The following is a 63898-nucleotide window of genomic DNA, read 5'->3' on the forward strand; positions in this document are numbered from 1 at the left end:
GCTCTGATTTTTTTTTTCACATTAAATTAGTTTTACTTTTTCTAGGACTTTGTGTAAATGGAATCATAGCATATGTACCTTTCTTCCCCACATTGTTTCTCTCTGCATAATATCTGTGATTTTGATCCATGTCGTTGACTATATCACCGAGTTTCATCCCTTTTTTATTACTAAGTAGTATTCCATTGCACAATATACCACAGTTTCTTTACCAGTCAATGGAGAGTGGACATGTGGGTTGTTTCCAGTGCCGACTATTGTGAATAAAGCTGCTGTGAACATTGTTTCTATGAGTAGTTTTGTGTAAATATGTTCTAATTTGCCTTTGAAAATTATCTAGATGAAGAATTGCTGGCGCCAAGGAAAGGCATATGATTAACTTCAGAAAAACTGTCAAAAGTTTTCCCAAAGTAGTTGTAGCACTTTACTTTGCCACCAACAATGTGTGAGGTTGTGGTTGTTCCACATCTTCACCAAGATTGGGTGTTTTCAGTCTTTATAGTTTTAACCATTCTACTGGGAGTGATGGTATCTCAGTGTGGGTTTTAATATCCATTTGACAACTAATGATACTGAGCACTCTCTTATTTGTGTTATTGGTCATGTGTTTAGCTTCCTTTCAGAAGTATCTGCTAGTCCTTTGCTCATTTAAAGAACTTGGTTTGTTCGATTTTTTATTGGGGGGAGGGGTAGAGAAGGGTACCAAATTACTTATTTGACAGAATGAAGCAAATGAAAGAATTTAAGTAGATGTTTTGGAAGAACTTACAGAAAATGTAATGGTAAACCCAACATGCATGCACTGCCTTGGTGACCACAGAAGTTGCCCCTGTGGGTACGGGGAAGCCAGCCTAAAGCTTAGCTCTCTTCATTGCTGTCTCCCAGGGTGTGCTTGTCAAAGAGATACTCTGCCAGGCCAGATTCCAATTTAAGAAACTCCATCTTGTGCAAGTTGGTTACATAATCACCCAATTATTTGACGAATTTCACCTGCTCATTCAGGTAATGGGTCTCAATGAGGTCACACAAATGTGTGTTTGTTGGGGGGAGGGACGAGCCATTTTTTGTCAGTAACAGTTTGTCCAGTTCCAGTAGTGACTGACTCATGCTGTTTTCCAAGTGTAAGGCCAAGACCCATTCCACTGCACTCAGCTGGCTCTCCCAAGTCATCACCGTCTGGTTCCACCAAAGAAAGAATTGACCACCTCCATGGTTCTGTAGCTTCATCAGTTTCTCAGTATATTCTGTTTCTTCATAAGATTGGTGAAGAAAATATTTGGCAGAATTCTTGTAAGCCACATCATCGCAGTCAAAGTAGTAAGACATGGACAGGTAGATGCAGGTGGAATAGAACTGTGGCAGTTGTTGGTGGCCTCAAAGTTCTGGTTGTAGTCCTGGTGGCAGCCATGAGGCAAGATGGGGGCCTCGGGTCACTAGGGGAGCTGTGAAGGCCGAGGGCTGGCTCTGAGAGACCACAGACAAAGGGAGGTGGGAAACGCTGCCAAGAACTTGGTTTCATCTGAGCAGAAAACTGTGGCTAAATCTCTGTGAAGAACCCCTGGCCTGGATTACTATATGTAGGAGCCCTGGTGGTTATGTTACCGAACACAATGGGTTTGCTGCTTGTACTCTTGTTAAGAATAACTGCAGTCGGAAGGCGGAGCCAAGATGGCAGAATAGACAGACGCTTCCGTCGAGCCCTCTTTACAACAAAGACTGGAAAAAACAAGTGAAATGAGTATATTTGTGACAAGCTGGTATCCCTGAGCATCAAAGGCCAGCTTAGACAATGAACCGAGGGGCAGGGGAAGGAAGAGACCGTTCAGAAGTGGAGAGGAGTTGCCGGACCTGAACCACGGGGAGCCCTCAGGCACCATTCCCCGAGCAGCTGTGGCGGTAGCGGTGGGCTGGTCCTAGCGTTGGGCCGCAGTTTCCTCAAGGAGGAGCAGCCAGCCACACAGCCCACTCACACCTCTGGAACCTGAGCAGAAGGGTGCTCTCAGCAAAAGCCAAGCACTTGCATATATTTTACCGCACCCCCCCCCCCACCCAAGCCAGCTTCAGCGGCTGAATCCCTAGGCCTGAGATAGACCCTGCTGAGCACTTGGAGCCATCCTCCCAGCCTTGGGGAAGGAAAAAATTTCCAACTGGGGGGAAAAGATAATTTGCTAACTGGGGGACCTCAGGACAGAAGCGGCTCATGTCTAGGCATAAACCGTCCATGGACCTTGAGTACCTTTCCCTTCTGCATGGACCTGTGTGGGCCTATTTTGGGAGAATAGGCCCTTGTTGGCAAACTCCAACCATTTCAGCGGTGCAATGGAGAGGTGGGTGTTTGACATTTGACATTGCTTTGCCTATTAAACAAGGTCCTCACCTACCCACAACAGGGACCTAGAGACTGGTGGCACCACGTGAGTTGCCCAGCCACCCGCGACAGGGGCCCAGGGATAACTGGTACCTCCCAGTCCTTACAACAAAATCTTTGGGTGCCAATGGTCCCTCTGGAGAGCCCACCCACCAGCATGCTCTAGGGAACAGAGATGCATTTTCCTCAGAGACACTTGGGGGTCAGATCTCAGCCCCCTGCCTTGTTCAGAGAGTGACCCCCTGCTGCAATCAGATACCGGTATACACGCCGGTCACCACTGCCCCTCTAAGACTGTAGGACAGAGCCTGTACCACACACTTGATATCAGCTACCTGGAAACCTGAGCTGAATTCATACAAGAAAACTGAATGGACTCCTAGACTGATATACTTGATAACAGCTCTAGCCAGCTGGGGACAGGACACCAGAGCTCCAAAGGTGAAAATAATCAAGCTAGCTCACTCAAGCAACCCATAGGGGTATACCAAAATAAAACAAAGCAAGCAGCTACGACACAGTAAGCAAGCATAAACTAATACAATAACTTAGAGATAGCTCGGAGACAACAGTCAATATCAAGTCACATAAAGAAACAGACCATGATCACCTCAACAGGCTCTCAAAACAAAGAATCCAGGGATCTTCTAGATGAAAGTGCATTCCTGGAATTACAAGATGCAGAATACAAAAGTTTAATATACAGAACACTTCAAGACATCAAGAAGGAAATGAGGCAATACACAGAACAAGCCAAGGGACACACAGATAAAGCAATTAAATAAATTAGAAAGATTATTCAGGAACATAATGAAAAGCTTAATAAGCTGGAAAAATCCATAGACAGACAACAATCAGAAATTCAGAAGATCAACAATAAAATTACTGAATTAGATAACTCAATAGAAAGTCAGAGGAGCAAAATTGAGCAAGTAGAAGCTAAAATTTCTGAACTCAAAGATAAATCACTTGGCACTAACACATTTGAAGAAAAATCAGATAAAAGAATTTCAAAAAAAGGAAGAAACCTTAAGAATCACGTGGGACTCTATCAAGAGAAATAACCTGTGAGTGATTGGAGTACCAGAACAGGGAGGGATAACAGAAAACACAGAGAAAATTATTGAGGCTTTGTTGGCAGAAAACTTCCCTGATTTTGTGAAAGATAGGAAGATATCTTTCCAATATGCTCATTGAACCCCACATAAGGTAGATGTTAAAAGAAAGTCACCAAGACATTATAATCAAGCTTGCCAGAGCCAAAGATAAGGAGACAATTATAAGAGCAGCGAGGGATAAACAAAAAGTCACCTACAAGGGAGAGCCAATAAGAATCAGCTCGGACTACTCGGCAGAAACCATGCAGGCAAGAAGGCAATGGGATGCCATATTTAAAAAATTGAAGAAAAAAATTGCCTGCCAAGAATCATATATCCATCAAAACTGTCTCTTAAATATGAAGGTGAAATTAAGACATTTCCAGATAAACACAAGTTGAGGGAATTCGTAAAAACCAAACCAAAACTACAAGAAATACTAAAGGGAATTCTTTGGTTAGAAAATCAATAATATCAGGTATCGACCCAAGACTAGAACACTGGGCAGAGCAACCAGAAGTCAACCCAGACAGGGAAATCCAAAAAAAAAAAAAAAAAGCAAGATTAAAAAAAAAAGCCCAACACAGGGTAACTGCGATGTTATTACATAAAAGAAGACAACATTAAAATAATAAAGAACTAAGAAATGTAATCATACACCTTTCGTATGGAGAGGAAGATATGGGGATACAAAGAAACAAAAGTTAGTTATAAATTTAGAAAAATAAGGGTAAATAATAAGGTAACCACAAAGGAGACAAACTATCCTACTCATCAAAATAAGATACAAGGGAAAAATACAGACGCAGCAGAAACAAAATCAACAACAACAAACATGAGGAAAGGACAATATATAAAGAAAATCTACTCAGCACATAAAATCAAGTGGGAAAAAGAAGCTGTCAACACACAAAAAAAGACATCAAAATGATAGCACTAAATTCATACCTATCCATAATTACCCTGAATGTAAATGGACTAAATGCACCAATAAAGAGACAGAAAGTGGCAGAATGAATTAAAAAACAAGAACAGTCTATATGCTGCCTACAAGAGACACACCTTAGACTTAGAGACACAAACAAACTAAAACTCAAAGGATGGAAAAAATACATCAAGCAAACAACAATCAAAAAAGAGCAGGAGTGGCAATATTAATTTCTGACAAAATAGACTTTGAAGTTAAATCCGTCATAAAGGATAAGGAAGGACACTAAACAATGATTAAAGTGACAATACACCAAGAAGAAATAACCATATTAAATGTTTATGCTCCCAATGACAGGGCTGCAAGATACATAAAACAAACTCTAACAGCATTGAAAAGTGAGATAGACAGCTCCACAATAATAGTAGAAGACTTCAACACACCACTTTCGGTGAAGGACAGAACATCCAGAAAGAAGCTCAATAAAGACGCGGAAGATCTAAATGTCAAAATCAACCAACCTGACCAACAGCAACCAACTATACTTTCTTTGCTAGTGCACATGGAACATTCTCTAGAATAGACCACGTATTAGGTCATAAAGCAAGCCTTAGCAGAATCCAAAACATTGAAATATTACAAAGCATCTTCTCTGACCATAAGGCCATAAAAGTGGAAATCAATAACAGGAAAAGCAGGGAAAAGAAATCAACACTTGGAAACTGAACAATACCCTGCTCAAAAAAGACTGGATTATAGAAGACATTAAGGATGGAATAGAGAAATTCATAGAATCCAATGAGAATGAAAACACTTCCTATCAGAACCTTTGGGACACAGCAAAAGCGGTGTCCAGAGACCAATTTATGTCAATAAATGCACACATCCAAAAAGAAGAAAGGGCCAAAATCAAAGACTTATCCTTACAACCTGAACAAATAGAAAGAGAGCAACAAAAGAAACCCACAGGTGCCAGAAGAAAACAAATAATAAAAATTAGAGCTGAACTAAATGAAATAGAAAACAGAAAAACACTTGAAAGAATTAACAAGACCAAAAGCTGGTTTTTTGAAAAACTCAACAAAATTGATAAACATTGGCCAAACTGACAAAGAAAAACAGGAGAGAAAGCAAATAACACAAATAAGAAAAGAGATGGGCGATATTACAACAGACCAAATGCAAATTAAAAGAATCATATTAGATTACTATGAAAAACTATAATCAAACAAATTTGAAAACCTAGAAGAAATGGATGAATTCCTAGAAACACACTACCTACCTAAACTAACACAAACAGAGGTAGAACAACTAAATAGACCCATAACAAAAGAAGAGATTGAAAAGGTAATCAAAAAAACTCCCAACAAAAAAAAAGCTCTGGTCCAGACGGCTTCACTGCAGAGTTCTACCAAACGTTCAGAGAAGAGTTAACACCACTACTACTAAATGTATTTCAGAGCATACAAAAAGATGGAATACTACCCAACTCATTCTATGAAGCCACCATATCCCGGATACCAAAACCAGGTAAAGACACCATGAGAAAAGAAAATTATAGACCTATATCCCTCATGAACGTAGATGCAAAAATCCTCAACAAAATTCCAGCCAGTAGAATTCAACAACACATCAAAAAAATAATTCCCCATGACCAAGTGGGATTCATACCAGGTATGCAGGGATGCAGGGATGGTTCAACATTAGAAAAACAATTAATGTAATCCACCACATAAATAAACAAAAGACAAAAATCACATGATTTTATCAATTGATGCAGAAAAGGCATTTGACAAAGTTCAACACTCATTCATGATAAAAACTTTCAGCAAAATTGGAATAGAAGGAAAATTCCTCAACATAATGAAGGGCATTTATACAAAGCCAACAGCCAACATCACCCTAAATGGAGACAGCCTGAAAACATTCCCACTGAGATCAGGAACCAGACAAGGACGCCCTATATCACTGCTCTAATTCAACACTGTGCTGGAAGTCCTAGCCAGAGCAATTAGGCTAGATAAAAAAATAAAGGTTATCCAGATTGTCAAGGAAGAAGTCAAAGTATCTCTATTTGCAGATGACATGATTTTATACACAGAAAACCCTAAGGAATCCTCCAGAAAACTACTGAAACTAATAGAAGAGTCCAGCAGAGTATCGGGATACAAGATAAACATACAAAAATCAGTTGGATTCCTCTATACCAACAAAAAGAACATGGAAGAGGAAATCACCAAATCAATGCCATTTACAGTAGCCCCCAAGAAGATAAAATACTTAGGAATCAATCTTACCAGAGATGTAAAATACTTATACAAAGAAAACTACGGTACACTTCTGCAAGAAACCAAAAGAGACTTACATAAGTGGAAGAATATGCCTTGCTTATCCATAAAAAAATTAAATAAATAAATAAATAATTTTTTTTTTATGCATAGGAACACTTAACATTATAAAAATGTCTATTCTACCAAAAGCGATGTATACATTTAATGCAATTTCGATCCAAATCCCAACGACATTCTTTAATGAGATGGAGAAACAAATCACCAATTTCGTATGGAAGGGAAAGAGGCCCCAGATAAATAAGGCTTTACTGAAAAAGAAGAACAAAGTAGGAGGCCTTTCTTTACCTGATTTTAGAACCTATTATACCGCCACAGTAGTCAAAACAGCCTGATACTGGTACAACAACAGATTCATGGACCAATGGAACAGAATTGAGAATCCAGACATAAATTCATCCACATATGAGCAGCTGATATCTGACAAAGGCCCCAAAACAGTTAAATGGGGAAAAGACAGTCTTTTTACAAATGGTGCTGGCATAACTGGATATCCACCTGCAAAAAAATGAAACAAGACCCATACCTCTCTCCATGCACAAAAACTAACTCAAAATGGATCAAATACCTAAATATAAAATCTAAAACGATAAAGATCACAGAAGAAAAAATAGGGACAACGTTAGGAGCCCTAATACATGGCATAAACCGTATAGAAAACATTATAAAGAATGTAGAAGAAAAACTAGATAACTGGAGGCTCCTAAAAATCAAACACCTATGCTCATCCAAAGACTTCACCAAAAGAGTAAAAAGATTACCTATAGACTGGGAAAAAGTTTTTAGCTATGATATTTCTGGTCAGCACCTCATTTCTAAAATTTACATAATACTGCAAAAACTCACCTGCAAAAAGACAACCCAATTAAAAAATGGGCAAAAGATATGAATAGACACTTCACTAAAGAAGACATTCAGGTAGCTAACAGATACATGAGGAAATGTTCACGAACATTAGCCATTAGAGAAATGCAGATCAAAACTACAATGAGATTTCATCTCACTCCAACAAGGCTGGCATTAACCCAAAAAACATAAAATAATAAATGTTGGAGAGGCTGTGGAGAGATTAGAACACTTACACACTGCTGGTGGGAATGTCAAATGGTACAGCCACTTTGGAAATCGATTTGGCGCTTCCTTCAAAAGCTAGAAATAGAACTACCATAAAAAAAATAGAAATAGAACTACCATACAATCCAGCAATCCCACTCCTTGGAATATATCCTAGAGAAATAAGAGCCTTTACACGAACAGATATATGCACATCTATGTTTATTGCAGCACTGTTGACAATAGCAAAAACATGGAAGCAACCAAGGTGACCATCAACGGATGAATGGACAAATAAATTATGGTATATTCACACAATGGAATACTATGCGTTGATAAAGAACAGTGAGGAATCTGTGAAACGTTTCATAACATGGAGGAACCTGGAAGGCGTTATGCTGAGTGAAATTAGTCAGTTGCAAAAGGACAAATATTGTATAAGACCACTATTATAAGAACTTGAGAAATAGTTTAAACTGAGAAGAAAACATTCTTTTGTGGTTATGAGAGGGGGGAGGGAGGGGGTGGGAAAGGGGTATTCACTACTTAGATAGTAGATAAGAACTACTTTAGGTGAAGGGAAAGACAGCACACAATACAGGGGAGGTCAGCACAATCGGACTAAACCAAAAGCAAAGAAGTTTCCTGAATGAACTGAATGCTTTCAAGGCCAGCGTAGCAGGGGCAGGGGTCTGGGGAGCATGGTTTCAGGGGACATCTAAGTCAATTGGCATAATAAAATCTATTAAAAAAACAGTCTGCATCCCACTTTGAAGAGTGGCATCTGGAGTCTTAAACACTAGCAAGCAGCCATCTAAGATGCATCAATTGGTCTCAACCCATCTGGATCAAAGAAGAATGAAGAACACCAAGGACACAAGGCAATTACAAGGCCAAGAGACAGAAAGGGCCACATGAACCAGAGACTACATCATCCTGAGACCAGAAGAACTAGATTGTGCCTGGCTACAACCGATGACTGCCCTGACAGGGAACACAACAGAGAACCCCTGAGGGAGCAGGGGAGCAGTGGGATGCAGACCTCAAATTTTCATAAGACCAGATTTAATGGTCTGACTGAGACTAGAAGGACCCCAGTGGTCATGGCCCCCAGACCTTCTGTTGGCCCAGGACAGGAACCATTCCCGAAGCCAACTCTTTAGACATGGATTGGACTGGACAATGGGTTGGAGAGGGATGCTGGTGAGGAGTGAGCTTCTTGGATCAGGTGGACACTTGAGACTATGTTGGCATCTCCTGCCTGGAAGGGAGATGAGAAGGTGGAGGGGGTTAGAAGCTGGTGAAAAGGACACCAAAAGAGAGAGAGTGGAGGGAGAGAGTGGGCTGTCTCATCAGGGGGAGAATAATTGGGAGTGTGTAGCAAAGTGTATACGGGTTTTTGTGTGAGAGACTGACTTGATTTGTAAACTTTCACTTAAAGCACAATAAAAATTATTAAAAAAAAAAAAAAGAGTAACTGCAGTCAAGAGGATCTTAAAGCAGACATAGTTTAATACTTGCATCGACTAGGAGACGGGGAGATCACTCTCAAAGCACTGTTTCCCAGAACAAAGGGATGGGAGAAGCTTTATATTATGCAGTAAAAGGGAAGTTATACGTATTCATTAAACTTCTGGGAAATAGCATGCATATTTAAAAGAAGGCTTGGGCTGAGACTTAGCATGGAAGTGGGTGTCGGACTTCTCGCTTCTAAATTGGGTCCGGGTTTTAGCTATTGATGTATGTCCAGCATTTTTAGTTCCTTGACACAGGTTTCTTGGTTCCTAGGCAGGACTCACGGGAAGGGGACATCCAGCGGTCAACCAAATCTTTTCTGCACCTGCACTAGATTCTGGTTTTAGCTAGATTACCTAAAAAACAATCCAAAGAGGAAGCATTAAGGAAAATCTGGTTACTTATCATTTAAAATTTAGCCCCAGGCTGAGATACTGGTTTCCTCTTGTGGGCCTACTCCGAATCTTGTTTGCTTTGGAATTTTCACAGCCTCTGTTCACAAGAGGATTAATTTTACCTCAGGAGCCCAGACCTGTCTCAGTTAAGGCTCTCGGCTACTAACTGAAAGGTAGATCGTTTGAATCCACCAACTTGGAGGAACTCATTTATACAATTGAGGCACAGTGGATTTGTTTTTGAGGTTTTTGGTTTGGGTTTTGACTTTTCTTTTTGGGGGTAGAGGTGAAATATGTTTTGTGAATATTTTCTTCCTGTCTGTGACTTGCTTACTTACTTTATTAATGGTGTCAACTGATGAAGATATATTTTTAATGTTGATGTAATCAAGTTTATCATTTCTTTCTTTTACACTTATTTTTCTGTGTCCTGTTTAATAAATCTTTGCCTACCACCAGGCCAGATATTTTCAAGTGCTTTATAGCTTTAAATTTTATGTTTTGGTATATAAGTCATCTCAAATTAATTTTTGTGTGTAGTGTAGTAGAAATAAAGGTTTTTATCCCTGTAATATGTATATCCAGCTAACCCATCACCAGCTATTGAAACTATTTCCTTTCCCCATTGAACTGCATTTATTGAAAATGTATTGACCATAGACACGTGGGTCAGTTTCAGGTTTATCAAACTGTCCATTTATTTATTTGTGTATCCTAATACCACTGCCTTGCCTATCATAGTTGATAGTAAGCCTTAAAGTCAGGTAGTGTAAGTCCTCCAGTTATGTACTGCTTTTTCACACAGCTCAACAAATTTTGAAATATTTAAAACACTCATGTAACTACCACACAGATCAATTCAGTGTGGGACACATGCCCTCACTGGTGGCCCTGTTATGGATTGAATTATGTCCCCAGCAAATGTGTGTTGAAGTCCTAACACCAGTACCTGTAAATATAACCTTGTTTAGACAAAGAGGTTTTCTTTTGTGATGTTAATGAGATCATAACAGAATCAGGTGGGTCCTAAACCTAACCACTTCTATGTGGTGCCTTTTAAAAAGCAGAATAGACACGGAGACACACACACAGGGGGAAGACAGAAGCCAAGGAACACAAAGATTGTACACAGCAGTGATTCTCAATAGGGGGCAAACTTCCCTGCCCTCCTCAGGACATTAGACAATGTCTGGAGACTTTTTGATTGTCATGTTATGGGTGGGGGAGATTCTACTGGCCTCTAGTTGGCAGAGGCTAAGGAGGTTGCTAAACATTTTGCAATGCACAGAAGAGCCCTCCACAACAAAGAATGATCCAATGTAAAATATCTATGGAGATTAGGTTGAGAAACCCTGGCATAGGTCAATGTCCACACTAGAGAGACTAGAAAACATAAATTCCTGACTACTTGGATTTTGAGTTAAAGAAAAACTCCAGCGTCATAGAGAACTCTCATATTTCTTGGCCTTAATATATGGAAGGTTGGAGTTGCCACCAAAGTGGGGCAAACTGCAGGTGCAGCAGGTTTTAGGAGGACCATCTGGTCCAGGGTTTGCTTGAAAGAATTTTCCACCCAGGCTGTCTCTGTATCTGCATCCGTCTGAGTACTTTTTTGAAGCTGGACATACCAGGATCTCCGTGCTCTTACCCTAGGTTCCATCTCTCCTGCCTCCTACTGGCAAGCTTGTCCACTGCTCTGGCTCCTCTGACTGTCTCTTCACACGCTGCTGTCATGCAGAGACTATCTCTAAGACAGTTCTGAGGTGCCACTGGGATGGGGCAACTCACGCCTTGACTTAGAGACAAACTGGAAGTGCAGTTTCCCGGTGTCTAATGGCTAGGATTCAGTACACCCGACATGAGTTCAGTTCCTGGTCAGGGAATCCTTTCTGCACTGTCTCTCTACCTCCACATGCAGGAAGTCTCCTTTTATCCTCAGAGGTCTGGTGTGCTCCAAGGGCCAGAAGTAGCAGAATATTCACATGGAGCCCGAATTTTCCCTGCGGGGTGGTGAGGGGTGGGGAGAGGGTGGGCGTGAGTAATGGTGGGCAGCTTCTCAAGACACACTGGTCTTGCCTCATGTTCGTATTGACACAGGTAGAAGTGGCATTAGACAGCTACTATGCCTCTTACCCAGGTTTACACAGTCCTGCAGTGACTCAGGGACCTTGGGGCAGTGATTAAAGTGCTGGACTGCTAACTGAAAGGCCAGCAGTTCAAAACCATCAGCAGCTCCTCAGGATAAAGATGTGGCAGTCTGGTTCCTTAGAGATTTACAGCCTCAGAAACCCAATGGGGTCACTATGAGTCAGAACTGACTTGACAGCCATGGATATGGTAATTTTTTTTTTTTTTTGGCAGAAATTCAGATCCCTTTTGGGCTACACCCAAGACCACACTCTTTGCCACCGGGGCTCCAGGGCCGCAGATCCTGCTGAGCTTGGATGGCTGAGGAAGAGGCCAAGCCAAGTCACGATGTGTGTGCCTACTAAAGGCAGATTAACCAGTAAGCAAGTTATGCACGGATTTACAGTAAGCAAGGTACGCACGGGCTTAATTGTGTTTACTTACTACTCTGCAGTGCACAATTTCATCGGTTTTTCACCACCTTGAAGATGTGCTTTTTGGGCACTCCGTCCCTGGTCACTATGAGGTGGAATCAAGTAACTGAAACTCCAGGAGGGAGAGTAGCTGCGAAGCGGGAACCGACAGATGATAAAGATGTTAGAGACCACACAGACTTAGTGTCCAGGGAGAGGCGAAGCTTGTGAGTAAAAAAATCGGTGTAGAACTGGCGGGAAGCTGTGAGGAGGGCCCTTGTGTCTTTTGCACGGTTAGAGGATTTGGCCCTGAGGATTCCGGCGCCTGTGGCCTCCGAGAACACCAGTGCAGGCTACTGAGACGATCTCAGCAGCGCCAGCTGGCTCCAGAGAGCTGAATTGCGGGAAGGCCCGGTAGAGAAGAGTCAGAGGCTGTGTCCCGGAACTGGTCTAGGTCGAATTGGGAGCGTACAATTTTTTTAATGACAAAGGACAAGAGAAGGGTGGACGGGAGAGTGACAGCCTTCCAGGATCTGTATACCACACATTGTGAATTGTGTTCATTAAAATGGTCTGTTACCTAAACCTGCAGGTGGTGGTTTGGTCCCTTACAGTTTTCTCTGTATTTGGGATAGGAGTATGCATACAAGTGTTGATATAAAAATATCTACGTTTAGTTGGTGTAACTACAGAATATTTACTCTAGGAGTCCTAGATGCAGATTTAGATTTGTTTTCTTTGATTCTGTCATGCAAATCAACCTAATCTGCAACTGTGCTCAGGTTGGAGGGAAACCAAGCAGTGATCCCAGGTTATCCCCTCAGGAAATGCACCTTCAAAGACAGAGTCACTTCTTCAGTGCCAGCCTGTGCAGAAGGCTCAGGTGATAGAAGATAACCTTCAGAACTATCTGGAGCTAAACCTTCCCTTAAGTGGGCCTTGTTTTGTGCCACATTTCCCGAAAGCCCGGTGACAATTGTGTCTTGATCTCCAGTCTAATTGAGAACAGAAAAGAGTGTAGGCTGGGTAGTAAGAAAAGTCTTCCTCCCATGTTTCTTGACCTTCAATAAAATGACTTTGTTCCCACCTGGTTTCAAATTGTATGTCAGGCGAATGCGCTAACCACTACACCACGGACACCAGATACCTACCATGTTTTAAGAACACAGCCTTAAAAACCTTACGACCTACAGTCTCCAGCTATGCTATCAGCATACAAAACTGAATCACATTTTGAAATTTGCTTGCCTGCTGCAAAATGCTAATAAAGGGCCTCAGGAAGCAGGGAGCGAACCTTCAGCTCCCATTACCAGCACCAGTTGCCATCAAGTCGATGTGACCCCGCGAGTGTCAGAAGAGAACTGTGCTCCAGAGGGCTTTCAACGGCTGATTGTTTGGAAGTAAATCACTTTCTTTCCAGCCACCTCTGGGTTGACTCCAGCCTCCAGTGTTTGGGTAGCAGCCAAGCGTGTTAATATTCCCGTTTTCACCTAGCAAGGTTCTCCTTAGAGTCTGATTAACTTTTAGGCTTCTACCCTCAAAGCGAGGACCCTAGGGCTCCACACATCAATGTTGGGATCCTGCATCTCAAGCAGGTTTTGCAGTTCCAGGACTAAGGTTTCGTGGACAGGATTCGCCTGACAGACTCTCTAGCTCCATATGCACCATATGGTGTACGGATATTGTTGTTTTTGTTTGTTTGTTTAGATTGTGGAAGAGGGACCCGCGCTAGTCCCCTTCTCACCACGGCCCGCCCTTCCCCCCACCGCAACACTTCCTCCAGCAACCCCATCCACTGCCCTGGATCTGGCCGCCATCTCTCCACACGCTGCCACTGCACAAGGTGAGTCCCTAGGTCAGGTCTGAGCGGTAGCCCTGATGAACCAACTGACTCTTGAAACTTGTGGACCTGGCAGGCCTTGCAGGGACGCCACTGCCCTGACAGGGCACTCTGGTCCATAGCAAGCTGGCTCACCTTTTAGAGAAAACAGGGAGGAAGCAGCCTTCAGGACCATCTCTGGAGAAGAGGGCAACATTGGAGGGATAGGAGGGTCAGGTGTTCCCAGAACTGCATGCAAAGGCATCTACTGTCCCAACCAACATGGTGAGGAAAAGGACATTATGCAGTTCCCTGGTGGTTTAGTGGCTAGGATTCAGCCCTATCATCCCCAGAGCCTGGGTTTGATTCCTGGTCAGGGAATCGCTTTGTAACATCTATCCTCACTCAGGAATATTCTTTAACCCTGGAGCCACGGTGCACCACCAAGGCTTGATGCGGAAGAGCCCCTGCACCGGAACTCAGGAGGGCCTGGCCTCAGTGTCCAAGACAACGCCCAGGCTTTAAGTGGTTGTTCAGAGGCTGGGAGCCCTAAGAGCCGCATCCTGCCTTTGGTCGCTGGGAGCCACCATAGCTCTTGCTCTCCTCATGGCAGAAACCTAACCTTTCATTTTCAGAATTTCCAGGGTTTCCACTTACACCCCCACCCCCAGGTTTCATAACTTACTACAACGACTCATGGAAATCAGAAAAGCATTATACTTACTATTACAGTTTTATTATAGCAAAAAGGATACAAATGAAACAAAGTATGAGGTGGGGTCCGTAAATAATTATTTTATTCCTTTTCGTGCAGCTTCTTATGCCTTTTCTTGCCTTTCTGCACTGGCTAACAGCTCCATCACAGTGGTACAGTGACGTGGTCACACTAGGCATATTTTCTGATTCCTGGTGATTCCTGATTGATAAAGGGAGAAAAGGTCAGTATTTTATCATCAAGTATAATGTTTCCTCTAGGTTTTTTTTTTTTTTTTAAGCTAGCCTTTAACAGATGAAGACCATTCTATTTTGCTAAGAGGTGTTTTGTTTTAAGTCACCAAGTTGTGGTAATTTGTTCAGCAGCCATTGTGTTGTTAGTTTCTATTGACTTGATTCTGACTCACAGCAACCCCTTGTGTGCAGAGTAGAACTGCTTCATGATGTATCAAAGCTGTGACGTTTCAAAAGCCGATCTCCAGCCCTGTCTCCCAAGGCAGTGCTGGGTGGGTTTTAAACTGCCAAACTTACTGCTAGTAGTGGGGCACAGAAGTGTTTACGCCATACTTAGGGGACACAAATACTATGAATTCCAATATCTAAGTATTTAAGGGAAAGAATATTTTAAAGCCAGCAAACCCAGGGAGTTTGATAAATGGCTGATTCCAGGTAGGGCTATGGGAAGAGTAATATAATCCTAGTTAATACAGTTGTGCTATACACCAAAGAAATGCCCAAAGTCTAATATGGACATATAAATAACACACAGGTGCTGACTTGGAGAAGCTCACAGTGGCTACATTTGCTTGTCACCTACCACCTAACTGAGAATAGATCTCTGTGAACTATCAGCCAATAGAGTTCATCATAAGAACTTCATTTTATGAAATCAAAACCAGAATTCTACACTGCTGCCAGTATTGGGAGGAAACAATTGACCATGAACAAATGAGAGAGAGAAATGGGGAAGGGAGGGGACAGGAGGGGAGACAGAATATGTCCAGGAACTACATTTAGCATGTAAAGCCAAAGAGCTCATATCTGCTAAGATTCCACGGAAGAACCAAGGATGTGTGATCCAATAACTCCGAGCATCCAGGTCTACACAATGTGCACTATCAGGCGCAGGATTCTCTTGGCTCCAGTGATTTGTCTCAAGTGGGATTATTTTTTCTGAAATAAGCATTGTCAAGGTATAAAAGGCTGTTTTGATTTCTTAGGCATACACCTATTTTGTTCTCAGTAGCTCTTCTGCGAGGACCTGAGGTTTAGTTCTCCTGTTGTAGACAAGACATACTAAGTGAGGTCTCCTCTTTGCCTTTGTGTGAGAGGATCTACAGAGGGGATATATGTACCACTTCACATTTTAAAATGAGTGTCACGTCCCTGGATGGGCTCAAACCACCAATTATTCAGCTAACAGCCAAAGGCACTAACCGATCGCACCCTAGAGACACAGAGGACTTTGCCGTGCTCATCTTAACAGAAGTGAGCACTCTCTAATTGCTGGGTGGTGCCACTGGACTTCTGGGCAGGCTCCAAATCTTCAGAAAACCTGACAAGTTCAGGCAACGAATCTTGTTATCAGGTTTGAAACCAGGGTTGCTAACCAAAACGTCTGCCATTCCAATCCACCAGCCGCACTTTAGAAACCCAATGGGGGAGCTCTACTCTGTTGTATAGGACCACTATGAGTCAGAATCTACTAGACAGGAACAGGTTTGGTTTGGTTTGAAGCTAGATAGTCAGCTAAATGGCCTTGGCCCCAGCTTGCACCTCGCCTGCCACAGAAGCCAGTGCGCCCTGGAAACACCTGGGTCCTCAGAACTCTCTCCCCCTGCCCTTGCCTGAGCTGAGTGGGGACCAAATGAAGCTGAATGTCCTGTGGGCTCCCGTGATGGATCTGTTATTTGCTCCGCCTTCTCCTAACTATCTAAGCTGCTTGAGCTCCTCCGGCTCCACTCAGTTGTGTTCAGTGGGGTCAATGGGCCAAAAATCACTCTGCATAAACTACTTCACATTACTCTACATAACAGGATAATGACCCATGCTCAAGGTAAGACAATCACAGGACACTGACCATGAAAGATCACCCAAATGTTAGAAACAGGAAGCAAGAAATTTTAGGCTATAGTTTTAACTGTGTTGAAGATTGTAAAGGAAGATGTCGTTGTAGTTGTTAGGTGCTGTTTACTTGGTTCCGACTCATAGTGACCCTATGTACAACAGAACTAAACACTGCCTGGTCCTACGCCATCCTTACAATCATTGTTATGCTTGAGCCCATTGTTGCAGGCACTGTGTCAATCCACCTCCTTGAGGGCCTTCCTCTTTTTCAATGATCTTCTACTTTACCCAGCGTGGTGCTGTTCTCCAGGGACTGGTCCCTCCTGAAAAAATGTTGAACGAATGTGAGACAAGTCTAGCCATCCTCACTTCCCAGGAGAATTCCAGCTGTACTTCTTCCAAAACAGGTTTGTTCGTTCTTCCGGCAGTCCACAGTATATTCAATATTCTTTGCTAACACCATAAATCAAAGGCATCACTTTTTCTTTGGTCTTCTTTATTCACTGTCCAGCTTTCCCATGCATATGAGGCAATTGAAAATACCATGGCTTGGGTCAGGTACAACTTAGTCCTCAAAGTGACATCTTTGCTTTTTAACACTTTCAAGGGGTCTTTTGCAGCAGATTTGCCCAATGCAATGTGTCATTTGATTTCTCGACTGCTCCTTCCGGAGGTGTTGATTGTGGATCCAAATAAAATTAAATCCTTGACAACTACAATCTTTTCTCTGTTTATCATGATGTTGCTTATTGGTCTAGTTGTAAAGACTTTTGGTCCACGGCAGAACAAAAACATAAACATAATAAATTAAAAGACAATAATTCTAAATATTGTTGTTGTTAGGTGCCATCGAGTCAGTTCCGACTCATAGAGACCCTATGTACAACAGAATGAAACACTGCCCAGTCCTGTGCCATCTTCACAGTTCTTGCTAATTGAGCCCATTGTTGCAGCCACTGTGTCAATCCATCTCTTCGAGGGTCTTCCTCTTTTTCACTGACCCTCTATTTTACCAAGCATGACGTTCTTCTCCAGGGACTGATTCCTCCTGATGTTGTTGCTGTTGTTGTTAGACACTGTCGAGTCAGTTCTGACTCATAGCAACCCTATGCACAACAGAACGAAACATTGCCCGGTCCTGAGCCATCTTCACAACCGTTGTTATGCTTGAGCTCATTGTTGCAGCCACCGTGTCAATTCACCTCATTGAGGGTCTTCTTCTTTTCCGCTGACCCTGTACTCTGCCAAGCATATCCTTCTACAGGGACTGATCTCTCCTGACAACATGTCCAAAGCATGTGAGACATAGTCTCGCTATCCTTGCTCCTAAGGAGCAATCTGGTTGTACTTCTCCTAAGACAGATTTGTTCATTCTTTCGGCAGTCCGTGGTATATTCAATATTCTTCGCCAACACCGCAATTCAAAGGCATCAATTCTTCTTCGGTCTTCCTTATTCACTGTCCAGCTTTCACATGCATATGATGCAATTGAAAATACCATGGCTTGGGTCAGGTCCACCTTAGTCTTCAAGGTGACATCTTTGCTCTTCAACACTTTAAAGAGGTCCTTTGCAGCAGATTTACCCAATGCAATGTGTCGTTTGATTTCTTGAATGCTGCTTCCGTGGCTGTTGATTGTGGATCCAAGTAAAATGAAATCCTCGACAACTTCAGTCTTTCTCTGTTGATCATGATGTTGCTCAGTGGTCCAGTTGTGAAGATTTTTGTTTTATGTTGAGGTGCAATCCATACTGAAGGCTGTGGTCTTTGATCTTCATTAGTAAGTGCTTCAAGTCCTCTTCACTTTCAGCAAGAAAGATTGTGTCATCTGCATAATGCAGATTGTTAATGAGTCTTCCTCCAATCCTGATGCCCCGTTCTGCTTCATATAGTCCAGCTTTTCAGATTATTTGCTCAGGATACAGATAGAATAAGTATGGTGAAAGAATACAACCCTGACGCACACCTTTCCTGACTTTAAACCAATCAGTATCCCCTGGTTCTGTCCGAACAACTGCCTCTTGATCTATGTAAAGGTTCCTCATGAGCACAATTAATTGTTCTGGAATTCCCATTCTTCGCAATGTTATCCATAACTAGTTATGATCCACACAGTTGAATGTCTTTGCATAGTCGATAAAACACAGGTAAACATCCTTCTGGTATTCTCTGCTTTCAGCCAGGATCCATCTGACATCAGCAATGATATCCTTGGTTCCACATGCTCGTCTGAAACCGGCCTGAATTTCTGGCAGTTCCCTGTTGATATACTGCTGCAGCCATTTTTTAATGATCTTCAGCAAAATTTTGCTTGCGTGTGATATTAATAATATTGTTTTATAATTTCCACATTTGGTTGGATCACCTTTCTTGGGAATAGGCATAAATATGGATCTCTTCCAGTCAGTTGGCCAGGAAGCTGTCTTCCATGTTTCTTGGCATAGATGAGTGAGCACTACCAGCGATGCATCCATTTGTTGAAACATCTCAATTGATATTCCATCAATTCCTGGTGCCTTGTTTTTCACCAGTGCCTTCAGAGCAGCTTGGACTTCTTCCTTCAATACCATCAGTTCCTGATCATACGCTACCTCTTGAAATGGTTGAATGTCAACTAATTCTTTTTGGTGTAATGACTGTGTATTCCTTCCACCTTCTTTTGATGCTTCCTGTGTCATTTTATATTTTCCCCATAGAATCCTTCACTATTGCAACTCGAGGCTTGAATTTTTTCTTCAGTTCTTTCAGCTTGAGAAATGCCAAGCGTGTTCTTGCCTTTTCGTTTTCCATCTCCAGCTCTTTGCACATGTCATTAAAATACTTTACTTTGTCTTCTCAAGCCACCCTTGAAATCTTCTGTTCAGATCTTTTACTTGATCATTTTTTCCTTTTGCTTTAGCTGCTCAGCTTTCAAGAACAAGTTTCAGAATCTCCTCTGAAATTTATCTTGGTCTTTTCTTTCATTCCTGTCTTTTCCTTCATTCCTGTCTTTTCAATGACCTCTTTCTTTCTTCATGTATAATGCCCTTGATGTCATTCCACATCTCATCTGTTCTTCAGTCATTAGTGTTCAACGAGTCAAATCTATTCTTGAGATGGTCTCTAGATTCAGGTGGGAAATACCCAAGGTCATATTTTGGCTCTCATAGAGTTGCTCTGATTTTCTTCAGTTTCAACTTGAACTTACCTATGAGCAATTGACTGTCTGTTCCACAGCTGGCCCCTGACCTTGTTCTGTCTGATGATATTGACCTTTTCCATCGTCTCTTCCCACAGCTGTAGTCGATTTGATTCCTGTGTATTCCATCTGGTGAGGTCCATGTGTATAGTCGCCATTTATGTTGGTGAAAAAAGATATTTGCAATGAAGAAGTTGCTGGTCTTGCAAAATTCTATCATTCAATCTCCAGCATCATTTCTATCATCAAGGCCATATTTTCCAACTACCAATCCTTCTTCTGGGTGTCCAGCTTTTGCATTCCAATCACCAGTAATTATCAATGCAAACTGATTGCACATTAGATCAATTCCTGACTGTAGAAGCTGATAAAAATCTTCAATTTCTTCATCTTTGGCCTTAGTGGTTGGTGCATAAATTTGAATAATAGTTGTATTAACTGGTCTTCCTTGTAGGCATATGGATATTATCCTATCACTGACAGCATTGTACTTCAGGATAGATCTTGAAATGTTCTTTTTGACAATGAATGCAACACCATTCCTCTTCAAGTTGTCATTCCTGGCTTAGTAGATTATCTGATTGATTCAAAATGGCCAATACCAGTCCATTTCAGCTCACTAATGCCTAGAATATCAATGTTTACACGTTTCCGTGTATTTTTGACAATTTCCAATTTTCCTAAATTCATACTTCATATATTCCAGGTTCTGATTATTAATGGATGTTTCCAGCTGTTTTTTTTTTTTTTTCTCATTTTGAGTCATTCCACATCAACAAATGAAGGTCCCAACAGCTTTACTCCATCCACATCATTAAGGTCGAGAATTTACAGCACATAAAATGGTAGATAATTAGGATAATTACATCATATCACAAAATGGAGGACAGCCACACAATACTGGGAATCATGGCCTAGCAAAGCCAACACATAATCCCTACAATCACAGGTTCCATGCATCTTATTTGCATAGTCTTACTCAATCATTGTGTGAGTCACAATGGCTAGAAGGGCCATATTGCACCACAATCTCTGAGCTTCACTTTCTTCATCAGTAACATTAGGGTAAAAAGTATACCTAGTACATAAGGTTTTTACAAGGATAATATGTATTAATTTTATAAAGCACTTAGCATTGTGACTGGCACTCAATAAATGTTAATACTTATGAATGGTAACAATTACTATTAGGATTTATACACGCATTCCTTGAGAGTCTTGTTAGTAGAATCTAGCCCTCTGAGCCCACACCTCTGGCCCACTCACAAAATTGAATTTCTGAGGCTCCAGAGCCAAGGATCATAGGCTGGAATGGGACCCAGAAGGTCATTCTGAGGACCTGGCTGATTGGCCACCTGCCCTTTGTCTCCTTTTCCATCTCTTCACAGGGCAATAAGACCAAATGCAATAACCTCCCAACCTTTAAAGCCAAGATCCAAGTAGCAAAGGAAGGCAGGGGGAAGATCAGTCAAAGAAACACAAGCCAAAAACCAAGGACTGGCTAAGGAAAATTCAATCATGAGCTCAAAGTTTAGCCCTGAAAGTGTCCACTGCCTTGAGGAAGGAAGTTTGCAATGATACCAGGTGTCTTAGTTATCTAGTGCTGCTATACCAAAAATACCAAAAGTGGATATCTCTAGCAAACAGCAATTTTTTTTTCACAGCTTAAAAAAAACTTCTTGCATCGAGTCAATTCCAACTCATGGCGACCCTATAGGACAGAGGAGAACTGCGCCATAGAGCTTCCAAGGAGTGCCTGGTGTATTCAAACAGCTGACCTTTTGGTTAGAAGTTGAGGAGAGTAGAAATCTGAATTCAGAGCATCAGCTTGGCTCGAGGGGAAGGCTTTCTCTCTTGGCTCTGGAGAAAGTTCACTGTCTCTTCAACTTCTGCTTCCTGTTTCCTTGGAGATCTTTGTGTGTCTTGACAACTATCTTACTTTATCTCTTTCTCTGCTCTCTTGTTTATACCTCAAAAAAGATTGACTCAAAGTACACCCTACAGGAATCCTGCCTCATTAACATAACAAAGAAAATCTATCCCCTAACGGGATTATAACCACAGGCATACAGGTTAGGATTTACAACACATATTTTTGGGAGACACAATTCAGTCCATAACATCAGGAGACACCTATCTATTTGCTCATCCTATTGCCCAAGAGGTACAATGAGATTCAGAACCAAATAGCAAACTGGCCAAATTTTAAAGTTTGCTAATGTCCAGAGCCGGTTGTCAAGCAGGGAAACAGATTTCTTATACGGCTGTGTATTGACAGATTATAATTTGACGCAACGCATTAGGAGGCCTATTTAGCAATAACTATCAAAAAAAAAATTTTTTTTTTAATTGAAAATTACCGTTCAGATGTGCTGGAAAATGTACCAAGTTACAATGACAAGGATGATGAATTATAAGCATTTTTAGTAGCAAAAACCTGGAAAACATTTAGATGTCCATTAACACGAGCCTGAGTGAATCAATTAAGAAATAGCCATTAAATGAAACACTATGCATCCTTTAAAAAGAATGAGGTAGGTTTATATAGAAGCATTTTTATACCTGTAAGGATTGATACAGAAAGATTTCTAAGTGTACGTGTGTATATTTTTTAGGTGAAAAAAAGCAAAGGGGATCAGCAGGGCCGGGACAGGAAACCAGGATGCTCCAGGGTCTCCAGCTCTTTCCTGCTGCTCTCTACTCTCAAGAGAAAGAAACATGGTGCACTACTCTGTTCTCACAAGGTGCGGCATCAATAAGAATTTCTTTCTTCATGACCCCTTCCTTGCCTCAATTTCCTGGGCTGTTCCAGGATCCATCCAACCTCAGGAAGCCAAAGAATTAGACCTTCTGCTCCAGAATTTATTTTATTAGTACATTTTGTTTACAAATTTTTATCTTTCTTTTGGGCTTTTTCATATCCTTGTAAAAAGTGCCAAGGAGTACAGGAAAATAAACAATGCAAAAAGTGGCAGTACTTTCTATAGGAACTCAGCCTGTCTCAGACAAAGGAAAAAAAAAAGAAGAAAAAGCAAAGAGCAGGACAGTGTAAAGTATTCTCTTCCATGTAAATTTTCCTGAAAAGATATATATGACTGTGTTGGTAAACAAATAGAACATTTTTCTAGAAGTACATGCAAGAAACCTGATAGTATCTGCTACCATCATGAAAAGGAAATGGAATAGCTGACTGGGAAGAGCAGGATTTTACTTTTCATTTTATTCCTATCTGTACTGTTGGATTCTCTCTCAAGAAAAGATCACTTTCATTTGTGTGTGTGTGTGTGTCCACAGAAATAATCTGAAGAGTGGGATTGGGGCCCTTTTTGTTTTTCCTTTTTAAATCTTTTGGTATTATAAAGAGATAGTGCTATAAAAACACGAGGGCACACCATCTCAAAATGCCTAGTATAGCCTGGTACACTGTATACACTCAATAAATATTAGTTAAATCCAAGAAAAAAAAATTTATAAATTGAAAAAGAAAAGAATTCACTAAAAATTAGAGTGTCTGGTTTTCAGCAGTTATTCTTCTGGGTGCTTTTCCTTAACACTCAATTTTTATTCATTTAATGGGGCCTGATTTGAGATCTACTTCTGAAAATGAGCCAGTGAAAACCCTCTGGATCACAATGGTCCTTTCTGCAACTGATCCTGGGCATGGCACAGGACAGGGCAGTTTTTCCTTTGGTCGTGCAGGAGCCACCATAAGTTGGGCAACTAACAACAATGGAGCCTGGTGATAAATTTGATCCTCAGCTGGGCTAATCACACCTAAAGAGCTAAGCTTTGGAGAACCTTGGAACCAGGCAGTGGAAATTAGACTCAGAAGAATAAACCCTGGAGAGCATTGTTGATTCTTGGACAAGTTGAGAGTGATATCTGAGGAAGGTTAGTCTGGCTGAAGGAAAATCAGTTAAGATGCTTTTGCAAGCCATATAGGGTCCTGGGCAAAAATGGTGGCAGCAGGAATGAAGATGTTGAAAAAAATCCAGATTCCAACAGAAGGCAGCACAGAAACTTCTGGGTCCTCCAAACTTGAAGGGACAGTTTGGGTTGAATTTATATACTTCTCTTTTATCTGAATTAAGTAATAATTCCCATCTATTTTTTTTTTTATTGAATACTCACTATGTACTAGGTATCAGAGATAAACCATTTCAAATCCTCAGAACAACCCCAAAATGTAAATATTATCCCCATTTTAACCAAAGAAGAAACTAGAAGTTTATGTAGTTTAAATAACTTGGAATTCTCTCATATACAATGATGCTTCTGAATTGTATTAAAATATTTTTCTAAAATTTACAAATCACAAGTAATCTGAGGATCCATTAATAAATTTGCCATATACATTTAATGGAATCATAGAATATTAGTGCCGGAAAAAGATCCAAGAAATCATGTAGTCCTATTCCCTCGTTATATATTTCCTCTGGTTTCAGGACAAAATGCCACACTAGCTTCCCTTCCCCATCAGATCCCTAAGTGGCAAAGAGTTTCCTCAGAGGGCTGTCCTTGGGCCATCTGTTTATAAGCTCTGCCCAGGGATTCCCCTAGCTCCTCTGGGCAGATGGGAGAATCCAGCAGGGGTCTCTAGATCTACCTCCAGGTCCTCAGGCTGCCTGAAGGACACAGTGACCTGTCACTGCCCGTTGACAGCTCTGACTCAGTGTTCACTATCCTCCCGGGCTGCCTATTCCTGTGAAGGTGGTATCATCCTCCCAGTCACTCTGGTAGGAATGTTCTGAGTCATCTTTGATTATTTAATGCCTCAACAACCCCCTTCTGCCCTTTCCCCCATGTAGGACCAGGCAATCTTCTGTCCGTAATAGCCCCCAAAACTTCCTTCCTGTGCATTCCTGTGCCTGGTTCCCTTGTTCTCATCCTCAGCACCTCTCATCTGCTCTGCCCATGAGGCCCGTGTCTTGGCCTTCTGCCTCAGGGGTCACACCCTTCAGATTCCATTTGCACTCCCAGCCCCAGACAGTTGTTGTTGTTTTTGTTAGGTGCCATCAAGTCACTTTTGACTCCTAGCAACACCATGTGACAGAGTAGAACTTACCCATAGGGTTTTCTAGGCTGCAATCTTTACGGAAGCAGATCACATCTTTCTTCCGGGGAGCCACTGGATGGGTTCAAACCTCCAACCTTTTGATTAGTAGTCAAGCTCTTTACTGCACCACTAGGGCTCCTTAGCCTTCTTTATATACAGCTTTTAATTACGTTACCTGGGTGCTTAAGACATTGCTCCCATCACTCCCCACCCCCTGCCGCCCTTTTCTTGTTTATTTTCTGTTATCCTCGTATCTGACTCTTTCCTACTCCCCATAGAAAACTATTCTACTATGTATGACTGTAAAGTGTATAAATGTATTTTTTTAATTTATAGAAATACTGTTGTTTTAAATTTCATTACTACATTTTCCCCTTAGAACTATGTCTTTAAGATCTGCCCTTGCTGTTACGTGTCCATTTAGTCCACTGTCTCTTACTGCTGTAGAGCGCTCCCGGGAGTGTATCCCACACATTTTATCTGTCACTCTTCCAATAATAAATGCCCATGTTTTCCAATGTCCCATCATCCTTATCATGTTCGCTGATGGACCTCTGTGAGAATTTCTTTTGCATAAATATAGAGAAGCAGAATTGCTGGGTTCTTTAATCTGCGTAAGGAGCACTGGTGCAGTGGTTAAGAGCTCAGCTGCTGACTAAAATGTCAGCGATTCCAACCCACCAGTGGCTTCACATGAGGAAAGACCTGGGTATCTGCTCCCGTAAAAATTACAGCCTAGGAAACCTATGGGGCAGTTGTGCTCTGTCATATAGGGTTGCTATGAGTGGGAATAGATTCGACGACACACAGCAGCAAAAATAATTAATCTACAGGGCCGCTATGACTCAGAACCAACTCGGCAGCACCTAACAACAACATCCTTAATTGGTCCCCCATCATTAGGCACCAAGAACCTAAGCCCCCATCCCAACTAACCCTGGCCATTACTCAGCTTTCCAATATTTGCTGGAAAATCCGGTGTAAAATGACATCTCATTATTGTTTTAATTTGCTTTCCTCCAAGTACTAATATTTATGAGCATCTCTACATACATATAATAGATGTTGTGCTTCTTCTATTCTCCACCTATTCATATCCTTTCCCCCACACTGTTTATAAGAAAATCTCCCTCCTCCCCAATTTGGCTTTCAAGATCCGCCCTCCTCCCACCCCCAAACCAAGCTGGCTTCAAAGTCCACAACACTGAGCATTCATTTCCCATCAGTGACCTTGGCCCACCCTGTGGACCAGCCACCACACACTATTCTTTTAACAGTTAAGTGCTTGACTGCTAGATGAAGGTTGGTGGTTTGAACCTACCCAGGAGGCTCTGCAGGAGAAAGACCTGGAGGTCTGCTTCCATAATGATTACAGCCAAGAAAGCCCTAAGCAGCAGTTCTAGTCTGTGATACGGGGCCGCTATGAGTTGGACTCAACTCTACGGCACCTAACAACTGCCTCAATCACACTCCCTGCCCCTGCCCCACGTTCCTCTTCAGAAAGAGCACCACAATTTCCCCAGTTAGAACTGACCTTTATCTCTGAACTCCCAGATAACTTAATCTGCATCTTTCTTTGCCACCTACTACAAGATGCCTTCTGTTATATACATGCCTTCTCACAGAGCCTACAAACCTGCTTTCCATTTATGCAAACTCATATACGGTACATGCCTCCAGGTACGTATGCAAGAATAGAGAGATGCCTCGATCCTGACTGAACAAGATATTAACTATTTTTAATCTGAGTGATTTTGCTTTGTGCTTTGTCATTTTCTCTATGGCAGTGATTTTCAGTTGCAGTTTGTAACCCATTAAGTTAGGTGGTAAAATCAATTTAGAAGATGGGAACCAGCTTTCTTTCTTTCTTTTTAATGAAACAGATTAGGATACAAAATATCAAAGTACAGCCCAAGTGCAAAAAAATATCATTTTGTGAAGTTTCGATTTTAGATGCCTGTGGGTATGCAGTAGGTAGTGATATAAAATGTATTTCTTACTGTGGTCTGTTGTCAGCAATAGGAGCTACTGTATACATATATATTGATACTATAGCTATCATCTGTTACTATTGCATTGTTTTCCTCTGAAATAATAAATCTAATACAAAAATCAAAAGGCAAACACTAAGACCCAGGCTCAATTCCACCTCTGCCATGTTCTGCCTGTGAGGCCCACATTCCAGTTGTCTCTCCCTCACCAGGGTTATTGTGAAATCAAATGAGAGGAAATGAATGAAAGGTGAGCCGTAAACCAGCCCAAGTATTCTTCCTGCCTGGGCCACACAATCTAGAAGCTGATCAAGTGTTTAAAATTATTCATGAATTGTTTTTGTGTGTTGGTCTTTCTTGTTGTTGTTGTTGTTGTTACTGACAGGATTGTAATTTACAACAGTTAAGATTAATGTCACTGATACATTATTGATGTTAATACCTTTAATATTGGCTTATTACCACAGGTAAGTCTGTCTTCTAAGCACTTTGTATTTAGAATGTATTAGCTCTTTCCATCCTCACAACAATCCTGAAATGGGTACAGTTATTATCCCGATTTACAGACGAGAAAACTGAGAAACAGACAGCCCAGTCTTTTCTCTTTGGACCCTTTTCCTGTTAAGGGTTGGAAGCCCTGGCCATGCCTCTCAAGGAGCCTCAGATCTCAGTCCCGGTTCGCAGTTCACAGTGGTGAGGTCGTAAGCTTGTTTCCCAACTCCTTTCTTTCTTCCTTCCCCCGTCTCTCTTCAGGTATACTTCACTCTCTGCTATTGATCACACCCTAACTTATGCCTTTGGGAATGTAAAATCAGACACCCTTCCCCAGGTCATCTACCTTCAGGAACAGGTTGTGGGGAGTGGCAGGGTGTTGCTCAGTGAACTCGTTTCTCAGTTACTATCACCAGAATCAGGCTAAGGATGAGGCTGCTGCCTTTTGCAGTGCAGTGAATTACTTAATATGGCTCTTCTTGCCACAGTCTTAGTAACTTCCACCAAATGACTGGGTGGGACCATGTAAATGAGGTACTTGTTGCCACCAAGGGGATTGGATAACTTGCTAATGATGTAAATAAATTGCATGGCACCCTTGTGGAGGTATGGAACCCTAACAAGGGGACTGGTCAGTTTTGCCATCCCGCTAGGCAGAAATGAGCCATCCCAGAGGCAGAAAGGGAGGATCTCACCACCACCAAGAAAGAAGAGCCAGGAGTGGAGTGTATCCTTTGAACTCAAGATACCTGTGCTGAGAACCTCCTAGAACCACGAAACAGAGAGATGGAGCTGTAACAGGAAGATAGCAAGGGGCTACAGTAGTGTGAGATGGCAAGATAGCTAAGGGAGATGACAAGATGGCTTCGGTAGAGCTTCTCAGCCCAAAGAGAGCGGAGTGTCTTCAGGCACGAGGCTTATTTGGGGCGTGAGGTGTCTCCAGGCACTTATCCGCAGAACTAAAAGCTTTGTAACACTTGCCTAAACAGGAAAGGGGCTGAGGGGCCAGAGAGAGGCCTATCTGTGGGAACAGCTGAAAAGAGACTGTCCTGATCAAAGAACTGTACCCTGAGTCATTCCTGAACCTGAATTGCAGCCTGTTACTTCCTTAATTAACCCCATAATCATGACTATTGTCTGAGTTCTGTGTGGTGTGGCCATTGTCATAAGGCAGAATTAAACCTGAACAGAGTGTTTTTTACTTCTTAAAATACCTGAGCTTAGGGCAGACCTTTCCTAGAATCAAGCTAGACATGTACAAGCTAATTATTAGAGGAAAAGTATTTATCTTGTCCTTAATTATTCTTTCTTTGACTCTCATCTGAGAGTAGAGAATGATTTAAGTACAGAAAATGATTAAATGTTGAAATATACATTTTAAATTGTTATCTTGCATTGATGAACTTAAGGAGCCCTGGTGATGCAAATTGTTAAGCAGTCAGCTGCTACCTAAAAAGCTGGCATTTTGGACCCCACCACCTCCCCGCCCACTCAGCAGGAAAAGACCTGGCAAATGACCTCTATGAAGTTTATAGCCAGATAACAGCCCAGAAAACCCTGTGTGGCAGTTCTAGTCTGTTACATGAGGTCACTGAGTCAAAAATCAACTCGACCACACCTGACAGCAAACATTGATTAAACTCAGTTTCCTCTCAAACAAATGGAGGAAAATTTGGAAGATTCCTGTGAGGTTAGGCCTTCTCAGTAACAGAACTCGCTGTTGATTCTGACTCACAACGACCCTATAGTACAGAGTAGAACTGCCTCATAGGGTTTCCAAGGTGCAGCTGGTGGCTTCGAAATGCCAACCTTGTGGTTAGCAACCAAGCTCTTTACTGCACCACCAGGGCTCCTTCCCAGTAATAGGAATCTGAAATTTTATTCTATTCCAGGCTGGGTATTAACAATGCCACCAAACTCCCTTTTGAGAATCCATCAGGGAGATTAGGGGTGCCAATCCTGGTGAATTAAAGCAGTGGGATCTTCGAGCCCAGCAGAGGTAGAGACAGATGACTGACACCAACATCCCCAGGCTCCAGTGTTTGCATAGCCACCCCTAGGCCTGAGATGCTGAGCAAGACACTTAGCTTCTGAGAGCCCCAGGCTGCACCTAAGGGTGTCCCTGCACTATGTACCTAAAAGGCTTGCCATGACGATAGGTGGGATGCTGAGTGTAGTGCTCTCCTACACAGCTCTAAAAGTCACTACTTTTTAACTCAGTACAGAGCCAGGCCCATGGATCCACCCTGTATTGTGGGTCTGAGCAGGGAATGAGGGCCTTGGCTGAGACTGGGAGGCATGCTCTGGAAATCACTGTGACCCTGGAGCAGAAACATGTGGCAAACTCATGGCTGGAGAGGCCAGAGTCTAAACTGTCTCCCCCTTTTTCTGACACATCTCAAGAAGGGCAGAACAGAGTTTTAAAAAACTAGGTTTCCTTCCGTTTATGTGAATTCTCGCTTATCTCTGTAATGATTGCTTTTCACTGTCGACTGTGCTGAAACAAAACATAAGCCTTGGACTCAATAAATGACCTAGAATTTCAAGAGACATCATCTAAGACCGGTGCTGTCACTTGTATCTGAGCGCTGTGAAGTGTGGGCTCTGTCAGACACTACCCCACTCCCGCATCTACTAAATGGCCTTGGACTTCCACCTTACAGCTATTACAGAATTCATCACTAAAGCCTCTACCCTTTTTCTTAGGATGGGAAGCTTCATCCCGCCAAGGGAGGGCCATGCTCTGCCTGGTCTACTGTCTTCCTAAAAACTTAAAACTCGGGATCATAGGCCTCCCCTGACACTGGATAGTCCCTCTAATTTCAAGAAAGAAAAAAATGGGTCGCAGCTTTTGGGGACACCTTCCCGGAGTCTCACTGTGAAGGGTAGGAAATAGTCCATTTAAGGACGAGATCGCCAGAAGTGGCCTAAGTCTGGGGGCCCAGGGCACTGGCGGCATTTGAGTTTAGAAGCTGAGGGTAAAGAAAAAAAAAAATTTTTTTTTTTTTTTTTTTTTTTGAGGGCTGGTAAAATCCTGCTGGGGAGGAGCCGAAGGATCTCCGCTAGGCAGAGGCCACGCCGGGGAGGCCATTTTCGGTGAGGGCGGGGCGAGGGGAAGCGGCGGCGCGCACCCGGCAGCGCGCAGTCAGTGCTCGCGAAAAGGGCGGCCCAGGCGCGCTCCCCACCGCAGGGACTCCTTCTGGTGTCACCTTGTCCTCCACTCCGCTACCTACACCGACAATTCGCATACTGGGTCGCCGTCATGTGCAAAAAGGCACAGAAGAGCTCAGGCACAAAAATTACGGGGTCAAATGAGTGGCCAGATTAAAATGAAAACGTGTCCCTGTCCACCCTCAAGCAAGCGCAGGCGACCTCGCGAACTCAAGCCCGTAAGGCTCCAAGTTTTAACAGCCTAGAGAGCGGTCTTGAAACATGGAAGCAAACTTGCTCCCGGGCCCTCTTTCCCACAACCAGCCCATGGAGCCTAGCGCTTCACTAGTTAATCCTGTCTCAACTGTGGAAGCTTTCGCCCGGTGACAAGCCAGAGTAAGTGACACAGCTGCTTTCCAATGCTGCTGTGGGTGGCTCTGAAAAGAGCCTTTGGATGAGATGGAACCCCGAGCCGAGTGCAGTGTAACTTAAGCCCGCTCCCCGCGGATGCGGCGGGCCAGCTGGATGTCCTTGGGCATGATGGTCACGCGCTTGGCGTGGATGGCGCACAGGTTCGTGTCTTCAAACAGCCCCACCAAGTAGGCCTCGCTCGCCTCCTGCAGCGCCATCACGGCCGAGCTCTGGAAGCGCAGGTCCGTCTTGAAGTCCTGCGCGATCTCGCGCACCAGCCGCTGGAACGGCAGCTTGCGGATCAGCAGCTCGGTGGACTTCTGGTAGCGCCGGATCTCCCGCAGGGCCACGGTGCCCGGCCGGTAGCGGTGCGGCTTCTTCACGCCGCCCGTGGCCGGCGCGCTCTTGCGGGCGGCCTTGGTGGCCAGCTGCTTCCGCGGGGCCTTGCCCCCGGTCGACTTGCGGGCAGTCTGCTTAGTACGGGCCATAACGGGTCAAGACACGAGCTAACCGGCGCACCGATAGATAAAGCAGACCCGGCCGCCCCAGCAGTCTTTATAAGCGCAGTCTCTCCCCGATTGGGCGGGAGGATAATTGAAAGTCCCGCGCTGACTGTCCATTGGCTGTGACATCACCCTCCCTGGAGTCACCGGCGGGCTCGGGTGGAGTCTTCCTCCCCACCCCCGCCTCCCTTTCTACTTTCAGTTTGCCAACAGTTTCTCTCCCTGGTTGTCCCCTAATTCTGTCCTCATTCAGAAAGGCCTTTTTTATTTGCAACCTAGTAAGACCGTTCCCCCTCAGCCTTTCACTCCTTTAGGACACTACCCGTCCCCCTGTTTTCTGCACTGTGTATGTAGCTCCCGAACTGAACGTTCATCCCTTCCTCCCAAAATGCCTCGTTACCTTTTCACAGCCCGCTCCCACATTTGCTCTGGCTAATGGTTTCCTCCGGGTCCGTGCTTTTCTGTTCGGAAAGTTGTCCGCTCCCAGGGCGCGAGACTGCCTCGGAAAGCATAGTGGAGCTGTATCTCAGCCGCACAAGCGTTTCTTAATCCCCAAAACACTGGGCTCGGCTGAGTCTCAGGTTCGCCACACTCCGGGGAACTGCCCCTCTACTGAAGCGAGGGATAACTTCCCCCTCAAACTAGGGTCGTGTTAGGTGGTGGACAAAGACCTCAGGAACTAAATAGTCGTGCACTCGGCCCCGATGGAGCTGATGAGCTGGCGCTGCCCAGCATATAGTTGTGGCTTCAAAGACCATGGATGGCACCCAAGATGTTTGGTGCCTCCACTTGGGTTCACTTCTAGGATATGCAACTCACTCCGTGGGATGAAATCTAAAACAAAATGCTGGACAGTGGAGAGCGACCGGGAGAACATAAAGGAGAGGGCGCTTCCCACCCACCTAGTGAAAGTTGGGCATGTAAAGACAAACGAAACAGAGCGGATACAGTTTAACAACTCCTTTCATTTGAAAAAAGTGGGTGGCTCTGAAAAGAGCCTTTGATTTCACAGGTGACCACGGAGAGACGGGTTGGGCAAGCAGGCTTCGAGCCATGGGCTTCATTTGCCCTTTGCCTTGTGGTGGCTCTCGGTCTTCTTCGGGAGCAACACGGCCTGGATGTTGGGCAGAACGCCGCCCTGGGCGATGGTGACCTTGCCCAGAAGCTTGTTCAGCTCCTCGTCGTTGCGGATGGCCAGCTGGAGGTGACGAGGAATAATGCGTGTCTTCTTGTTGTCGCGTGCAGCGTTCCCTGCCAGCTCCAAAATTTCTGCCGTCAGATACTCGAGCACGGCCGCCATGTACACCGGCGCGCCAGCCCCCACCCGCTCGGCATAGTTGCCTTTGCGGAGCAGGCGGTGGACTCGGCCCACCGGGAACTGAAGGCCCGCGCGGGAGGAGCGAGACTTGGCCTTAGCGCGAGCCTTGCCTCCTTGCTTGCCACGGCCAGACATGAGAGCAAAAATAACCACAACCGCTTCTACTGAACTACCAACAAAATAGCCGCGAACTATGCCGCTTCCCCCTTTTATAGGCAGAGCAGCGATTGTCTGCGGACCGTTTTGATTGGCTACAGCGCATCTTTGTCCTGATGACCAATAGGATAAGCTCAGCTCAAAAAAAATCCACTCATTTACATAATCTCGCCCTCCCCGCACCGGCGGAGCTGGAAACAAGCGAATCACAGAGCAGCGTAGTCCGAACGCATTTGCGTAACGCCTTTATAGGTACCGAGCCGTCCTCGGCAGGCAGTGTGAGTGTTGTGGTAGTTGTGACCGTTGGTCTTTGTAACGTGCAGTCTTCGCCATGCCGGAGCCGGCCAAATCCGCTCCCGCTCCCAAGAAGGGCTCTAAGAAAGCTGTCACCAAGGCCCAGAAAAAAGATGGCAAGAAGCGCAAGCGCAGCCGCAAGGAGAGTTACTCCATCTACGTGTACAAGGTGCTGAAGCAGGTCCACCCCGACACGGGCATTTCGTCCAAGGCCATGGGTATCATGAACTCCTTCGTCAACGACATCTTCGAGCGCATCGCCGGGGAAGCGTCTCGCCTGGCGCATTACAACAAACGCTCGACCATCACGTCCCGGGAGATCCAGACGGCCGTGCGCCTGCTGCTGCCCGGCGAGCTGGCCAAGCACGCCGTGTCCGAGGGCACCAAGGCCGTCACCAAGTACACCAGCTCCAAGTGAGCCTCCTATCGGGACGCAGCCTTCACACAGTCTCTGGCCTTTTTGCTCCAAAGGCTCTTTTCAGAGCCACCCATCTTGTCAGTGAAAAAAGCTGTTCTCACGGTTCTCCCTAGTTGCAAGTTATATTTTTTTATTCTGCTACCAGTTTCCCTTAGTCCTCATCGGCCCTGAAGATTGAGAGAAATCTAAAGTGGGAAAAGGTTCTTTAGCTTCGTTGAGAGCTAGGGCCAACACTTGCTCAAATACACGTTTTAGAAAGTGGACCGTGGTCCGTATACGTCCTACGCAGTGTGTTAGAAAAAGGTAAAGATGGGCTCAAAAGCGGTGAATTTTGTTTTTTAGGCGATCGGATGCGGGCAGCACCACGTAAACGAATTTTTCTTGCTAGAAACTTCATGCAATGTTAGTGTAAAAATGTAAGGAAGATACTTTGAGAAACTATGCCCTAGTACCTAGAGTAAACTTCTGATGAACCTGGGTGTTCTAATGAAATAATTTTTAGCTATATCCCCTTATCGTTTCATATTCCTTTCAAGTACAATCGTTCCATATATACTGCTTACATTCAAGAGTTTAAGCAAAACTCCGAATAAAACGAAAAGGTAGCTATGATCAATAGTAAACCATTTTACTCAGGTGTTGACACCTATAAATTCCCTATAGTTTTAGTTCTGCTGTATTACAGTCCTCTGGGTAAGAAAGGCAGGAGGGAAAAGGCTTAAAATTGCTCAGGGATTTCAAGAACTCCTACCAGCTAATTATAAAGTGCCCTCCAGAGACTTTCACCAGCAGTTTGTTGTTATAACTGCTTGGCTTTAAAAATATTTGTCCCTTCTCCAGAAAACATTCATTATCTCTTAAAAATTGAGGCACAAAAAAATAGAATCAAAAATGTTCTCTCCAGTTTTTAAACAGGATGCCTTAAAAAAGTGTTGCCTAAAACAGTTCAAAGGCCTTTAGATTCTAATCTGAGATAAATATTTCTAAAACCCCCTCAAAGTGCCACTGAACCGAAATCACTGGGAGTAAGAAGCAAGGAGAAGACACCAGGCGATCCAAATGTTTGATAAACACTAATATATTCATTGTGTAGCTGCCATATTCCTTGGAAAAAACCTGTTCACACTTTTCAGTCACTGCTCCAGACATTTTCTTGTGTTTTGTTTCCAATTGCTGTCTTGCTAGAAAACTTTCCAAGAACTGTTTGTAATGCTCCATACAAAACTAGTTTCACGTATTCCCTCATTAATTCAGGACACCAAATATGGAATTTTACATTCCCACCTTTATTGGGGTTTAAGAAATACATTTTAAGAGGAGGTCAGATGAGAACAGGCAGTCAAGTCCTAGAAAAATACATGTTCAGTGCAACAGTGTCCTAAGCAAGTCCCCTTGTTTTTTGCTCACTTTTTTCCTCTTATTTACCTACATAAAATCCCAAACACTGTCTTCTAGCATGGTTTTCATTACCTCCTGTCTGCCCCACCCAATCAAACACAGATAATTCGTTTCCTAGTTAAAGGGCACTATGAGTAGGGATCGACTCCACGGCAGTGGGTTTGGTTTTTTGGAGTTTGGTTATTGTACTAAACCTACATCTTCTTTCCAGTTCTTAGTCCTTGTGAAACATTTCCCTGCCTTTGCTCATTCATGCCTTGCTTGGCTCTATGAGAGAAAAGGCAGATTGCTGGACCCTGAAAAGTTCAGGTAAAGCATGAAGATGGGAAGTGAGGGGAAAGACAAGAGGCAAAAGGTTGAGTTTTTACAGGGTAAGAATATAAGAAAGTTTTAAAAGGAACAGAATATTAGCTAAATAACCTAATCGTATGTGGAGGAGACAGTGGTCGACATTTGCATCTGGAGAGTCTCAGGATATAAGTAGTGTCCTAGGACTGCTGAAACAAAGTACCACAAACCAGGGGGCTTAAAACAACGGAAATGTATTCTTTCACAGTCCTGAACGCTGGATGTGTGAAATCAAGGTTGCAGCAAGGCCATGCTATCTTCAAAGGCTCTGGGAAGACTCCTTTCTTGCCTCTTCCGTAGCTTCTGGTGGCTGTTGATAATTCTTAGGATTCCTTGACTTGTAGCTGCATGACATCAATTTCTGCTTCCCTCGCGGTGCTCTCCTGTGTGTGTGTCTATATCTTCATATGGCTTTTTTATAAGAGTACCATTGATTGGATTTAGGGCCTACCCTAACCCAGTATGACATAATCTCAACTTTAATTGTTGTTAGGTGCCATCCAGTCAGTTCCGACCCACAGCGACCCTATGTACAACAGAATGAAACACTGCCCGGTCCTGCACCATCCTTACAATTGTTGTTATGCTTAGGATATGAATGTTTATGCGTTCCATTTCATTTTTGATGACTTCCAATTTCCCTAGATTCATACTTTGTACATTCCATGTTCCGATTATTAATTGATGTTTGCAGCTGTTTCTTCTCATTTTGAATCATGCCACATCAGCAAATGAAGGTTCCAAAAGCTTGAGTCTCTTCATGTCATTAAAGTCAACTTTACTTTGAGGAGCCAGCTCTTCCCCAGTCATCTTTGAGTGCCTTCCAACCTCAGGGGCTCATCTTCCAGCACTGTATCAGACAATGTTCTGCTGCTATTCATAAGGTTTCATAAGGTTACTACTTTTCAGAAATGGACTGCCGGGTCCTTCTTCCTAGTCTGTCTTAGTCCAGAAACTAAGCTGAAACCTCCCCGCCTTGGGCGACCCTGCTGGTATGTATACTGGCGGCATAGCTTCCAGCATTACAGCAACACCCAAGCCCCCATAGTACGACAAACTGATGGAAACATGGGAGCAACTTTAATTACAACTGCAAATACCCTATTTCCAAATAAAATCACATTCTGAGGTTCTAGTCATGAATTTTTTGGGAACACTATTCAACCTAACATTGTTATTGTGTGCCGTCAAGTAGCACTGCCCAATAGGGTTTCCTGGACTGAAATCTTTATGGGAGCAGATCACCAGGTCTTTTCTCCCATGGAGTGGTTGGTGAGTTTGAACCACCAACCTTTCTGTTAGCAGCCGAGCACTTAGCCACTGTGCCACCAGGGAGCCTTCATTCAAACCAATACAGGTAATAAAGCAGGAAACCACTAATCTTGAAAAAGATGGAAAAGGTGACTCAGTGTAACTATGACACACGAATGGCCTTCTTACCAAAATTCACACTTACAGGTGTGAAAACAAAACTGATACTTTGTTTTGACTTCGTTTTGAATAATTATACACATCACTTCCTGCAATAAAGGATAAGAAAAAAAAAAAAAAAAAAACACCTTGCACCCTGAGAGAAAAAAAAACATGTTGGGATACAGCAATAATTAGAATAGAAAAACTCCCAACCCACAAAGAACTACATTCTAGTTGACGGATACTGAAAATGAGAAAGAAATATATAATATTCAGGTGATGATATGTGCTGTGAAGAAAAAGTAAAGCAGAATCTGGAGTTGAGTGTGGAAGACAGGTTTGATCAGATAATACTTAAACAGAGGCCTGAAAAAAGATTGTGAGCCATGAGGATACCCTGAGGAAGAGTATTCCAAGAACAGAAAACAGCCAAGTGCAAAGGCTCTGAGCAGGTGAATGTTTAGCAAGTTCAAGGAACAAGCAAGGAGGCCAGTGTGGCTGAAGGACAGTGATGGAAGAAAAGATTCACAGGAGATGAATAGCTGAGGGGCAGACCTCATAGGCCATCACAAAGATTTTGCCTTTTATCCTAAATGAGATGGAGTACCTTTGGAGAGTTAGATCAGAGGAATGATATGATTTGTGTTTTTAAAAGTTCACCCCGGATGCTATGTGGAAAGCAGATTGTAAGAGAGCAAGAGCAGAGGCAAGGAGAATAATAAGGCTATAGTAGAAGTTCAAGAGAGAGATGGATGTTAGCAGTAGAGATGGTGAGAAGTAGTTGTTATGGATTGAATTGTGTCCCCATCAAAATACGTGTCAACTTGGCTAGGCCATGATTTCCAGTATTGTGTGGTTGTCCTTCCTTTTGTGATCTGATGTAATTGTACAATATGTTGTAAATCCTAACCTCTATGATGTTAATGAAACAGAATTAGCAGCAATTGAGTTGAGGCAGGACAATCTACAGAATTAGGTTGTATCTTGAGTCAACCTCTTCTTGGCTCAATATACAACCTAATTCTGTAGAAATGAGGGAGAGTGGGAGGAATGACTACCACCAAGAAAGAAGAGCCAGGAGCGGAGCATGTGCTTTGGACCCAGGGTCCCTGGGCTCGAAACTCCTAGACCAGGGGGACGACTTATGACAAGGGCTTCCCCCTCCACCAGGAACCCAAGAAAGAGACAGCCTTTCCCTGGAGCTGACACCCTGAATTCGGACTTCTAGCCTCCTGGAATGAATTTCTGTTTGTTAAAGCCACTCACTTGTGGTATTTCTGTTATAGCAGCACTAGATAAATAAGACAGTAGTCCAAATATATTTCAAATGAAATTGATCAATTGAATGTAGGATATGACACAAAGGTTTTGGACTGAGCACATGGAAAATAAGACTTGATATTTACTGCTATGGGTAAGGAGCATCTTTGGAGGGGAAAAACCAAGAGTGTTTTGAACAAAATGTTGAGATTCCTATTAGCTATCCTAGTGGAAATACAAATACGAAGTAGAAAATACGAGAATCTGGAGTTGAGGGTCAAGAAAGAGGTTAGATTTATAAAGTTTGATGTCGGTCTGATTCTTGTTCATTTGTAGGTGATCTACCCTTTCTTTCTGGAAGCATTTAGAACCACTATTAACATGTCTAAGGTAATTAGATGGCATAGTTTGTACTCGACTATTAATCTCAAGGTTCAAATCCACCCCGCAGTGCTGTGGAAGGCCTGATGATCTGTTTTCTTAAAGATTTCAGCCAAAAAAACCCTATGGAGCAGTTCTACTCTGTCACATACAGGGTGGCCAGGGTTGCTATGAGGCAGAAATGACTTGACAGTAACAGGTTCATAACGTGTCTAACCTAATTAAACTAGTTGCTGTCGAGTTGATTCTGACTCATGGAAACCTTGTATGTTGCAGTGTAGAACTGTACACCCTAGAGTTTTTGTGGCTGTGAACTTGCAGAAGAGGATCGTAGGACTTTCTTCCAAGGTGCCTCTGGGCACGTGGGTTCAAACTGCCAACCTTTCAATTGGTAGTCAAGCACTTAACCATTTGCACCACCCAAGGACTCCTTTATAACATGTCCACATATATTTTTGTTTTTCCCTAGGAATGTCTCAACTTTGGTCTCAGCGTTTGACTAAAATTCCCTATCCAACTCCAGTTTCACTTCAGACTTTAGAAGGTAGAATAGTCAAATGTCTAAGTCAAGGTCATTTCTGGCATTCTTGACCTAGTGCAACCATGTAGGTCCACCATTACCTCTAATGCATAAAGTTTTTTAAGGGATATCATTCAGTTCTAGTTAATATTTAGATGACCATTCTCAAACTAGGTAAGCACAACTTGGGGTATAAATTCTCCTTCCTGTTGTTAGGTGCCATCAAGTCATTTTCAACTCATAGCAATGCCACGTGACAGGGAACTGCGCCATAGGGTTTTCTCCTGGAGGGTTTAATATCTTAGAAGTTTATGAATCAATAGAGAGAGATTCCAATTTGTCATGCATAAACTCATTTAATTTATTGCGAGGAAGTCACAGCAAGGCAGGAAGGTAGGACCTCAAGACATTCATTTTTGCAGGTCAGAATCAGAAGTACAATGTTAGTTCAATGGTTAGAGTCCCAATATTTAGATTTTAGGTTGTTACCTTTCACAAGAAGTCTCAGGAGGAAGGCTTGACCATGGCCCCATCTCAGGAGAGGTCCTTCGTAGCTAGGGTCTGAGGTTGGTGGCAGTGGGCAGAGACTCATTCTCTGGAATCGTCTCTTCTTCAGAGAGTGTCAGAGCCTAGAGAGGAGTCTCTTGCCTCTGTACTTCTCTTTAAGGAATGAGCTTAAACCTACTGCTTATGTACGGTTTTGTAGCCTTGGTCTCATGTAATAAGGGCCAAGTGATGTCATGTTTAGTATGTTACATCTTTTCTTCAAGGACAGACATTTGCCTAATGTTGCATCTTTTAGAAATTAAGGGGTTGTTTAGGATAATTCCGGATGTCTCAAGGCCACCTATAGAGATTTAACTTCATGTTACATTTCTTTCTTCATCGTTTATAACACATCTCACATACTCCACATACTTCTACTATTCTGTTTTTAAAGCGAGAAAAGTTCTAGTCATAGTTTCTCCTAGCTTGTAAACTATAATGATTTAGAATTTTCTGGTTAGAGAGCATCTCGTAAGTATGTGTGTGTATATATATATATTTATATATTTCTAAGTTCATATTATGAGTGAGTGGTACATATGCAGTAGGAAGCACAGCAGTATTGGAAACAGGAGCTTATGTGATTTGAGAACATACATAAGTATACATAACAGGTTATCTTGGCTGTGATCTTTAGGGAAGCAGATCACCGGGTCTTTTTCCCACAAACCCACAGGTGGGTTCAAACCTCCAACCATTAGGTTAGCAGCCAAATGTTTATCCCTTTGTGCCACCAGGGCTCCTTGAAAATTTCTTCAGTGTGTTTTATATGTTGAAATTATATTAATTAACATATAAATTTATTTTATTGAAAAATTAAAATGCAGCAATAATTAATGACTGCAAAAACTGTTTCTATACTAACAACTTGTAAAGTCATTGATTACAATTTTTAAAAGATTTTCAAACCTACAGAAAAGTTGAAAAAAAATAATGCAATGAACAATCGTACAGCCTTCACCTGGATTCACCAACTACTACTTTTTTTTTTTTTTTAGGTGAAGTTATATACAGGAAAATGCATCAATTCAACAATTTCTACATGTACAATTCAGTAACATTGGTTAAGTTCTACAAGCTGTATCATCTTTCTTGATACCCAACTGTTACTATTTTGCTACATTTGCTTTTATCTCTCCTCTTATGTGCCCACCCACATTTTTTCTGAACCATTTGAAAATAACTTGCAAACATCCTCACACTTCCTCCCTACATACTTCAGTAACACTCTCTTAAGGATAAGGGCATTCTCCTCTATAACTACAATATCATTATCACACTCAAGATATTTAATATTTACTCAATAATATTAACCAACATACATTCTATATTCAAGTTTCTTCAATTGTCAAAATTAAAAAAAATCCTACAGAGCTATCAGATTAGTTTCCTATGGCTACTATAACAAATTGCTACAAATTTGGTGATTTAAAATACGCATTTACTCTTTTACCGTTCTGGAGGTCAGAAGTCCAAAATCAGTTTTACTGGACCAAAATTAAGGCCAAGCTGCCTCCAGAGGCTCTAGGGGAAAAATCCATTTCTGTGCCTTTTGCACCTTCTAGAGCAGCATTCCTTGGTTTATGGCCCCTTCCCCCCTCCATCTCCAAAGCCAACTAGCTTATCATCTTCAAATCTCTATTTCCATCACCCTTTTCCTCCTTTGGCCTTCTTTCTTCTTCTTATAAGGACCCTGGTGACTGATTACATCTAGGCTTCCCCTCCTTCTCTCCCAGGATAATCTCCCCATCTTAAAATCACATCTGCAAAGTCCCTTTTGCCACATAAGGTAACATTCACAGGTTCTGGGGATTATGACTTGGACATATTTGGAAGCCATATTAACCTACCACAGTTGTCTACTCAAACATCTAATAATAGAATTACATTGTTTATATTTCTTTATCTACCCTATTTGGCCTCTGAGACCTTTTGTTATTAATTTCAAATATGTCAAGACTCAGCCCGGTTTAAAAAAGAGCATGTCATACTCAAAATGGCTTAACTAGAAGTCCAAAGGTGCAGCAAGCTGCAAGGCTGGCTGAATTCCATGAGGGGCTCAGTTCTCTGAATCCCCCTCAACTGTGCCCTTCTTTATGTGTTGTCTATAACCATTCTTGCCTTCACACCAAGAGACCATTCCATCCAGCTACTGCCTCTTGAAAGCAAAGAGATTTCTTTCCCAAAGGGTATCAGCAATCTACACTCTCCTGCAGACTGTTGCTCAGTTCAATTTCTGAAATATCTGTGCTAATTAGATTGGTGTATAATCCTGAGGAGTCCCTGGGTGGTGCAAACTATTAACACTCGATTGGCGGATAACCCAAAGGTTGGGAGGTTCAACCACCGAGAGGCGCTCTGAAGAAAGGCCTAGAGATGTACTTCTGAAAAATTAGCCATTGAAAACCCTGTTAAGCCAGGGTTTGAACCCCTGCTGAGAATTCACCTTTCTAACAAATTCCCAGGTGATGCTAAGGCTGCTGGTTAGAGACCAACTCTGAGAACCACTAGTAGAGCAGTGGGTCTCAAAATTTATCATACATAAGAATCACCTGGGGATCTTGTTAAACTGCAGATTCTGATTCAGTATATGGGGTAGAAATGCAAGTTCTCATCAGGGGTTCAAACCGGAATGAACCATAACGGGGCACAATTCTACTCTGACACACACGGGATTGCCGTGAGTTGGAATCATCACCTAAACCTAAGAGCTGCTTTCTGAGAAACACGTAGAGCAGTGGTTCTCAGTCTTGGCCGTGGGTTAGAATCACCTGGGCAACTTCACAGGGCTACCCCATAAAACTTAAATCAGAATTTCTGGGGGTGGGACCCAAGATCAGTACTTGTTAAAGGTCCCCAGGGAATTTCAATATGCGGCCAAAATTGAGAACCAATTAACATGAGGGATTAGGTGGATTCTTTAATGAAAATCAGGATACAACTAGAGAAAACAGGAAAAAATAAATGCTGCATAGTTAAATATATACATTGTAGGGCTATCAACTACTAAATTAAATTTCATGACAACATGAAAAAATAAAGTTCAGAGGTAGTGCTTAAAGGCAATGTTTTGTTCTGTTTTCTGAGCCCTGGATAAGTCAAACTACCAACTCAATATATTCACTTGAATATCAAAGAGCTTCTCAAATTTCAATCGGAAGCTCCTCCAATGCCCCAAACCATACCTCCTCCCAGGAGTCCATCCTTAGTTCGAACATTGCTATCTACCCAGTTGCTCAAGCCAAAAAGTTAGGAGTTTCACTCATAACCAAATCCTGTCAGCAGATTATTGATCCAACTTCCAAAATATAATCTAAATCCCACCATTTCTCACAGTCTCCACTGCTATCACCATACTCCAGTTGGGTATCTCTAACCAAACCCAGGGGAGTCTCAGAATTTAGCATGCATCAGAATCAACTCCCAGGGCTTGTTAGATTGCTGGGGACCAGGAATTATCGTTTCTAATAAATTCCCAGGTAATGCTGATTCTGCTGGTCTGTCAGGTGCCTGCGAGTGGATAGCGACCCCATGTGACAAGGTGTAACTGCCCCTTAAGGTTTCCTAAGCTGTAACCTTTGCAGGAGCAGACCACCAGGTCTTTCTCCTGTGGTGCAGCTGGGTAGGTTTGAACCACCAACCTTTTGGTTAGCAGCCAAACACTTAACTACTGCTCCACCAGCACTCCTTCCTGTTGGTCTGGAGGCCAGATTTTAAGAACCACATCCAGCTCACAACGCTGCAACAGCCTCTTAATTTGATGCCTTCTATTGTCGGAGCCACTGTCGGAGCCCTGGTAGCGCAGTGATTAAGAGCTCGGTTGCTAAGTTAAAGGTTAGCAGTTCAAATCCACTAGCCCGTCTTGGAAACTCTGAGGCAGTTCTATTCTCTTATAGGGTCATATGAGCCTGACTCCACAGCAGTGGGTTTACTGTTGCACTGGTGGGACAGTGGTTAAGAGCTGCTAGCCAAAACGTCTGCAGTCGGCACCCACCAGCCAGTCCACCAGCCAGTCCGTGGAAACTGTATGGGGCAGTTCTACCCTGTTCTATAGAGTCATTATGAGTCAGAATCGACTCAACAACAACACATTTGGTTTTTGGTTTTGGTTTTCTGCTGTTGTCAGCCTAGGATCCATGATCCCCAAAGCAATCAGAGTAACCTTTTTAAAGGTTTAAAGGTTTAATGAGCTCATATTATCCAACCCTACCTGAAAATAGTCCAATGGGTTCCCAATACACTGGAAATAAATTCTAAAACCAATCACATTCCGCTTGCACTACACCATATTTTCACTTTTTTTGCATTCCAAACTCCAGCTTCGGAAATTATACATATTTTGTTCCTATTATACGGGACTGTCTTCTGTATCTCGACATGGTTGTTACAAAGGGATAAACTCCGTTGATAATTCTTGGGAGTAAAACATTATCACTGCATGATTAAATTAGGTTCGGCTTCACGCTATTTGATGTAAGAAGCGGCAGAGAGAAGACACCAGCACTTAATTCCCAAATTTAAAAATCAAGATTCCATCTCCCTTACTGGGGAATCTTTACTTGAACAACTAAGTCAGGAGCTTTGAAGAACTAAGGACACAAACTCCAGAAATTAGTCAGCAGCATATATGAAGGAAACTAAATTATCCTTTTTCAGTGCACAGGACAGGAGCACGTAATGGAACAAATCTAAGCACTCCCAGTAACCTTACCACTTGGGAATAACCGAATCGTATTTCTTTGCTCTTACAGGTAACTTATCCTGCTTAACGTTTATCAAGGTTAATACAGCACAAACCCGTGTTTCACTAGAAAACAACTACCAGAGCACTTGAACCTTCACGTGTAATTCAGGTACCCAACGTCAATTTTAATAGCAATTGAACGAAGGACGAATCCCACCTACTCCCCCAAAGTTTTTCCCCCACCCTCCACGGCCATAAACTCTTTTCCCATTTGAGACAGAAACGAGCTAGATACCTGTGTTTAAACAAGGTTTAAGTTTTCTTACACTAGACTTGAAGAAAGTATGAAGATACAGCGGGGACACATTAAACCCATAGGGCCAGTGACAGCTTCTTTCGTTGACACAATGGGCGGCTCTGAAAAGAGCCTTTGGAACAAAGAAGCCGGAGACCGTGCGAAGGCTGCATCCCATCAGGTGACTCACTTGGAGCTGGTGTACTTGGTGACGGCCTTGGTGCCCTCGGACACGGCGTGCTTGGCCAGCTCGCCGGGCAGCAGCAGGCGCACCGCCGTCTGGATCTCCCGGGACGTGATGGTCGAGCGTTTGTTGTAATGCGCCAGGCGGGACGCTTCCCCGGCGATGCGCTCGAAGATGTCGTTGACGAAAGAATTCATGATGCCCATGGCCTTGGAAGAAATGCCCGTGTCGGGGTGGACCTGCTTCAACACTTTGTACACGTAGATGGAGTAACTCTCCTTGCGGCTGCGCTTGCGCTTCTTACCATCTTTTTTCTGGGCCTTGGTAACAGCTTTCTTAGAGCCCTTCTTAGGAGCAGGAGCGGATTTGGCCAGCTCAGGCATAATAAGAACTACCGAACTGCAAAAAAACAAAAACAGAAAACCCGTCCCAAAACCACTAACAAAACAATCGAGCCGAGCCTGCCAGCAACAGCTCGGTACTTATAGAGGCGGTACGCAAATGACGGTTCTGACTACGCTGCTCTGTGATTCGCGGGTTTCCAGTGGCGCCGGTGCGAGGCGGGCCAGATTATGTAAACGAATGGATTCTAACCGAGCTATGCTATTGGTTTTCAGGACAAAGATGCGCTGTAGCCAATCAAAACGGTCCGCAGACAATCGCCGTTCTGCCTATAAAAGGGTGAAGCCGGGCAGTTGGTGGCGACTTTGGCGGTTGTTTAGAGAGAGTTGTGTTCGTGTGTTCTCGGTGTAATGTCTGGGCGTGGTAAGCAAGGAGGCAAGGCTCGTGCCAAGGCCAAGTCGCGCTCTTCCCGTGCAGGCCTGCAGTTCCCGGTGGGCCGAGTTCACCGTCTGCTCCGTAAAGGCAACTATGCCGAGCGGGTGGGGGCCGGTGCGCCCGTCTACATGGCGGCGGTGCTCGAGTACCTGACAGCGGAGATCCTAGAGCTGGCGGGCAACGCGGCCCGGGACAACAAGAAGACGCGCATCATCCCCCGTCACCTCCAGCTGGCCATCCGCAACGACGAAGAGCTGAACAAGTTGCTGGGCAAGGTCACCATCGCCCAGGGTGGCGTTTTGCCCAACATCCAGGCCGTGTTGCTTCCGAAGAAGACGGAAAGCCATCATAAAGCAAAAGGAAAGTGAGATTGATGGCTGGAAACTGCCCGCCCAGCCCCCGTCTTCCGTGGTCATCCGTATAAGCCAAAGGCTCTTTTCAGAGCCACCCACTCTTATCAAGTGAAAAGAGTTGTTGCAATATCCAGTCTCAGGTCTACTTTCTTGATAGTGATAGCCGAGTTCTCTGTAGCCGCCATATAGAAGGTGGGTGGGAAGTGGAATACCATTTGTTAGCTTTTCTCCCAAGCTTTTGAGTTCCGAGCGTTTTTCGTTTATTTCATGGAGTGAGTTGCGCATACTAGAACTAAACCCAAGTGGAGGCACCAAATACCTTGGGCTCCACCCACGGTCTTTTAACCCACAAGATACTGGGCAGCACCAACCCGTTAGCTCGCTTGGCGCCGAGTGCGCCACTCTCAGTTCCCGAAGCTTTGCCCACCACCTGACCCGACCCTAGTTTGAGGGATACGTTATCACCCCCTTCTACAGGGGAGCAGTTTCCGAGAGTGCAGCGGACCCGAGTCTCAGCTTAGCCTAGCCCAGCGTCTTGGGGAATAAAAAAAAACGTTTGTGCGGCGGAGATACCGATCCACACTAGGCTTTCGCAGGCCAACTCTTAACCCTTGGGAGCGGACAGCTTTCCAAGCGGAAAAGCACCGACCAGGAGGAAACGATTAACCAGAGCGAACGGGGCGGCCGGGGGAGGGTGGGTTGCTCTGTGAAAAGGTTACAAGATTTGGGGCGGAAGGGATAAATGTTTCATTCCGGAGCTACAAACACAGCGCAGAAAGGCGGGGCACGGGTAGCGTGTCCTAAAGGAATGATAGGCTGAGGAGAAACGGTCTCACTAGGTTGCAATCAAAAACGCCTCTCCGAGGAAAGAATCGGGAAAAACGGAGAAAAAACTGTTCGCAAACTGGAGAGTAGGAAAGGGGGCGGGCTGGCGGGGGAGGTCGGAGGAGGGTTCTGTCCAAGCCTATCGGTGACGCCAGGGCGGATGACGTCACAGCCAATGGACAGTCAGCGCGGGACTTTCAATTATCCTCCCGCCCAATCCGGGAGAGACTGCGCCGATAAAGACTGCTGCTGCTGGAGGGCTCGCATTCCTGTCCCTGTCGCTGCGCCGGTTAGCTCGTGTCTTGACCCGTTATGGCCCGTACTAAGCAGACTGCCCGCAAGTCGACCGGGGGCAAGGCCCCGCGGAAGCAGCTGGCCACCAAGGCCGCCCGCAAGAGCGCGCCGGCCACGGGCGGCGTGAAGAAGCCGCACCGCTACCGGCCGGGCACCGTGGCCCTGCGGGAGATCCGGCGCTACCAGAAGTCCACCGAGCTGCTGATCCGCAAGCTGCCGTTCCAGCGGCTGGTGCGCGAGATCGCGCAGGACTTCAAGACGGACCTGCGCTTCCAGAGCTCGGCCGTGATGGCGCTGCAGGAGGCGAGCGAGGCCTACCTGGTGGGGCTGTTTGAAGACACGAACCTGTGCGCCATCCACGCCAAGCGCGTGACCATCATGCCCAAGGACATCCAGCTGGCCCGCCGCATCCGCGGGGAGCGGGCTTAAGTTACACTGCACTCGGCTCGGGGTTCCATCTCATCCAAAGGCTCTTTTCAGAGCCACCCACAACAGCATTCGAAAACGGCTGTGTCACTTAGTCTGGGCCGTCACCGGGTGGACGCTCCCAAAGTCGGGGAGAGGTTTAGGGAGGTGAAGCCCTAGGTTCCCGGGGGTGGGTTGCGTAAAAGATAGGACGGGTTGATAGGTTTGCTTAACCTGCTTATAGACCGCTTAACTGGTGGCTTGGAGCTTTACAGGCTTAACTGGGTTCGTAAGGTCACTGGCGCTTGCCTGTTTTGCGTCTCTGAGTTGGCCACCCACTGTCCCGCACTGAAGTTTTCCGCCATTTGGGGGCCTAAGCTCTTGTGCTTTTTTTGTACACGGCGACCCAGCATGCGAATTCGAGTAGGTAGGGAGTGGAGAACGAACTGACAGCGGAAGGAGTTCCTGCGGACGGGAGCGCGCCTGGGTCGCCTTGTGCGGGAACGAAGAGCTGCCCGCTGCCAGGTATGCGCTCATCCTTTCCCCCTCGCCCCGCCCCTGCCGGAAACGGCCTCACCCGGCGCGGCCTAGTACTGGGGAGGGAAACCGCCGCCTCTGTCTAGCTCAGATCCTTCGGTTCCTGTGCTTTGGCTGCTCTTTAGGTATTGGTGAGGCCCGTGCTCCCCTCCGCAGCAGGACGTTATCGGTTTGTGCCACTGCCCTCACCTCCACTCTACCGCCTATTTGTCAAAGCTCCCAAGGCTCCCTCAGTAATTGTTTCTGTTAGGTGCCATAGAGGTGGTTCTGACTTAAGGCGACCGTATAAACAGAAGAGCGAAACTGCCCGGTCCTGCGCTGTCCTCACAATCTTTGCTATGTTTGAGCCCGTTGTTGCAGGCACTGTGTCCACCTCGTTGAGGGTCATCCTCTTTTTCACTCATCTACCAAGCATGATGCCCTCCAGGAACTGGTCCCTCCTGATAACATGTCCAAAGTATGTGAGACATTTCGCCGTCTTCGCTTCTAAGGGAGCTTTCTGGCTGGACCCACAAGACATTTGTTTGTTCTTGCAGTCCATGGTTATATTCAATGTTCTTCGCCAATACCATGATTCAGAGGCATCAATTCTCCTTGGTCTTTCTCATTTCCAGCTTTTGCATGCATATGAGGCCACTGAAAATACCATGGCTTGAATCAGGCACACCTTAGTCCTCAAAGTGAAATCTTTGCTTTTTAATACTTAAAAGAAGTCTTTTGCAGCGGATTTGCCAAATGCAATATGCCATTTGATTTCTTCACCTCTGTTTCCATGAGTGTTGATTGTGGATCCAAGTAAAATGAAATCCTTGACAACTTCAATCTTTTCTCCCTTTTGATGTTGCTTATTGGCCCAGTCGTGAGGATTTCTGTTTTCTTTATATCGAAGTGTAATCTATACTGAAGGTTGTGGTCTTTGTCATCAGTGTTTCAAGTCCTCTTCATTTCCCGCAAGCAAGTTTCTGTCGTCTGCATATTGCAGGTTGTTAATGAGTCTTCCTCCATTCCTGAGGCCACATTCTTCTTCATACAGTCTGCCTTCTCCAATTATTTGCTCAGCATACAGATTGAATAAGTATGGTGAAAGGACACAACCCTGATGCACACTTTCCCTGATTTTAAACCACACAGTAACCTCTTGCTCTGTTAGAGTGACTGCCTCTTGGTCTATGAACAGATCCCTCATGAGCACAATTAAGTATTCCAGAATTCCCAGTCTTTGCAATGTTCTCAATAATTTTTTATGATCCAGTCGAATACCTTTGCATAGTCAATAAAACACAGGTAAACATCTTTCTGGTATTCTCTGCTTGTAGCCAAGATCCATCTGATACCAGCAATGATATCCCCCGTTCCAGGTTCTCTTCTAAATCCAGCTTAATTTTCAGCAGCTCCCTGTCAATCAGTGCTGCAACTGTTTTTTAATTATTTTCACAAAATTTTACTTTCATGTGATATTAATGATATTGTTCAATAATTTTCAAATTCTGTTGGATCACCTTCTTTGGGATGGGCACTAACATGAATCTCTTCCAGTCAGTTGGCCAGATAGCTGTCTTCCACATTTCTTGGCATAGATTCATGAGAACCATGGTTGCATCCATTTGTTGAAACATCTCAATTGGAGTTCCATCAATTCCTGGAGGCTTGTTTTTCAACAATGTCTTCAGTGCAGCTTGGACTTCTTCCTTCAATATCGTTGGTTCTTGATCATACGCTACGTCCTGAAATGGTTGAACCGATTGACCTCAACATTCTCAGCCACTATTTCCAGGACCTCTTCTTCCCATTTTGTGTCCTCACCGCCATTGGAATCCATATCTGTTCCCTCCTCCCCTTTATTTTCTTTAAAATGCCAACAAAATTTGGGCATATAGCATAGGCAGCTCTGAGCAGGACTGGACCACAGGACAGGTGGGATCTGGTGTGTCTGACCCAGCATTCCACGAGTTGGTAGAGTCCTCTGGCTTTTGCTGGCCTGAGCCCAATGGAGCAATCTTGGGGAGGAAGGTTCAATGGCCACCATGCCCAGTCCACTCCCTGGAAGCTCAGTCATGGCTGTATATCATTCTTTGCTGAATTCTACAGCACAAGACTCATGATTCTCCCTGGAAGAAGCAGAGACCGTAAGCTCTGTCTAGAGATACTGGTTATTATCCAGCACAAGGAGCTTGGAGTTCAAGTTTCTGATAGGCTTTGAACCAACAGAAGGCAGAGCTTACCTTGCTCCCCTCCTCCTGCCCACATCCGTTTGCCCCAGCAGTTGTGAGAACAGAGAGGTTGTCTCAGAGGGGTGATTCCTGCATCAACCAGGTGAGAGTGGAAGTCTAAGGCCTTCCAGTCTCTTTCAGGAATGAATGATCCTATTCAACTAGGAGAGTGGAACAGAGTCTTATAGAGCCCACACTGCACAAGGCTCAAATACAAGCAATGGTGTTAATCTTGGATGACGCCTCTTCTTAACCTACTCGTTCGTAGTGTATTGGCACCTGGAAGAGACTACGGTTTGTGTTTTTCTGTTTTGTCTCGGCACAGTTGATAGGTAAAAGCATTACAGAGTTCATGGGAATTTACAGAGAGGAGAAGAAACTGAAACAGGTCTACTTTTGAAGAGTTTTTTGCCCTTTGCTAAGAGTGTGAAAAAGAGGAAGAGAGCAGTGCTGGACTATGACCTCTCCTGACAAGTGCTCTTCCAGTTCTCAGCCCCAGGCTTACGGCCTCCCCCAGGGCCTCGTTCCCTGCTCACACCCACAATGTATGATGAAATCCTTGGGATCTGCAGTCCGAGTTCTTAGTAGAAGCAGCTGTGTGACTTAGAGCTGTGTGGGGACAGCACCTTTGCGCCCAGCATCTTACCCACTGAAGTCTGTTTTCAAAGGTACAGCTTCGAGTTCTCAGAAAGTGGGTGATTTTCCAGCATGTTAAAGTCATTAGTGACTGAGCAGACCTCTAAGCACGTAGATTTCCATGACAGGGCCCTTTCCCCCAAGGATCATACTCCTTGAACTGATACTAAATTAGATTTAAAGGCAAAACATTAGCCGGCTTGAAATAACAAAGACTTTCAAGACCTCCCCATAGCCCTAGGATCTGAGGGACAGGCTGCAGATGTATCATGGCTTGGGCAGTTCAAGGGTCCCTAACTTTGTGGGAATGGCCATGTCCTCTCTTCACTCCTCACCTTACTTTACACCCACCTCTGCCCCTCTTGCCACCACAGCGCTCACCCACTATAATGATGAGTCTTATGTGTTAACTTGATTAGACTATAATACGCAGATATTTAAACACTAACCTAGGTGTTTCTGTAAGGGTATTTTATGGATGAGGTTAATATCTATAATCAGTTGACTTTTCAGTATCCTCAATAATGTGGGTGGACTTCTCCCAATCAGTTGAAGGCCTTAAAGAACAAAAACTGAGGTTTCCCCCAAGAAGAAATTCTGCATCAAAATGCAGCATAAAATCTAACCTGAGTTTCCAGTCTGGTAGCCTGCCCTACAGATTTCAAATTTATCAGTGTCCCTCCCCACCCCCACACAATCGCATTAGCCAATTCCTTCCAATAAATCTCTTTATATAAATATGTGTGTGTATACATAGAAGAATTCTGACTGATACACCCACCAACCTCAAAGATCAAAGACTGTTGGGTGTGGAAGGAGCTTTGAGGACGGTAGGAAGGAGCACTGTGAAGGAAGGCAGAGAAGGAGGAGTACTAAGTAGTCCAGGGCCTCGTCTCTCTTGCCTAGTGTGGGGCAGTGGAGACCCTTCCTCGCTGGCCTTTCCTGTTTTGCTGTCAAAGGGGAATGCCTTGAGGATGAGGCCTTGTCTCCTTCATTGATCTCTTTTCCAGAGTTGCTACAAAATACAGGCTCTGGGCCATGACCGTGGATATGGTCCACTCCAGTTGGGCTGAGCCTTCTGCCCTCTCATAGAGCCAGGAAACATCAGGCAGTGAAGTGGGTACATGCACACTCACAATCTGAGGAAGTAGGACCCATTTGTCCCAATCCCTCTTACTCAGGGAGGATCAAGCCTTGGCAGGACACTGCTGCTTCACCTCTCAGCAGGCACCTTAGGGATGCCTAAGGCAGGGCCAGAGCAACAGAATCTGGCCCTCAATGTGAGCAAGGCCTGGAGAGGACTATGGGGAATTCTCCAGTGCCTCAGGGCTCCTCAGACTGCCACAGGGAGTTTAGTAACAGCTTTGACTCCTTTTTGGTACTAGGACAAAGTTGAACATTCTTGCCACTGTCCTGTGAAGACCAAACTTTCTAGGCCTAACAGGAAACTTTTGGAACATCTTTGTTTCAGAAAGTATACCTAATTTTTATTACGTCAATCTGAAAATCTAATCATTTCAGATGTATAAGTAATTCCCCACTCTCAAACTAGGTTTAAAGCAAAGAAAATCAAACAAAAAGCAATTTGCATTCTCCTCATGTGCAGCTTGGTTCCAGGAAAAGTCTGCCCTGGAACTGGGATTGCCCAGTGGACTTTGGGTCCTTTGGTCACAGCTGACAGTACTCAGCTAAGGTGGTGGCTAGGAGTGGACAGCGAGGAAGTCATGGACTCGAGAGAATTGTAGAAGGCAGATGTGATAAGATTTTGTGGTTTATACCTTCAGAGAATGCAGGAGATGAAAGAGCTTCTGGCCCAAGGAGCTGGGAAGATGATGGTATATTTTACTAAGGTGGGGAATATAGGAAGAAGAAATTGCTTTTGAAATTAAGAAGATGCTTACAGGCCCTCCCTACACTGAAGTCGAGATTCCTGTTACCCATCTAGGTGGACGCATCCACCAGGAGTTAGGAATATTGATCTTTTCAGCAGAGGAGTTCAGTTGAGGAAACCCTCAGCAGACAGACAGGGAAAACAGAAGGCTGGGAATTAGATGAGACCTACCCAGAAATGAGGAAGAAGGGAAGAGGACTGAGGCAGGCATCCTAGGCAAGCAGGAATATTTGTGGGGGCTGGTAGATGAAGAGAACTCCAAAAGAATGAGGAGGATAACTGGAAAGGAATGAGGGCTACTAGAGGAGGGTATGTCCCAAAGGCCCATCCTCTTCCAAGAAGTCAAAGGTGCTATCAACAGGGCCACGTTCTACATTGAATTTCAAAAATAACAACTTACGTTCATTAACTTCACTTCAGTGACCGGTAATATGCAACAGACTTTGTGCTTTATATTTTATATCCTTTTTAATCACCACAACAACACTGCAAGGCCTGTCAATGTTTAATGATCCTCATCTTACAGACAAGGCAGCTTTGAGTATTTTGCCCAAGCTCCCACAACTAGTGAGTGCCAGAGATTCTGACCGAAGTCCTCTTGTTGTTGTTGCTGTGTGCCATCAAGTCCCTTCCAACTCATACCAACCCTGTAGAACAGAGTAGAACTGCCCCATAGGGTTTCCTAGGCTATAATCTCTACAGGAGCGGATCCCCAGGTATTTTCTCCCATGGAGCTGCTGGTGGGTTCAAACCACCTAGGTTTTGGTTAGCAGCCAAGTACTTAATCATTGTGTTACAGGGCTCCTTGACCCAAGTCCTAAGACTCTAAAATTCATATTCGCAATCAGAAAACACACAGTAAAGAATATGTAATAACAGTTTGGAGACAAGTGACAGGAAGTATGTTGAGGACTCCACTGCTTCCATAGACTCTTCTCTGCCTGCTAACCCACTCCCCGCTTGTCTCCACTTCCATCAAATAGAGAAAAACTTCCCGCTTGTACCAGAGTTGAGCCTGTCATCCCTGCTTAAAATCTTTCTGTGCCCTCCACCCCATTAACTTCTACCTGTGGGGTAGTCAGGACAGAGAAGCAGAGGTGAAGTGTGGTGCCAGAGACTTGAGTTAGGGATCCAGCTCTGCCTACCACCACCTATGTCGTTTTGGCAAGATACTTAATCACCCCAGGCCTCAGTTCCTCATCTGTAAAATGGAGATAACATACTTGCCTGGTGGTGTTGTTTGGAAACCTTTAAAGAAATCATTTACATAAAGTGTTGAGCACAGTGTTTGACCCCAAAATAAGCAATAGAAAAATGGTATTGTTATTAGCTATTCAGGAAAATTCAAGTGAAATTGTAAAGGGCACCTCCCCTGGCTGTTAACGAAGTATTCACTAGCTACTATTCCCCTAGCTGCACGTTTGTTCTGGCTCTGATCAATGTCTGCAGTCCCCACCTGCACCCATGCCTTGGCAAAAACCTGTCTTCTGTCCAGATACCTTCCCCTTTTTTATAAATGGACTGTTTAATCTTTAGGATTCAGCCCGTGAAGGTCTCCTCCTGTGCCCCACCACCACTATCTACCCTACCCATCATCAGGCCAACAGACAGCACTCTTCCTCAGATCCTAAAAGCCTACACTCTCCTCTGTTTTAGCAGTCCCTGCAAGATTAATTCATCCTTCCAGTTCCACACTGGACTGAGTTCCTTCAGGGTGAGCCTTTTGCCTTGTTTATCTCTGTAGGTCAGCATCCTGACAGTGCCTGAAGCATAGTAGACAGCCAGGAAATGCCTGATGACTGAGCTCATTCTCCTGGCATCTGGATCCTCAGTCAGCAGGGCAGAGTTGACCATACAGTACTCAGGCTCCTCCCAGCTCTAAGATGCTCTCAGGAATTTGCAGACCAGGGGCTGGTCTACCCTGATCCATGGGAGAAGCTTCCTCTAGGTTGGTCCCAGAAGAGAGGAGCAGGTAGCTACCTGTCATGAATGGCTAAAGCCCAACATTAGCCTGCTTCTGGTGACCTTAGCTGAGGGCAGACTTCACCTGTTGTGGTAGGTTAAATAATGTTCCCCTCACCCCAAAGATGTTCGCTCCCTAATCCTTGAAGCCTGTGAATATGCTACTTTATGTGGCAAAGGAACTTTGCAAGTGTGATTAAATTAAGGACCTTGAGATGGGGGTCTTATTCTGGATTATCTGAGTGGCCCCTAAATGTAATCACAGAACTGGTTGCCATCGATTTGATTCTGACTCATAGTGACCTCATGTGTGTCAGAGTAGGACTGTCTCCATATGGTTTACAATGACCGATTTTTCAGAGGTAGATTATCAGGCGTTTCTTCCATGATGCCTTTGGGTGGACTAGAACCTCCAACCCTTTGGTTAGCAGCCAAGTGCACTAACCATTTGCATCACCCAAGGACTCCAGATGTAATCACAGGTGTCCTTATAAGAGGAAGGCAAGGGAGTCAATGAGGGAGAAGATGATGTGATGACAGAAGCCAGGAGACAAGGAATGCTGGGGACCTCTAGAAGCTGAAAGAAGCAAGGAACAAATTCTCCCATGGAGCCTCCAGAAGGAACCAGCCCTGCTGATACCTTGATTTTAAAAACTCCTTGTCTTAGTTATCTAGTACTGCTATAACTAAAATATCACAAGTGGATGGCTTTAACAAACTTATTCTCTCACGGCCTAGGAGGCTAGATGTCTGAATTCAGGGTGCCACCTCCAGGGGAAGGCTTTCTCTCTCTCTTGGCTCTGGAGGAAGGTCCTTGTCATCAATCTTCCCCTGGTTGAGGGGCTTCTCATCATAGGGACCCTGGGCCCAAAGGGCATACGATGCTCCCAGTGCTTCTTTCTTGGTGGTATGAGGTCCCCATATCTCTCTCATTGAGTCTGTCTTTTATATCTCAAAAGAGATTGGCTTAAGACACAACCTAATCTTGTATATTGAGTCCTGCCTCATTAACATAACTACTGCTAATCCCACCTCATCAGCATCATAGAGGTAGGATTTACAACACAAAGGAAAATCACATCAAATGACAAAATGGCTGACAATCACACAGTACTGGGAATCATGGCCTAGCCAAGTTGACAGATATTTTGAGGGGACATAATCTAATCCATGACACTCCTTAAGACTCATTTTGGACTTCTGACCTGCAGAACTATAGGAGAATAAATGTGTGTTGTTTTAAGCCACTAAGTTTGTAGTAACTTGTTACAGCAGCAATGGGAAACTAATGTACCATTCTTAAACTCATGAAAGACAGACTCTCAAACTCATTGCCATTGAGTCGATTCCGACTCATAGTGACCCTATAGGACAGAGTAGAACTGCCCCATATGGTTTCCAGGGAGTGCCTGAGGGATTTGAACTGCCAACCTTTTGGTTAGCAGCCATAGCTCTTAACCACTAAGCCACCAGGATTTCCTCAGAAGACACTAGATTCTCTTTATTTGTGGGAAAGGAGATGTGAGTGTCATCGGGGCAAAATGTGAAGTGTACTTGGAAGGAAGGAGGAAGGGAGAGAAGGAAGGTGGCAGAGGAGAAAAGGGGGATCAGAATTGGGAGACTCGGCCTCATAGTGAACCTTTTCTTTTGGCAGACCGGCTTCTTCCTGGGCCTGACCTGCCTGCCTGACCTGCCTCCCTGACCTCCTCAGCCCAGAGCTGCTCAGAATACCTCCATCTTTGCAAGTGGCACTGAGCTCCTCTAGACAATGGTTGGCCTCCCCCAGCTGTGGACCTTCCTAGTGCTCCCTGAGCCCATGCCAGGCAGGAAGGCCACAGACTGGCTTCACTGTGGGCTTGTAGCAACTGTGAGTGGGAAGTACCTCTCATTCTTAGGAAAGCTCATCCCCAGATTGCTGCTAAGAGGCAGCACTAGTCTTCTGTGGCTGCCATGACAAAACACCATACACTTGGTATGTTAAAACAACAAAAATTTATTCTCTCACAGTTCAAGAGGTTAGAAGACTAAAATCAAGGCGTCGGTAGGGCTGTGCTCCCTGCGAAGGCTCTAGGGGAAAATCCTTGTCTCTTGTAGCTTCTGGTGGCTTCTGGTGTTCCTCAGCCTGTGGCAGTGTGACTCTAATCTCTGCCTCCGTCTTCACATGGTCTTCTTCTCTGTGCCTCTGTATGTCCAAGTCTCTCTCTCCTTTCAGTTATAGAGATATCAGTCATTGGATTTAGGGCCCACACCGAGTGCAGGATAAGCTCATCGCAAGATCTTTAATTACAGTTGTAAAGACCCTATTTCCAAATAAGGTCACAGTCTGGAGTTCCAGGTAGACATGAATTTGGGGGTGGGGAGGTCACTATTAAACCCATTACGGATGCTGGACTCTGAGCCTCCTGGTAGGGCCTTCTGGAAGCAGAACCAGCCTTGACCCAGACTTCTCCTTTTCTTCCCTCTCTAGGCACACGGAATTCTACCTCCAAAAGGCTCTTGTACCCGTTTATTTAGGAGCCTTAATGGCACAGTGGTTCAGTGCTAGGCTGTTGACTGAAAGGTCCGCGGTTTGAACCCACCAGCCTCTCAGCTGGAGATACATGTGGCAGTCTGCTTCTGTAAAAGATTTACAGCCTTGGAAACCCTATGGGGCAGTTCTACTCTGTCCTACAGGGTGGCTATGAGTCAGAACTGACTCGATGGCAATGGGTTAGCTGGTAACTTACAGCTGAATATAAAACTAAGTGAGAGAGATTTGTATTTTTTTTACTAGCCCTTCCTTTGTCCATGGGTGTGAGGAGTTGAGGAGAGGCTGTCTCTACTCGGGGAACTCCAGGCTTCCAGGGCAGGATAGGAAGACCTTGTGGCCCTTTCACCAGATGACTCCTATAACCATGAGAAGGCCTGAACTGTCTGAGAAACAGATCAGACTGTTCTCTGGATTCACTTGTCTGGAAAAAAAGCCTGAAGAGAAAAGACATGAGGCTAGAAGAGGGGCTCAGTGCTTCAGTTTTGGTACCTGCAAAATAGTGACAATAAATATACACACATACACCTCACAGGATTACTGGGGAGATAAAATGAGATAGATAACAATCCTTACAAAGCACTTAGAGCAGAGTCTTAACATGGCATAAAAAGAAAAATTATTATTATTATTAGCTGTTTAATTAATATTATCATTAGCATTAATTGATACAGGTCCTTGATCTTTCCCTTGGGAATCTTACAGTCAATCATATTGTGGGAAATAAGACTAACACATGAAAAGCAACTGGTAAATTATCTAATCTCTAAATGATTAGCACTTAGAGATTCATCTAGACCACGTGGCCCAGGCAGAAAGAATACCTGGACTCCTGGTGCCTTTTGACTCACAAAAGTCTTTCGTTTACATCCTCTGTTTAGATCCCACAACAACTCCGGAAGGGAGGAAGGTTCTTTTTGCTCCTCTTTTACAGGTAAGGAAATCTCCGGTGAAGCTGAGACATCAGGGAACATGGGTGCGGGAGTTAGAAAGTGGCCAAGGTAGAATTTGAGTCTAAGTTTTATGTTTTGCTTTTCTTTTGTATTAGATTCAATGTTTCAGAGGAAAGTGATACATGTAATGGATACAAATTGTATCAACATACAAACAGTAGAGCAGACCTCTCCTGACCCCCACCCACAGTAAGAAATACATTTTACATTGCCTCCCAGTCTAACTAACACAAAAATATAAATTACGACAAGTTTCACAAAATGATATTAATTATGAGATACAATTTCTCTTCTGCCCCTTAAAAAAAGGGGGGAAGGAAAGAAAAATATGATCTCTACCCAATAAACTTATTTCATAACCCACTAATGTACTATAGCAGTCCCAGGTGTAAATGGTTAACAGTTAACACGTTCAACTGCTAACTGAAAGGTTGGAGGTTCAAGTTCACCCAAAGGCACCTTGGAAGAAAGGCCTGGAGATCTACTTCCAAAAAACCAGCCATTGAAAGCTCTATTGAGCACATTTCTACTCTGACACACAATCAGAATCAACTCAATGACAACTAGGTTAATGGACTACAACCTATAGTTTGAAAAACACTGGCTAGAAAAAACTACAAAGATGAAAGTAAAAACTATCTTACTGACTTTAAAAGTCTTAATATTTCTCTGACACTTCTTTTGAGATCTCTTTGTACATGTGCACACACCCTGATATTTGTCTTTGTGGGGAGGTGTCACTCCCATCAATAGCTAGAGTGGAAGGCATCCTGTGATAGATGGCAAAGAGAGATGCAGGTTGAGTTCTGTGGCAGTTGAGCGGGAAGGTTAATTCCAACTTAGGAAATAACCCAACCTCTCCTGTAGGAGGTGGTATTTGAGCTGGGTTTTGAAGAATATTTAGGGTTTATGACCTGTTTAGACTGGGGGCTAGGGGAAAGTAGTATAATCCAGGCAGAGGGGACAGTGAAAACAAAGATAGAAGAATTGTTGCTGGGCCACATATAGCATGGGCAGTAGTGGGGCCCAGTGGTACAGTGGTTAAAAGTTCAGCAGCTAATCAAAAGGTCAGCAGTTTGAATCCACCAGCCGCTCCTTGGAAACCCTATGGGGCAGTTCTACTCTGTCCCACAGGGTGGCTACTAGCGGAGGAAAGTGGGATATCTAGGAAGGCGATTTTATCCTACTTTCTCAGTTTTCAGTTTCTTGATTTGCCTGTGACTCTCTTCCTCCTCCTCTTCCTTCTTTACCAACATAGAGTTTCCCATGAGCCTTGAATCCGGGGCACTTTTGCTAACTTCCCCTGCAGTGCCGACGCTGCCACTCCCAGTGCCACCACAGTGGAAGGGGCTCATGCCACCTCCATTGCTCTTGGCCCCAAAGCCATAGAGGTGCCTCGACTCAACAGCAACAGGGTTTGGTGGTTGTTGTTGTTGTTTTTTAAGGGCAATGGTGAGAAGTAACCTTTCAGTTCTGGGGACATAGGGCCCAGCTTAGGGGGGCCTCTAATGCCAAGCTGGGGAAGGAGTAGGTTTTACTTTATAAACAATGTTGGAGCAAAGGATATGAGCAGGCAATATACAGGAGAGGAAGCCCCAAAGCTATCAAGCTCATGTAGAGATGTTTGGACTCACTCATTAATAATCGGAGAAATGCAAATGAAAAGAACGATGAGATGTCACTTTACACCAGACAGTCTGGCAAAAGTTAGAAAGTTGGGTGACGCGAGTGTTGAGAAACTCTGCAGTAAAAACAACCCAGTTTCTTCAACCAATGCATCACCAGAAAAAAAGAGACGGACAGAGAATATATATTAGAGTTAAAAGACATATCAACCAATCACAATGTGTGGAACTTAGTTGGTTCCAATTCAAACAAACAATTTTAAAGAGGTATGGCACGTAGACAAGGGGGGATTGCCCAACGAGAAAGATACACACTACAGATTATTAAGTAAACACAAGTAAGCCTGTGTGTACCTTGCTTGCTGTAAGCCTGTGCATACCTTCCTTACTGGATAATGTGTCCCTGCATGTCAATTAAAATTGAAAAGTTTAACTAGATGCTTGATAAATTAAGGAATCATTGTTAATTGTTTTTGTTTGGATTTGGTATTGTAGGTCTCTACCTTTTAGAGATACATAAGGAAATATTTACGAATGAACTACTATGGTTTTTGGGATTTGCTTCAAAATTATATGGGATGGCCTTGAGTTGGGAATTGTTGAAGCTGGTTAATCAGTGCATTGGCATCTGTTTATGTATATATTTCAATTTCTCAATTATCAAGAATTAAAAATGCATCAAAAAAAAAAAAAAAAAACTGCAATTTAACGCCCTTACACAAGTATCTTAGTTTTTTTGTCTAGGGATTTTCACTTTGTGCTTATATATGAAAAAGGAATTTTGATATTGTTTCTAAATAACTCCAAAAAGTTTGCACCAAGTTCTTCTCTCATTAACAGTGTATGAGAGCACCTATTTCCCTAGGAGTCCCTGGGTGGTACAAATGGTTAAGAGCTCAGCCACTAACCAAAAGGTTAGCAGATTGAATCCATTTGGAGGTGCCAAGGAAGAAAGGCCTGGCAATCCACTTCTGAAAGATCACAGCCATGGAGCACAGTTCCACTCTGAAACGCATGGGGTCACCATAAATCTGAATCAACTATTTTTGTTTTGTTTTGCTTTTTTGTTTTTAATCTATTTCCTTAAACTTAACCAGGATTGGGTATTGGCAAAACTTTAAATCTGGCCAATTTGTCATTTGATTATGAATCTCCCAATCCCCCTCAGATCTCATGATCCTCATCAAAGTACAAAGTCAGGTGTCTCTGGTATCTTAGCATGCTTCTTCCTACCAGATAATCCTCCTCTCCAGCCCATCAGAGGCCTTGCTTGATTTTGGTGCCAGGAATCTCAGGCACCAAACTTTGAGCTCATGACCAAAACTTCCACAGCCAAATTTTGATTTTTGTTTGTGTTTCTTTGGTCGCTATCTCCTCTTTTCTTCCTCTGCCACTTGGATTTTGCCTCAGATGCTGGGAAGATGTTTATACTTGTATTTTACTTCAGTGTGAAGAGGTAAGAAAGGAGACTGAAGATTGATGGCCACTCACTCGGATCCTCAGGTCCAGGCTTGCGATCACCCCATTCCAGCCTCTGGTCCTCAGAAATTCCATTCTGTGGTAGAGCAGAAATAGGAGGGCTCTGAAGGGTTGGATCCTACTGACCAGACTCTCAGGAAACAGACACATACGTATTAATCATAATCATTACCATCCATAGTGTTTATAAGGCTTCATACATGTCAGGCCCAGGTATAAGTGCTTGGACACATTTACCCTCATAAGAACCTAAACTGGTATTCTTATTATCCCCAAGGTACGGATGAGAAAACTGAGGCTCGGAAAGATTAAGAAAACTGTCCAAGGCCACATAGCTAGTGAGTGAAAAGTTGAGATTCAATCCCAGGAAGCCTGATTCCAGAAAATACATGCTCTTAATTTCTAATGAGAAATGCTATCTATCCATAGAACACATATTCAGGTTCACGGATGTGCTGCTGGCTGCATGGAGACAGACCAAACTCTAATGAGAAAGCTACTTGTAGCACATGGAGGCACAAGATTGTGGTGGCTGCTGTCAGCCTGGATGGCCTGAGGCAGCCATTTCCACTTTAAAGACAGCCCAATGCACTGAGTTAACACCCATTCAAGGGTCAGGGTGCCATCTGCCCCAGTGGCTGCTTGATAGGCACAGACTATGTGGCCTCTGAGACTTTCGCTTTTCTAAGTTTTCAGTGTCATTCAGTTCCATTCTGTTTGCATAGTCAGGTCAACCTAGGAGTTAATCAGGGTCTTCAAAGTCAGCTTATACATGTCTGGTCTAATTCTGCAAGATCTGGTTTTGCCTACCCACATATACCTCCTGTTGCTGCACTCACCTGCTTGCCCTCTGAACACTGCCTGGACTGGACTGCTTTCCGTTCCTCCCACCTTCTGTGTTAGCCTCCCTCTTAAAGGAGCAGGACTTATCAGACCACACTGTGAAATCAAACCAGGTATAAGAATTGCTCATAGAGTTTTGCACTTTATTTTTCTTTCCAAGGCCAAACTGAGCCAGTGAGGCAGGCCACCAGAAGTTATGAGTAGGGAGGGTGATCAGGTCAGATCTGTGCTTTAGAAAGATTACTCTGTCAGCAGGACAGATTGGATTAGAGAGGTACTGAGTTTCAGAGAACTGAGTGAAACCGTGGCACCTTCTCCCACCTGAGTTCCTTCCCACTTGAGAGCAGATGGAGCCCTGGTAGCACAGTGGTTAAGAGTTCTTCAACTAACCAAAAGGTCGGCAGTTCAAATCCACCAGCTACTCCTTGGAAACCCTATGAGGTAGTTCTCCTCTGTCCTATATGGTCACCATGAGTCAGAATCGACTCCACAGCAATGGGTTTAAAAGCAGAAAGTTTATCTCATTCATCTGCAGAGCCACAATGACACAAAGTTATAGCAAAGCAAAAACAACGATTTTATTCAGCATATGTTCAAAGAGGCAAGAGTGGGAAACAGGCACACATGCTGCCACAGCCATGTCTGCCAGAGTCCGAAAAACGTTAGAGAATCATCAGTGTATGTTAACATCACAAACAGGTAAAATCATGAGAAGCTTCACTCTTTCACAAATTGACTAAAAACTGACAAATCACCGTGATCCTACATTTCAGATAATAATCATTGGTACAGGTTTCAGTAACAACATTTAGGAAGGTCTTCATTTGGTCCAACAAATCTTACTATTTACTAAATGCTGATAAAAAGAGATAAGAGTGGAAAATATGTGGGTCTTTTGCACTCTGTTTATAACTTGTTTATGTGAAAGTTTCCATAAAAGATGTTTTCTAAGATTGTCCTAGCTAATGTTTTTACACTTCAGGGCCCAGTTGATGTATCCTTGTGAGTCCAGCTCCATCTGGGTCACATTCTTTATACTGAAGGACAGGAGACAATAGCTCCAATTTGAACTTGTGAATCAATATGTTCGTTATTTTGATGGTTTCACAGGAGTATACATACATCAAAACTCAGCAAATCTTATCTTGAATATGTGGTTTATCAAATACCAATTGTATCTCTGTAAAATTCTCTTTTAAAAAATGAAGGGGTGGCAGAGAAATGAGCGAAAATGGGGTATTTGAGCTCTATGATGGGGGTGTTGAGGGGCAGTGGTGGTTCGGTGGTAGAATTCTAGCTTCCATATGGGAGACCCAATTCAATTCCCAGCTGCAGTTCAGTGAATTACTTAATATGGCTCATTTTTAGCCATAGTCTTTATAACTCCCATCAAATGGCTGGGTCAGACTATGCACATGAGGTGCTTGTGGCCCACCAAGGGGATTGGATAGCTTTCTAATAATATAAATAAGGTGCATAGCACCCTTGTGGGTATGGAACCATGCAAATAAGATGTATGGAACCCTAATGAAGGAATTGGTCAGTTTCTCCATCAGCTCGGCTTAAAATGAGCCAACCCAGAAGCAGAAAGGGGGACCTCACAACCACAAAGAAAGAAGACCCAGGAGTAGAGTGTGACCTTTAGCCCAGGATCCCTGCACTGAGAACCTCCTAGACCAAGGAGACAAAAACAGAGTAGTAACACCAGAGATGGTGAGAGGCCAGCAGGATACGGCGAGGT

At 43.9% G+C, this 63898-nt stretch overlaps 6 protein-coding genes across 6 annotated transcripts; 3 read left to right on the forward strand and 3 right to left on the reverse strand.

The window, feature by feature from the left end:
- Window positions 1-20727: 20727 nt before the first annotated feature.
- On the reverse strand, window positions 20728-31613 carry LOC100658484 (histone H3). Its single transcript, XM_064282507.1, has one exon. It carries the CDS (start codon window positions 31608-31610, stop codon window positions 31200-31202), a length of 411 nt encoding a protein of 136 aa, XP_064138577.1. The 5' UTR covers window positions 31611-31613; the 3' UTR covers window positions 20728-31199.
- An 891-nt stretch (window positions 31614-32504) lies between these two features.
- On the reverse strand, window positions 32505-33135 carry LOC100658203 (histone H2A type 2-A). Its single transcript, XM_003409516.4, has one exon. The coding sequence runs from the start codon at window positions 33076-33078 to the stop codon at window positions 32686-32688; it is 393 nt and encodes a 130-aa protein (XP_003409564.1). The 5' UTR covers window positions 33079-33135; the 3' UTR covers window positions 32505-32685.
- A 230-nt stretch (window positions 33136-33365) lies between these two features.
- LOC135230790 (histone H2B type 2-E) lies at window positions 33366-37113 on the forward strand. The gene has a single exon (XM_064282510.1). It carries the CDS (start codon window positions 33431-33433, stop codon window positions 33809-33811), a length of 381 nt encoding a protein of 126 aa, XP_064138580.1. The 5' UTR covers window positions 33366-33430; the 3' UTR covers window positions 33812-37113.
- A 2657-nt stretch (window positions 37114-39770) lies between these two features.
- Window positions 39771-45325, reverse strand: LOC100657920 (histone H2B type 1-L). The gene has a single exon (XM_064282511.1). It carries the CDS (start codon window positions 45221-45223, stop codon window positions 44843-44845), a length of 381 nt encoding a protein of 126 aa, XP_064138581.1. The 5' UTR covers window positions 45224-45325; the 3' UTR covers window positions 39771-44842.
- A 207-nt stretch (window positions 45326-45532) lies between these two features.
- On the forward strand, window positions 45533-46088 carry LOC100657634 (histone H2A type 2-A). The gene has a single exon (XM_003409514.3). The coding sequence runs from the start codon at window positions 45593-45595 to the stop codon at window positions 45983-45985; it is 393 nt and encodes a 130-aa protein (XP_003409562.1). The 5' UTR covers window positions 45533-45592; the 3' UTR covers window positions 45986-46088.
- Window positions 46089-46545: 457 nt separating this feature from the next.
- On the forward strand, window positions 46546-60533 carry LOC100657350 (histone H3). The gene has a single exon (XM_064282508.1). The coding sequence runs from the start codon at window positions 47108-47110 to the stop codon at window positions 47516-47518; it is 411 nt and encodes a 136-aa protein (XP_064138578.1). The 5' UTR covers window positions 46546-47107; the 3' UTR covers window positions 47519-60533.
- The last annotated feature ends 3365 nt before the right edge of the window (window positions 60534-63898 follow it).

The sequence above is a fragment of the Loxodonta africana genome, chromosome 3, assembly GCF_030014295.1.
Source record: "Loxodonta africana isolate mLoxAfr1 chromosome 3, mLoxAfr1.hap2, whole genome shotgun sequence".
NCBI classification, from domain to species: domain Eukaryota; kingdom Metazoa; phylum Chordata; class Mammalia; order Proboscidea; family Elephantidae; genus Loxodonta; species Loxodonta africana.

Coding starts and splice junctions, on each gene's coding strand:
- LOC100658484 (XM_064282507.1), bottom strand. CDS start 31,610: ATGGCCCGTACTAAGCAGACTGCCCGCAAGTCGACCGGGGGCAAGGCC.
- LOC135230790 (XM_064282510.1), top strand. CDS start 33,431: ATGCCGGAGCCGGCCAAATCCGCTCCCGCTCCCAAGAAGGGCTCTAAG.
- LOC100657920 (XM_064282511.1), bottom strand. CDS start 45,223: ATGCCTGAGCTGGCCAAATCCGCTCCTGCTCCTAAGAAGGGCTCTAAG.
- LOC100657634 (XM_003409514.3), top strand. CDS start 45,593: ATGTCTGGGCGTGGTAAGCAAGGAGGCAAGGCTCGTGCCAAGGCCAAG.
- LOC100657350 (XM_064282508.1), top strand. CDS start 47,108: ATGGCCCGTACTAAGCAGACTGCCCGCAAGTCGACCGGGGGCAAGGCC.
- LOC100658203 (XM_003409516.4), bottom strand. CDS start 33,078: ATGTCTGGCCGTGGCAAGCAAGGAGGCAAGGCTCGCGCTAAGGCCAAG.